The sequence below is a fragment of the Talpa europaea genome (assembly GCF_964194135.1).
Source record: "Talpa europaea genome assembly, chromosome: 10".
Classification (NCBI taxonomy): domain Eukaryota; kingdom Metazoa; phylum Chordata; class Mammalia; order Eulipotyphla; family Talpidae; genus Talpa; species Talpa europaea.
In genome coordinates, this window is record NC_140077.1 from 60,142,774 (window position 1) to 60,213,512 (window position 70,739).

General features: G+C 40.6%; 1 protein-coding gene across 2 annotated transcripts; it reads right to left on the reverse strand.

Moving 5' to 3' along the window:
* Positions 1–288: 288 nt before the first annotated feature.
* On the reverse strand, positions 289–41,358 carry ATAD1 (ATPase family AAA domain containing 1; the record flags this gene model as incomplete). Of its 2 annotated transcripts, XM_084246297.1 has the most annotated exons (9): positions 289–409; positions 2,438–2,571; positions 12,248–12,298; positions 15,058–15,147; positions 20,042–20,148; positions 25,844–26,044; positions 30,968–31,088; positions 34,080–34,178; positions 41,197–41,358. In XM_084246297.1, 9 exons carry the CDS (start codon positions 41,356–41,358, stop codon positions 289–291), a joined length of 1,086 nt encoding a protein of 361 aa, XP_084102423.1. The 2 variants fall into 2 exon arrangements, with proteins under 2 accessions (XP_084102423.1, XP_084102424.1); XM_084246298.1 differs by lacking the exon at positions 15,058–15,147.
* Between the last annotated feature and the right edge of the window lie 29,381 nt (positions 41,359–70,739).

Here is a 70,739-nt window from a genome sequence, read left to right on the forward strand (position 1 = left end):
TTAAGACCAGCTCAGATGCTATAAGGTTGCAATATATGGCTAAAGAGGTCAAACACAAGTACCCACACTCAGGCTAGATGAAACTGTTCCTCCTCATGATTTCTGACAAGTAGTAATACAGTTTATATAACAACTATATCTCAATAACTTAGAATTCAGAGTATAAAACCAGTGTCATAAACATTTAACTCCCTCACTGTTAAAGAACACTCCTCCATTCTTTTTCCACTACTGATGAAAGGGTACATCAAACTAGGTCACATTGAACTGTACAAATGATCTTTACTCTTAATCTAAACAGACATGTGTTAAAACATTCTGAAATGCTGCATCCTTTGATTTCTTCATCTTTTCAATCGCCCGGTGCAGGTCCTGTTGTTGCACAGGCCGAATTTCATCTTCATCACGGCTAAAATGCAAACAAAACCACCAAATATTCAAATAACTTTAGAATAAACTTCCCTAAAACATTTTACCAAGATTAATAAATGAAGTCTCTTTCCCATTCAAGACCCCAAAGACAAGCATAATCAATGGTTTTATGTAAATTCTTCCAGGAGTTTTCTATTCATATATGAGTCTTAAAAAGATTTTTGAAAAGAATAGGCTGCTAAGAAGTAGGAAGCTAATATGGCAGACTATAAACATTACAGTTATGGTAACTAAAATCAAATATTTCACATCAAGAATGTAAGTATAGAATATCGCAAGGTATAAATGTTATATAAATGTGTGTCAGTGCATCTAAATGGGAATAAAATGCTAATAAAGGAATTAAGTTATTCCCATGAAAACTAGAACTGAAAAATAGCATTCATGTGTATGTTCACCTTTCGATGAACTAAAAATAAAATTCCTTACTATTGGGGGCCTCCCTGATGGCATAGGGGTTAAGTCTCAGTATTATCACGACAGCCTGAGTTCCATCCCTGGCCAAGGAGCTAACCTGCATATGGCTCAGCAGACCTCTCCTGTCTGCTTGTTGCTCCCTCAGCAGTGTATTTCAGTAGACTCACCTATTCTGCTCCCCACTCTGTCTCTGGTGAATGCTCCCCCAACCCTGCACTTCTGGCCTACACCCCAGTTCATCTATGCAAAAATAAGTAAAATTTAAAAAAATTCCTTACTATTAATAAAAACTAGTATAGATCTTCCTCATTTCAATAATCAGGAAAATAAAATCCAGTTTGTTATATCTCCTTTGTAATCTACAGACACTTAGGTTATGTCAGATTTTTCATACTGAAATAAAAATATTCTTGGGTCCAAATACAGCAGAAAAAGCAAGACTCTCATTACTAACACAAATTACTTAAGCAACATTTATTCATAGGTTTTTTTGGTCCCCTTTTAATATTACATAGAAGTATAAAAACCTTTGGAAGGTGGATTCTTGGCTATTGATGTCAAAAAATTTTCCATTTTTTCCCCACCATATTAGCTGGTAACAAATAAATTAAGTGACTTTGCAATGGGACTAAAAGTAATACAAAAAATATGTCCAGAAACTAGTGCATACATAGCTACTGGTTAACAGCTTGCCTTTCAGACAAACCTTTCTATACCAAAAGAAACTTTCTGGTGAAACTTGCTTGTGACAATGCTCTGTATACTTAGATACACAAACGCCACAGGGTCACTTGGAATGAAAGCCTCAAGGGGCTAAGGAAAGGAGACTGAGAAACAAAAGGGCAAGAACTGGAAAACTCATTCAATACAAGCCTCCAAAATACACTGGTTGGCTAAGAATCAAGAAATTCTTGGTTAGAAGGTTAATATTTCAACACAGATTTAGAAATGCAGTGTTATTCTGGTTCAGGGTTCCTTAAGGGACATGGCACCACATCAGAGCTGAATTGCTTCTGTTCACTGGTAGCTTTGCTGAAATAAGGTTGGTATAAAACTGGTTTCAAACTCATCATACTTTGAAACTGTTAGCAGTGACAAATGGCTTGTTTTTATTTTTGTAAACACATTATTTTTAATAAGCTGAAGTCTAATCTCCAACAGGGCCCCTGGAAACATACATATAGGAAATTCTGGAAGACAAGGCACTTATTTCCATATGAAATAAAATTTAAGAATTTAAGACAGAAAAGCAATCCTGGGCTACTAGAGAACCCTGTTTATCTAGTAGGGAAGAGCAAACCTAATTTTATGAATAAGTTCTATAACCCAATCCATGGATTTACAATAGAAAGTCAGCTTTTATTTCTTCCTCTTCATTCCAGATCCTCCCCATGACACCTTCTCACCCCATTTTCAGTTCTCCCCTTTAGAAAAAAAGGTAATTTAAAAAAAGGTAATAAAGTTGGGAGTACTATTAATTCCAATATCTTACATTCCGTAAGCAGACTTAGTATCATTAAAAAAAACGAAACTCAAATTAAAAGCTCTAGAATGTCTTGACAAAGACACCAACTCGAAATACATGTACCTTTCTTCTGATGCAGAATTAACATATTCCCGAACACAGAGGAGGGCAGCATCCCGACACATCTCTTTTAGGTCACTTCCTGAAAACCCATCAGTTTCCTGGGCAACCTCCAAAAGGTCCACATGCCTATCCACCTTAAAACAGATATAAAACATGGTTAAGACACAAATATATACTTCAAAGGACATATTCAAATACTTCTTAGAATTAAAAAGTTATTAAATTGGAAGAGCATGGGAGAATTATTTTATTGTTTTTAGAGATTTATTTATGCATACAAGAATTAGGGTATAGGCCAGAGTATTGGGGGTGAGAGAATTCACCGGAGACATAGTGGGGAACAGAACAGGCAGACTGACTGAAATACACTGCTGAGGGGAGCAGCAGCAGGCCAGTCAGGAGAGGTCTGCTGCACCATGTGGGTAGCTCCCAGGCTGGGGATAGAACTCCTGCTACAGTGGCTGCAAATAGTTTTATGGGTTGCGTCTTCACCCCTTGAGCCACCAGTGAGGCCCATGGGAGAATAATTTAAAAGAATTTGCAGTTTTGGGCCTCCCCTGGTGGCTCAGGCGGTGGAGCGCAGCGCTGTGAAGCTGTCTGCAGCCTCTGCAGCGTCGGTTTGCTCCTGGCTGACTGGCTGGCAAAGGTCCCACATGGTGTGGCAGACCTCTCTGTCATGCCCGCTGCTCCCCTCAGCACTGTATTTTGTCAGTCTGCCTGTTCTGTTTCCCACTCTTGTCTCTGGTGAATCCTCTCACCCTCCCGTGAATCTGGCTGCACCCCAGTTCTTGTATAAATAAATAAATCTTTAAAAAAAAAAAAAAAAAGAATTTGCAGTTTCTAAAAGATTTTTAACCAAAAAAGTTTAAAACTTGAAATGTGGGCCTCCTGGTGGCACAGGGGTTGAAGTCTCAGTGCTATCAAGCTGTTACCAGCCACTGTGGCCTGAGTTCCATGTTGATCCCCAGAGCAGACCTCTGGAGTCTCACCCACTGCTTCCCTCAGCAGTGTATTTCAGTAGATCTGCCTGTTCTGCTCCCCACCCTGTCTCTGGTGAATCCTCTCATCTTACCTCCCCCACCCCTCACCTCTGGTCTAGACCCCAGTTCTTCTATGCATACATAAAAATAAATATTTAAAAAATAAAATGTGGGGCCTCCCTGGTGGCTCAAGGGGTTAGCGCTACACTGTGAAGCAACCCGCAGCCTCTGTAGCATGAGTTCGATCCCCAGCCGGCCAGGGAGAAACCCACATGGAGCATTAGATCTCTCCTGACTTGCCTGCTGCTCCCCTCAGCAGTGTACTTCGGTCAATCTGCCTGTTCTGTTCCCCACTCTGTCTCTGGTGAATCCTCTTACCCCCTGCATCTCTGGCATGTACCCCAGCTCTTGTATGCATAAATAAATAAATCTTTTTTAAAAAATAATAAAAAAATAAAATGTGAAGTGCGATTTTCATTAATTATCACTATGACTGAAACAGTTAACTCTAAAGGTCCCAGCTGACACTTTTCTATAATATAATCAATATACTTGGCAAATAGCTGGTATCATTAAATCCCAAATACGTTATAAAAAACATACTCCACTAAATTATTCTAACATTTTTTAGAAACTGTTATTCATTAGTAATTCCACTACCTCAATACTAACTCATTTCCTGTAGTTCTGCTTCCTAACATAACTTCATATAGTCAAGCTATTTAAGTGACCATACATGGGATTTAACATACTAGGATTAATGTAATCAAGTTGGATGTGTATGCAGATTAAGCGAAATGAACAAGAAAAAAATACACTTATAATAACAACCTTTTATTAAATAATTCACTGTGTTAATGGCTTTACATGTATTATTGCCATTCAGTCCTGTCAGGTAAGTTGTTATTTTCATTTTCACATTAACAGTAAGATATGGAAAAGTTGCAATAAATTGCTGAAGATTACATCATTGCCAGAGCCAGGATTTAAACACAATGTAGTAGGGCCTCCCCCATGGTGCAGCGGTTGAGTGCTGGGCTGCAAAGCTGCCCACAGCCTCTGCAGCACCGGTTCAATCCTGGGCCGCCAGGCGAGGGTCCCACATGGCGCACAGAGCTCTCCTGCTGCCCGCTGCTGCCCTCAGCAGTGTACTTCGTCAGTCTGCCTGTTCTGCTCCCTGCTCTGGTGAATTCTCTCACCCTCCCCCGCTTCTGCCTGTACGCAGTGCTTGTATAAATAAATAAAAATAAATTTAAACAAACAAACAAATAAATAAATCTTTATAGGCCTCCCCTGGTGGCACAGGTGGTTGAGTGCCACGCTGTGAAGCTATCTGCTTTGACACTGGCCGGCCGGCGAGGGTCCCACATGGCGCGACAGACCTCTCCTGTTGCGCCTGCTGCTCCCCTCAGCAGTCTATTTCGTCAGTCTGCCTGTTGTGTTCCATGCTGTCTCTGGTGAATCCTCTCACCCTCCCGTGCATCTGGCCTGTACCCTGGTTCTTGTATAAGTAAATAAATAAATCTTAAATAATAATAATAAATCTTAAAAAGAGAGAGAAAAATCATTTAAAAAATAGAAATAAAAATAAAAGCAATGTAGTAGAGGTCTAGCTGGATTCTCCCCCTCCCCATCACAGCTAACTACTTTTCTTAATGACATTTACTCTATTGCCTTCCCCACTGATTTGAAATGCCACCTTTGTAAGTTATTAAATCCCCATTTGCTTTTGGGGCAGATCCATATTTAAGTAAAAGTAGCAACTCTACACAAAGACAAGAAACTTGGAGGTATAGATTACATGGGGTCCTATTGTCAGTTCTACAACTGTGACCTCACATAACAGTATTCTCATTACTAAATGTGGACTGAGTAAAGAGAAGTAACATATTCTGTGAAAAAAAAAAAAAGATAAGTGAACGCAGAAAGTAGGCAACGATAAACAAAGAAAACAATAAAAATAGACAAATCTAAATTTTAATACATAGCAATAATCATTCGATTTGGAGTAGAAAAACCATATAGAACTGAATTTCTAGACAGTAAAAACATATAAGGCAGCAGGGACATCCATGTTAAGGACATCCATGTCTAAAGACTTACAGCACTGAAAACAGGGCAGAAAAATTATCAACTAGGACTTTTGAAACATACTGAAGTTTAAGGACACCACTACAAGACAGAGAATATGCAACTCTAAAACAAAAAAGGAAGAGAAAATGAAGAGAACTCCTTTTTTGGGTCACACTATGTTCTCACTACTCATAAATCTTGAGCATCACAGGGTGATTACATTACAAAGATGATCAAAAGAAGTATGAAAAAAAGAACAAAAAGGAAGATTCCGATCATCAGGGTAGCAAGATTAATTAACAAAGGCAGCCTACCATAATGATTAAGGTGATCATACTATAGCGTGATACTATATCATACTATACTATACTATGCATTTACTATAGCATGATACTATAGCATTTTACATATATCATTTAAATTCTCAAAATGAAATTTAAAACAAAATAATCCAAATGGTTCTGAGATAACTGGCACTGCCACCAGTTTCCAAGTGAAAAAAGTAAGATGTAGAAATGCTAAACAGTATTTGCCCAAGATCACACAGCAGAGACTGGCCAAGCCAGAATGTGGGAGACAAACCTCCAAAGCCTTTGGGTTAACTATTCCTTTATTATACAAAGTGTATACGTGCTGCTGAAGTGAGCGCTATTACATAAAGTATATAAACTCGGGTTAATTAATGTGGGGAGAAATTGCCTTCTGACTGTAGAATCAGAGAAGATACTTGAATGGGGTACAGATTTTGTTCTAAATCTTTTCCTGCTTAAAACTTTAAGCAGAGGGCCTCCCCGGTGGCGCAGCGGTTGAGCACTGGGTTTCGAAGCTGCCCGCAGCCTCTGCGGCGCCGGTTCGATCCCCGGCTGCTCCCCGGCCACCAGAGGAGGGTCCCACATGGCGCGCAGACCTCTCCTGCCGCCCGCTGCTCCCCTCAGCAGTGTACTTCGGTCCTTCTGCCTGCTCTGCTCCCTGCTCTGGCTCTGGTGAATTCTCTCACCCCCCCCCCCGCGCTTCTGACTGTACCCAGTGCATGTATAAAACAAAAACAAACAAACAAACAAACAAATAAATAAATAAAACATGTCTCTATTAAAAAAAAAAAACTTTAAGCAGAAACCACTGTTTTTAAAGGAGTAAATTGTTAATGAACTAAAAATAAAGAAACACAAAAGATCAGAAAAAGGTATAGTTTCAAAAACTTCATCCTTCAGAGAACAAAATCTCATAATACAAAAAAATATGGGAGTCTATTTGCATCAAACACTCTAACTCAACTCGTTAAATATAAGTACAATGGTGCTTCCACTAAAAAAATGTGTGCTGGGCCACCCCGGTGGCGCAGCGGTTGAGCGCCGGGTTGCGAAGCTGCCCACAGCCTCTGCAGCACCGGTTCGATCCCCGGCTGCTCCCCGGCCACTGGGTGAGGGTCCCACATGGCGTGCAGACCTCTCCTGGCACCCGCTGCTCCCCTCAGCAGTGTACTTCGGTCCTTCTGCCTGCTCTGCTCCCTGCTCTGGCTCAGTGAATTCTCTTACCCTCCCGCGCTTCTGACTATACCCAGCGCTTGTATAAATAATCTTTTTTTTTTTAAAAAGTGTGCTACTAATTTGAGACATCTTTTAACAGCAATTATCCAGAGAACATTCATATTTTGCATCATAAAATTGCTATCATGAATAAAAAATAGTAAAAATTGTCTGTACCCATGACAACTGTAATTCCAAAAGAATTTCCAAAGATATTACTATTTAAAAAAGGAGACTACTGAAATCAAAGTTTAAATTAGACATCAGTTTCTTAAGTTTAAATGTGAAAGCAACAGACTATGTAAAGTATTAATATGATATCCTATGAGACAATGAACTTAAATCTCATCATTTTTATTTACACGCCATATGTAAATCATCTATCGTCCTTATTTACATAAAACCACGTTTCAAAATGTTAACTTTCAGTAAGTATTTCATTAAAACTTTTTCAATGAAATCATTATATTTGTTACCTTGAGATTCAAGACAATCTGCAAGATTTTCAGAAACTACTTCGAAAGACTTAATAAATTTCTAACCACATCACAGTCATCCTAATTCAAAAGTTTGTAAACTCACTTTATACTCTTTGTTTTCTTCTGTGAAATTTTCATTAACAATTATTTCTGTTAAAGGTTCACCAATTAAGTGTGTTTTACCTAAACAGTACTACAACTAAACAGTATTTCTTGGAGGGGAAAGTTATCAAATATTCAATTAATAGACAAAATGTAATTTGTTGATTTCTTACTCATCTAGGAAAGGAATTCCTTAGACTATAAGAAGGGTTTTATTTTTATTTATTTTTAAAGACTTAGTTATTCATTGTGTAGAAGAACTGGGGTGTTAGGCCACAGGTGCAGGGGGTGAGAGCATTAGAGACAGAGTGGGGAACAAAAGAGGCAGACTGACTGAAATACATTAGTAAGTGGAGCAGAGGGCCAGACAGAAGAGGTCTACTGCACTATATGTGGGTTAGCTCCCTGGCTGGGGATTGAACTCAGGCTGTAGCAGTGATAGTGCTGAGACTTAACCCCTACACACCATGAGGAAGGATTTAAAAATTTCCCTGAAATTGTACAAAACACAGTAGTTTTAAGGGAAGGACATACCTATTGTTTTGACATATTTTAAAGAAATAAAACACTACTGAAAGATACAAGACTCAAAGAATCAGAGACATGCTTGCATATATATGGGCAGAAAGATTCAACATCAAAAGATTAATTCTCTTGAAATAGGATCCACTTAAAAACTATTGTTTAGTTTTTTGTTTTGTTTGCATAGGACTAATTCTATTTTTTTGTAAAGATTTATTTATTTATACAAGAACTGGGGTACAGGCCAGAGGCGCAGGAGGGTGAGAGAATTCACCAGAGACAGAGCGGGGAACAGAACAGGCAGATGGACCGAAGACACTGCTGAAGGGAGCAGTGGGCGAGGCAGGAGAGGTCTGTGGCGCCATGTGGGTCTCTCTCTGGCCAGCCGGGAATAGAACCCGCCCTGCCGTGCCTGCGGACAGCTTCACAGCGCGGTGCTCAACCTGCTGTGCCATTGGGGAGCCCCTGCACAAGACTAACTCTAAATTATTGCAGAGAAGTGAGGAAAAATAACTAGAAAACTTTAAGCTAGTGGGAAAACAAGGGGTGTCCAGTTCTACTGTTAAAATTTATAGTCTCAATAAACAGTGGTACTGGTGCATAAAAATATAAAAGATCAAAGATCTGAATGCAAAGTCTAGAAATACAGCCACTAATATGAGAATTTAGTATATGATTGAGGTGGCTTCTCTTGAGGAAAAGATGACCTATTTTTATGGTGTTGGGACAGCTGGGTATCCATCTGGAAAAACAAAGCTGGACTCATACTGCACATTATATATTTGGATAAATACAAAAAATACAGTGAACATTTAAACATTAAGGTATAGGGCCCCCCCAGTGGCGCAGCGGTTGAGCACTGGGTTGCGAAGCTACCCGCAGCCTCTGTAGCGCCGGTTTGATCCCCGGCTGCTCCCCGGCCACCAGAGGAGGGTCCTGCATGGTGCGCAGACCTCTCCTGCCGCCCGCTGCTCCCCTCAGCAGTGTACTTCGGTCCTTCTGCCTGTTCTGCTCCCCACTCTGGCTCAGTGAATTCTCTCACCCTCCCGTACTTCTGACTGTACCCAGTGCATAAACAAAACAAACAAACAAATAAATAAAACATGCCTCTATTAAAAAAAAAAAATGACAATGGACAACTGGAAATCTGAACACTGACTAGGTAGTTTGTGATAACGATTTTTGTCATTTTTTTGTTGGGTATAACAATTGTAAAGAAGCCAGGGTGAATTCAAAAACCCGCTTTGCTATAAAACTAAAGCATTTACAAATGAGATATGATGAAAAATCATGGAAAGTAAGGAAGTAAGATAGAATTGGATACAACAAATTCAACACAGTACTAAACAGAGATACAAGTAGGAAAACCACTAAAATAAAAGTCTCCCTCTTTTGAGAATCTTAAGGGATTCTTTATTTGAAGAGCATATTCAAATAGTGAGTTTAGGCAGAATGTGAAGAATGTAAATAAATACAACAATAAGATATCATTTTCTATTTATCATACTATTATCCTTTGATCTAACAATTCCTCTTTTAGAAAATTCACCTCTAAATATTCCTGCATAAAAGTGTGAAATGACATCTGCATCATTTTTTAAGTGAAAAAACAGAATCAACCCTGAATGAGCTTCAGAATGACAGTGATTAACTATGTATGGTCGTACAACAGAATTCTACACAGTTAAAGACAGGAAAACAAAAACAGGAAGTTATATGCAAATATGTAAAATTCTCAAAGATATGTGAAAAAAGCAATGCACAAAAATGTGTACACAATTTTACTGATACCGTTCATGTAAAAAAGAGGGAGAGGAATAACAGCATATTATGATTTGCTGTTAAGCATAACACCATTGGAAAAGATGCAAAGAAAAAGTAAGTACCCAATGAAAGACAACTGGAAAGGGTCTCACTGGTGGTGCAGGGGTTAAATTCTAAGCCAAGCTATTGCTAGCCACTATGGCCTGGGTTCAATCCCTGGCTAGGGAGCTGACCCACATGGCGAAACAGACCTCTCCTGTCTTGCCCACTCTCCCCTCAGCAGTGTATTTCAGTAGATCTGCCTGTTTTGCTCTTCACTCTGTCTCTGGTGAATGCTCCCCCTACCCCGCACCTCTGGCCTACACCCCAGTTCTTCTATGCATAAACACAAAAACAAATAAATCCTTAAAAAGAAAAAAAGACAACTGGATAAGGAAACTGTGGGATATATACTCAAAGAAATAGTACTGCCTATCAAAAAACTGAATTAGTGTGTTTTGGGACAAAAAGTATGGATCTTGCGGTTATTATGCTAAATGAAATAATTCAGAAGTATAAGGCAGATACTAAGGCGTTTCACTTATTTATGGAAAATAAATAACCAAGATCGAGTACTGGCAAAATATAGCAAAAACAATTCTTAGACTTTGTGAAAAATAAACTGATTACCAGAAGGATACCAGAAGGAAGGGAAAGGAAGGAGGGAGTCAGGGTGAGGAAGGGGACAGGCATAGGTGTAGGAATACAGGGTGAGTGAAGCATATGCACAGATACAGATGGAGGTGTGAAAATGCACCCCCACCCAAGTTATATAAATATAAAAGCAACTGTTGGGCCTTCCTGGTGGCGTAAGGCATTAAGACACAACCTATGACGCTATCCACAGCCACTGCAGCACGAGTTCAATCCCTGGCCAGGGAGCAACCCACGTGGCACAGCAGACCTCTCCTACTCACCTGCTGCTCCCCTCAGCAGTGTATTTCAGTCAATCTGCCTGTTCTGCTCCCCACTGTCTCTGGTGAAGCCTCTCACTCCTCTCCTCACCTCTGGCCTATACCCCAGTTCTTGTATGAATAAATCAATCTTTAAAAAATATATATATATAAGCAACTGTTAAAAGACTTTTCCCTGTATACCACTTAATATGTATTTAAGAATTTTTTTGTGGGGGGCCTCCCTGGTGGCGCAAGGGATTAAGACGCAACCTATGAAGCCATCCGCAGCCATTGCATCACGAGTTCGATCCCTAGCCAGGGAGCTACCCACATGGCGCAGCAGGCCTCTCCTCTCTTGCCCTCTGCTCTCCTCAGCAGTGTACTTTGGTCAATCTGCCTGGTCTGTTCCCCACTCGGTCTCTGGTGAATCCTCTCACCACCCCCCCCACACCTCTGGCCTGTACCCTAGTTCTTGTATACATAAATGAATAAATCTTAAAAAAAAAAAAAAAAAAAAAAAGAATTTTTAAACCGTGACTTAAAAAAAAAAAAAAAAAGAATTTTTAAACCGTGACTTAAAAATGTGACTTTAGACTTTAGCCAGTTTTCTACTGACAGAATCTTGCAAAACTACAATACAAGGAATTACAGTATGGAACCTTTTGGGATTGACTTTTTTTTTCACTTAGTATACTAACTCTCTGGAGACTCATCCAGGTTTTTGTGTACATAAATGGCTTGATCCCTTTTATCGCTAGTAGTACTCCATGATATTACGGTACCATAGTATTCCATGATATGACTATATCTTAATAGGTGAGTTTAACCACTAACCTATTAAAGGATATCTAAGTTGATCTAATATATATAAAACTGCTATGAATATCATTTATAAGTTTTTGTTTGATGTTTGCATTTCTCTGGTCTAAATGGCCAGGAATGCAATTGCTGGTTTGCATATGTAGTTATCTAACTTCCAGATGGCCCAAATATTTTTAAAATATAATTAATTTTTTAAATAAAAGTTTACCCTTGGTTTGCAATACTTTTCACACTTCAAGTACTTTACCACATCCTTACAACCACAACCAAAATTCTAATGCATTTCACACTATCAAATTGACCCATTTTTCCCACCCTTCCTTCCTCTTCTGCCTAGTAAACACTGTATTTTTCAGTCTATATTATACCTTCTTAAATCTAAATTCCAACTTCAAAATATACTGCAATAAACAACAACAACAAAAAAGAAAACTTGGAGAACCATCTGAAAAGTATCAAAGGGGACTTTAATCTAGAGATATGAAAACATGGTGTTTCAAAAAGCAGGCTATTTTTTGATTAGTTAAAAATATGCCATTTCTCTCTAAAACAATTTTTTAGACATTAGCACCACATTTTTATAGAGTGGGGGAAATTTTCTACTTACATTTTCATTTTTCAAGATGAGTTTCAGGATTGCTTCTCTTTGTTTTAGAGCCTAAAACCAGGAAAAATGCCAGTTAGTGTTTTTAAAAAATAAGGATTAGCTAGTTTTCTTAATATTTCTTCCTTCTCTTATAAACTACCTGACAATACCTATAGGAAATGACAGAATTCTGATAGAGCTCACAGGAACTAATTGGCTAATATAAGGTACAGATTCTAGACTATCATTTACAGTTGGTGTCCTATTAAATTATATATATATTTCTATTCTGAATCCCTGTGCCTAAAACATAATGTCTAGGAAATAACATATCCTTAAATATTTCTTGAGTGAATAAAAGAACACCTATGGCTAACATATCTTTGCTCTATAGCTCTGCACATCTTTCCTTTCTACAAAACTTTTGCTAACTCAACACAGGCATATATTTTTTGCCATTAATTAGAAGAGATGGCAATGATGCCCCTCAGTTCCTCCATTATAACATTTAACCTCCATGTTCACTATTCACTAGTTTGTATTAGTGAATTTTAATTTAGTGTTCATATTCTATTAGTTATATGCTTTCTCTGCAGTGACCCTCATAGTATTATAACAGCAAATAGAAGAATTTCTATTCTATTAGAATAGAAATTATTCTATTAGAATTTTAGAATAATTATTCTAATTATTCTATTAGAATTTCTATTTAAATGTTACAGAATTCCTTACATATACAATAAATATAAATGCTTCTTAAAATTATTATAGCTGCTCTAATCCCTAGTCCCACAACCACTGAAATAAACTGAGCTGGGTATAATGAGTATCCAATCAAATGAGTTCAAAAACCAAATCAAACCCTGTTGTTTCTACAACTCAGGTGCATTAAGCATCAATATTAATTTGGTATTTTTAAAAAAATTTTAACTTAGGAGTTTTGTTGTTTTTTTTTTTTTTGTGGGACCCTCGCTGGTGGCCAGGGAACAAACCGGTGCTGCAGAGGCTGCGGGCCTCTGCAGCCCCGTGCTCAACTGCTACGCCACCAGGGGAGGCCCTTAACTTAGGAGTTTTAAGTTAATCACAAATCTTGACATCATACATATGCAATTAAAGTAAAAAAGTACAATTGCTAGAAAACAACAGCATACAAACATAAACTGGATTAAATGTGTTACAGCCCATTTTGATAACTCATACAAGTAATTTAATAAATTTACAAATTCAGTAAAGGCTACTTTCTGTGCTGCTTTATCCTGTTTTATTCTATTGCACATCAAAAGCCTTTGTCTTCAACTGAACAGATTCCACCAATATAATTTTCATTTTCAAAATAATCGAGGTAAACTAATTTTAAGAATGTTCTGATGTCTTGCTAACAAAAGACATTCTTGTGTGAAGCTTACAGAGTTAATCTCAACGGGGGAGCAGTTTGTGTTTCCAGGCTCATCGCCATCTATTTTCCTTGATGCCCTAACTGAATAGCCCTGGAAGTCACAATTAAATGTGGGCTTCAACACCTTCTCTGCTTTTATTCATTCTAACTGGAAAACCTTTCCTTGCCTCATTTGCCTATCAAATTCCTGCTATACTGTATAGCACGGCTGGATTCTGTAAATTTCACTAACTCCTCAGATAAAATATTAGTTTTTATCATCATCTCAGATTCTCATAGTTCTTTAAACATACCTTGGTGAGGTGCCTTTTATTACTATTTATTTATATTCCTGGCTACCCTGCAACACAGAATTCTTGGCGGGCAGGTGCCATGTTCCATTCACCAGAGTCTAGCAGGTGTCTGCACATATTAATACTCAGCAAATATGAGTTGTACTCAATAAATTTTATACCCTCTCACATCAAATTAAAAAATGGCTTTACTGATTTATTAGGTATATTTCTTAATAAGAGTGGTTAAATATATGTATGCCCTAATAGGAATAAACAGTTGTAGCTATAGCAAACATTTGATAAGAGTATTTTTATAGAGGATACAACCATCAATTTTAGATCACGTTTAACTGCCACAAACTGATGGGCTAAGTTGCAGAATATAAAATGGGGAAAATAATTTTTAGCCAGGGATTGTAAATGGCATTAAAACATTTATTTCAAATTTTGATAGAAATTACAATAAAATTTCCCCTACATAGTTGTAATTATGTGCTATAGCTAAGACTGTGTAGCATATCTTCAATTACTAACCCTGACTTACTTTCTTTTTCAATCTGAAGGCAGACAAAAGTCATAAATTAAGAGTATCAGTAAGTGATAATCGTCTACTTTAAAAGTACTTCTTAACAGATAAAAATTTTTGCTTAAAGGATGATAGTGCTGGTTCAATACTAACCTCACCTTTTAAAGTATAGTATCCTACTACTGATCATTAATCTTGTCAGAGAAAATAGTTACAAATGCCAAGAATTAATCAAATATATTCCAGTTGTTCTTCCTGTCAGCCCTTCTGAACACAAGAATTCTTTAACACTACTTCATCCTATGCTAAACCAAAACTATAATTTAGATGGTTTCATAAACCTTCCATAAGTTAACTTGTACATTCCGAAGTCATTAAAGTGGCTTGGCAAACTTGAGCTAATTATATACCCTGAAAAGAAATACAACACTGATCTTAGGAAAAGAAAGAAGGAAAAAAGAGGAAGAGTCAAAGGACAAAGAAGCGAAAATGGGGATTCTTGCCCTATTCCCTCCTACCTCTCCTAAATAATAAATCCTGTTGAAAAAAATCATTCCCTTCTTGAAACTATTGGGAAAGACCTTGCAAAAAGGTGAATATTTAACTGTTCATAACATCAGTCAAAACTACCTACCGGCTGGTTGATATGAAATCTCGTAGGCATTCTTCTCATGATAGCTGAGTCAAGATCCTGAGGACGATTAGTAGCTCCCATTACTATAACCTAAATATATAAAGAAAACACAAAATATTAATTTACCAATTCTACCCTTTTTTAGGTTGTTGTCACTAGGTTTAGAAGATATAGAAAATAAAGAGCCGTTTAAACTAAATCTATAAAATCTGATTTTAATGCATCATTACTTAAATCATTAAGGATACAATTCAAAGTTAATTCTAAATAAGATCAAATGATAGCAAAGCTAATTAAAACTGATACATTTCACCAGACTTCTAATAACTAAATTATGTACTGTGTGTTACTGAAGAATTAAAAAGAACCTTTAAAAAATTTATATTGTTACTCAGTTTGTTAGAACCAAAAGCTACTTATATTACAGTCTGGGAGTATAAATGGGGGGGGGGGGGGCCAGACACGGGACACTTCAAATCCTCCAATAATATTATTATTAAGGAAAGAATCATTTCCTCAAGTCTGAGGATTCTGGTAATATTAGTAGATATCACATACTTTTCCCTCTAGATTTCACATCATCATCTTCTCAAGGCACTAGCATCACTTCAGGTGATGTTTACTCAGTGCTAATAAACCTCAAGCAATCAAACTTTAAACACAGGGAACAGAGTAAAAGCAACATCCAAATGCTAACTGGAATAAGAAAAAGAAAAGGAAAACAAAATGCTGGGGACCCTGCCAACATCTGGGTCTCTCTTTTATTGACGAAGAATGAAGACAAGAAAAGTCAATGAGTAATGGCAAAAAAACACAAAACAGGTTTGTTTCTGAGGGGTTCAGTATTATCATTATTGTATAACCCAGTAACAGAACACATCACTGTCCAAAATGAAATTTAATGGTACTCTACTGGAAACATTTACTTTAATATTACTTTATTTCCACCTAAGAAGTCTTAGATTTCTGAAATAATCTGAACTCTGACTCCAGAATATGTTGAGAAACTCACTACATTTTATTTTCCACTTCAAATTCTCTATATTTAATGATATTTATGGGTGAAATTATTTTCAATTTACTGTGAGAGGTTGCCACCTTGAGGGAACAAATGTAAATACAAATGTAAATTTGAGAAATGTTATTTGGGTTGAATGGTCCTAATTTCTAAATATTAATATCCTTAACCTATTTTTCTTTATTGATTTTCTATGATGGTATAAAGTCAATAAAAAAATTTTCTACCAAAAGAAAGTGTTAATAGTGATCAATGGGCCTCCCCGGTGGCGCAGCGGTTGAGCGCTGGGTTGCGAAACTGCGCGCGGCCTCTGCGGCGCCGGTTCGATCCCCGGCTGCTCCCCGGCCACCAGAGGAGGGTCCCACATGGCGTGCAGACCTCTCCTGCCGCCCGCTGCTCCCCTCAGCAGTGTACTTCGGTCCTTCTGCCTGCTCTGCTCCCCGCTCTGGCTCTGGTGAATTCTCTCACCCTCCCGCACTTCTGACTGTACCCAGTGCATGTATAAACAAAAACAAACAAACAAAACCAGCAAACAAATAAATAAAGCATGCCTCTATTAAAAAAAAAAAAAAAATAGTGATCAATGAACTAATAGCAAAAGATAAAGGCTCAATATAAGGAAGTATATTTTGAGACAGATATTAAGGATATTTAGATATTCAGAAAAAAAGACTTGACTGAAACAACTTGTAGTTTCACTTGAAGCAAATTTTAATGAATGATTTGAAAGGGCAACACATAACCTTTATACATATGTCAATTCTAACACAAATGAACTAAAATTCAAAGTGGGAAGCAAGTGTAATTTTTAATATTTAGCAGTAAGATTAATGTTCTTTTTAGATATTAAATTGTTTAAAAATATGAAAATAAATTTTAAAAAATAAGTAATAAATAATAAAAGTAATTAATAATAATTGTTTAAAAATATGAAGCTGAATTGTTTTAAACAATTATGCATTTAAAAGTCAGATATAAATTTATACATCAAAGCTCTAATTATATCTATGAATAGCCTAAAAATTATACTCATGTCCCTCAAGAGCAGGAAACTGTCCATCAATTAAATTTCCAGTAGTGGTGATATTTTTAATTAGGTCATTCAACTACTGTTTCCTTTGCAGCTGTATCATAACATATACAAGAAAGCTAGCTGGGCAGTGGATTCCATCCTCAGTTACACAACACACAATTTTAGAGAAAAACTAGTTCATGTTGAAGAATATATCTAACATTGTTAAAAGAAACAGAAGATGCAAAGAAATGGAAAAATATTCCCTGCTCATGGGTTGGAAGAATCAATACTGTCGAAATGGCCATCTCACCTATAAGGACAGTCAATATATGACAAAGGGGACAAGAACATACACTGGAACAAGTGTATGGAAGAAGGCAACACTGGAACAGGAAAGCTTGTTCAATAAATAATATTGGGAAAGCTACAGAGCCACACACAAAAGAATGAAACTAGATCAATATCTCACATCATAAGCAGAAATCAATTTAAAGACAGAAAACTTTCATCTAAGAGCTAAAACCATAAAACATATAAAAGCAAACACAGGCAAAATACTTGACAGAAGCTTCAGTTGGGGCCTCCCTGGTGGTGCAAGGGGTTAAGTGTCAGCACTATGAAGCTATCCTATCCGTAGCCACTGAGCCAGGGAGGTGACCCACATGGCGTAACAGACCTCTCCCTGTCTCACCTGCTGTTCCCCTCAGCAGTGTATTTCAGTAGATCCACCTGTTCTGATCCCCACTTTGTTTCTGGTGAGTTCTCTCACCCCTACCCACTGCACCTCCAGCCTGCACCCCAGCTCTTGTATATATAAATAATAAATCTTTAGATGCTTCAGTTAAGGCCTTAGGGATTTATCTCCAACTGTCAGGAAAATAAAAGAGAATACAAACAACTGGAACTATATTAAACTAAATAAAAAGCTTCTGCACACTAACAGAAACTATTCCTAAAAGGAAAAGACACCCTATTAGATGGGAGAAAATATTCACATACCATACATCTAACAAGGGACTGATATCAAACATCTATAAAGAACTCACATGACTCAACAACAAAAATAAGCCAATCAAATAAAGAACAGACATTATTCAAAAGACATACAAAAGGCCAACAGAAACATAAAAAAATGTTCATCTTTACTTATTATCAGGGAAATAAAAATCAAGACTAACAATGACATACCAACTCACACCTGTGAGAACGGTCCATATCAAAAAGAAGAGAAACAAGTGTTCATAAGGGTATAGAGAAAAGGGAATCCTTCTGTTCTTTGGTGGGAATGCAGACTGGTCTAATCCTTAAGGAAAGTTGAATGGAAGTGTCTCAAAAGATTAAACGGATATGCCATATGACCCAGTAATTCCACTCCTCAGCATCTACTTGAAAAATTCAAAAATACTAATTTAAAAGGAAATTTGCACTTCTATGTTTGTTACAATAAACAAACTATAGTAACAATTTAAGTGTCCAAAAACAGATGAGCGGATAGAGATGTGGTATACATATACATTGGAATATTATTCAGGGATCAAAAATAGATAAACTCATTTCACTTGTGACAATCTGGATAGAGCTGGAAATGATAATGCTAAGTAAAATAAGTTAGAAGGCAAAAGATAAATGTCAGATGGTGTCACTTTGTATGTGGAATACAGAGAAACCAAACAAAGGATCAGATGAATACAAGCTTAAAAACTAACCCTTGAAAGCTGACCATAGAACTGAAGCATCAGAGAAGAAAGGTTTCCAACATGTACCCCATCTTGTAAAATCTGTGCTTGTCTGTGTGGTACATGGTCAACTTCTACCATTACTTACCGCCCTTATGCATAGGTTTCACTGTGGAAGTCAGCTTAATTTCTTTACTTTTTTGCAAAAAAACTTAATCTTTTTTAAAAGCCAAGAAAAAAGACAGTTGAATGAGTTTTCAGAACCATTATTCCTAGTAGTATTTATTTTCATTTGACAGATAATTGAAGGAGCAAGCAAAGACAATGCTTTTTTTCTTTAATTAAATGTTGGTAATGGTTTTTTAAACTTTTTTATTTGTTCAGGGAGTTAAAATTTATGATATTGATTTGAATAATAATTTTAGACATTCTTTTTTAAGGACTTTTAAAAATTAATTTTCTAAATTGAGGTAACATTGGCTTACATTATTGTTGGTATTTTGGAAAAATATAATCTCCCCCAATACTCTATATCACCATAGCAGTGCACCCACCACCACCAAATCATCTAGAGTCCAGGGAGGTGACCCACATGGCACCGCAGACTCTCCTGACTTGCCTAATACTCCCCTTAGCAGTGTACTTCAGTCAATCTGCCTATTCTGTTCCCCACTGTCTCTGGTGAATCCTCTCAGCCCCCGCACCTCTGGCCTGCACCCCAGCTCTTGTATGCATTTTTTAAAGATTTATTTATTTATACAAGAACCAGGGTACAGGACAGATGCATTAAGAGGATTCACCAGAGTGGGGAACAGAATAGGCAGACTGACGAAATACACTGCTGAAGGGAGCAGCGGGTGAGTCAGGAGAGGTCTGCCATGCCATGTGGGATTCTCACCGGCTGGCCGGGATGGAATCTGCGCTGCAGAGGCTGCGGACAGCTTCATGGTGTGGCGCTCAACCAGGGAGGCCAATAAATAAATAAATCTTAAAAAAAAAAAAAAAAAAAAGAAAAGAAAAGAAACATATACAGAAAAACCACAGCAAATAGTGATACTTCCTTTTCCTCACCATAATGGTCCTAAGAACTCCAAGGAGGGGCTTTACCCAGATTTTCTCTCTTCTGTTCAATTTGTTTCAGACATTTAGGTAAATCCATAAACTCAGATCCTGATCACTTAAGTAAAAATAATCATGAAAAAAAGAGTTTGTAAAAAGCTTAACTAGTCCAACAATTGTTTTATGAACAGCACAAGGCAGATTTCTTTCAAATACCTGGCAGCTGTGATCAGTATCCAGTCCATCCCAGAGACTCATAAACTGAGCTTTCATCATAGCTGTAGCTTCATGGTCAGAACTTGAACGGTTTCGTAGAAAGGAGTCTAGAAGGAAAAAGTCCTTAAAATTAGAAACTAACAATTTGCTCACCATAAGATTTTAAATCATTTAATCAAAAGCTCATAACTTCATGAAAGAGTACAAGTAAAAGAGTTCGACTACAATTTCAGCAAATTAAAACACAATTCATAATCTTCCTTTCTCCTAAAAATACAGTCATGCCAACATGTACAAAAAAAGTAAAATATCTGGTACTGAAAGAGATAACATTAAAAAATTTCAAAATACCATTAAATGAGAAAATGTCGAACAGAAAATGGTTTAAAATACACCTCCTAGTGCATGTGCATAAAATACATGGTAAAAAAGCCTTTTAGGAAATATCCTGAAATGCTAGTAACTTTAGCTATCTATGATACTTAGAATCATTTATCTTATAAATTGTCTATAATGAAGACAAATTACTTTTGAAATGGGGGAAAACATTTTCTAAATTACAATGAACAAATACTTTTTTATTTTTTTTTAAATTATTTATTTATTATACAAGCACTGGGTACAGTCAGAAGCGCGGGGAGGGTGAGAGAATTCACCAGAGCCAGAGCGGAGAGCAGAGCAGGCAGAAGGACTGAAGTACACTGCTGAGGGGAGCAGGAGGTGGCAGGAGAGGTCTGCGCGCCATGTGGGACCCTCCACCGGTGGCCGGGGAGCAGCTGGGGATTGAACCGGCATTGCAGAGGCTGCGGGCAGTTTCGCAACCCAGTGCTCATCCGCTGCGCCACTGGGGAGGCCCAAATACTTTTTTAAATGGGGAAAAAAAATTTTTCTAGAATGAAAAGATTGAAAGGCAGTACATCCAAGAATGAAAAAAAGGTAACAAAAATAAATCCTAGATTCTGGGCAACCCCTATTTCAGATGTTTTGTCTTTTATCCCTTCACTGAAATTTCTGAGTAATTTCCACTTTCAGCATTAAAACTACAACTTGAAGTCTATCACATATATAAAAGTGGCACCAAAATGCTACATAATGTGGGCCTTCCCTGGTGGCGCAGCAGTTGAGCACTGGGTTGTTAGGCTGCCCACAGCCTCTGCAGCGCTGGTTCAATCCCCGGCCACCAGCGAGGGTCCCACCAAAAAAAAAAAAAAAAAAGCTACATAATGTGCTAGGTGCCAAGATTTAAAAAAAAAAAAAGTTAATGTAATTACAAACAACACATTACATGACAAGAGAGAGCCTTTGATGGCAAACATATATCCTGGATTTTCACGCTTGGGGTCTAAACGTATACCGTATTCATACAGTAAAATCCAAGCCAAGAAATTATCATAAAAATTAGTACTAAGTAATTAGACCCCAGAAGTTCTAAGTGGAAGAGAGAAAAACTACTCTGGATCTTCTTATCTAATACAAGTTCTCTAATAAAACAAGCCATAAGTCATCTAATGTCAGAGAGACACGGAAATAAAACACTGTAAAAGGAAATTAACAATCAACAGAACAGTAAAACAAACCATATAAAAAGTTTATTTAAATACAAAAACACAAAAGGGATAGAAATTTTAACAAAAGAGCACGCTACAGTAAAAAAATTTTGAAAAAGAAACAGAGGTCTAAAGTTCAAATACAGTGAACAGAATACAACCCAAAGATTGTGATATTAAATAATCAAGCAGAGTTGCCTTTTTTTTTTTTTTTAAGATTTTATTTTATTTATTTATACAAGCACTGGGTATAGTCAGAAGCGCAGGCGGGTAAGAGAATTCACCAGAGCCAGAGAGTAGAACAGGCAGACTGATGAAGTACACTGCTGAGGGGAACAGCGGGCAGCAGAACAGGTTTGCGTGCCATGTGGGACCCTCGCCTGATGGCCAGGGATCGAACCAGGGTTGCAGAAGCTGCGGGCAGCTTCGCAACTCAGTGCTCAACCACTGCGCCACTAGGGAGGCCCAGAGTTGCTTTTTATAACTTACTTAGACACTGATGTACCAAAAAAATTAAAGCTGCCAATTAAATGATACTAAAAGAAAAAAACTTTGCCAATTAAATAATATGCTATCCCAATTTCACTGTTTTGTACAAAACAGTGCATTACAGAACTGATGAGCTATGATAAAGAATTAGGTGATAAAAATGTGAAAAAGACTGACAATTAAGTAGGAAGTTGAAGAATGTTTTTAAAAAATGGAAGCCTTGGGGCCTCCCCGGTGGCGCAGCGGTTGAGCACCGCGCTGTGAAGCTGTCCGCAGCCTCTGCAGCGCTGGTTCGATTCCCCGCCAGCCAGGGAGAACCCCACATGGCACAGGAGACCTCTCCTGACTTACCCACTGCTCCCCTCAGCAGTGTCTTCGCTCTGCCTGTTCTGCTCCCCGTTCTGGCTCTGGTGAATTCTCTCACCCTCCCACGCTTCTGACTGTACCCAGTGCTTGTATAAATAAATAAATCTTTAAAAAAAAAAAGAAATGGAAGCCTTACATTTAAAGATATATAGTGTGGGGCCTCCCTGGTGGCACAGGGGTTAAGACGTAACCTATGAAGCTATCTGTAGTCACTGCAGCACAGGTTTGATTCCCAGCCAGGGAGCTACCCACATGGCACAGAAGACCTTTCCTGTCTCACCCGCTGCTCCCCTCAGCAGTGTATTTCAGTCAATCAGCCTGTCCTAACCCCTGCTCTGTCTCTGGTGAATCCTTTCACACCCCCACACCTCTAGCCTATACTCCAGTTCTTGTATGCATAAATTAATAAATCTTTGGTCCTTCCCTGGTGGCGCAGCGGTTGAGCACTGGGCTGCAAAGCTGCCCACAGCCTCTGCAGTGCCGGACTGATCCCCGGCCGCCGGCGAGGGTCCCACATGGCACACAGACCTCTCCTGCTATGGCCGCCGCTCCCCTCAGCGGTGTATTAAATCAGTCTGCCTGTTCTGTTCCCCGCTCTGGTGAATTCTCTCACCTTCCCGCGCTTCTGACTGTGCCCAGTGCTTATATGGATAAATAAACAAATCTTTTAAAAAAAAAAAATTAATATATCTTTTAAAAAATATGTATATGTATATATAGGGGCTAAGAAATTTTCCAGAATTGGGCCTCCCCGGTGGCGCAGCGGTAGAGCGCTGGGTTGCGAAGCTGCCCGCAGCCTCTTAGGTGCCGGTTCGATCCCCGGCTGCTCCCCGGCCACCCGAGGAGGGTCCCACATGGCGGGCAGACCTCTCCTGCCGCCCGCTGCTCCCCTCAGCAGTGTACTTCGGTCTTTCTGCCTGCTCTGCTCCCTGCTCTGGCTCTGGTGAATTCTCTCACCCTCCCGCGCTTCTGACTCTACCCAGTGCTTGTATAAACAAAACAAACAAACAAACAAGTAAATAATAAAAAAAAAAACATGCCTCTATTTAAAAAAAAAAAAAAAAAAAAAAGAAATTTTCCAGAATTAATAAAAGCCAAATTCTCAGATTGAAAACCACAGCCCATCTTAGCAGAATAAATAATACAGACCTCCAACAAACATAATCATATACAAGATAAAAACCTGTAGCTAGAGAGAAAAAATAAATTACAAAGAAATATTAAACTGTAAGAGTTCTTAGAAGCAACAACAACAACAAAAAAATACAGGAAAGACAAGGGAATTGTAGCTTCAAAATGCTGAGGAAAATAAAGCAGTATCATTTAAGAGTGAAGGTAGGATTAACGCTATCAGCACACAAAGACAGAATTCACCATAATCATGATCTTTTTCAAAGAACTTTGAAAGATTTCAATAAGGATAGTAAATCCAGAAAAAGCAGGGTACAAGAAGGAACAGTGAGGAAAAAAAATATGGCAAACATGGGCCAAGAATATCAATCTTCCATGACTTACAATGGGGGAAATTTCCCAATAAACCCACTGTAAATTGAAAATAATCATGTTCAAAATTTTATTTAATACACCTATCTACCAAATATCATACCTTAAATGAGTCCAGAAAGGTTACTCTGGCTTATTGTTGGGAAAATCATCTAACACAAAGGCTATTTTATAACAGCACTGATAGCTCATGTCATTCAAAATTCAAAGTAGTTACTACAGAATATGTATTGCTTCCACAGCACAGTCAAGTCGAAAAATCGTAAACTGAACCATCTCAAGTTGAGGATAATCTAAAGCTGTCACAGAAAACAGGAATAAAGAAAAAAAAAGTACACAAGATCGACTAAGAAGCACAGAGTAATGTGATAGAAATAAATCCAAATATATGTTATCAAAACGAAAGCCAACTAACTACACTTCCTGGTTAAAAATTTAAACATTTCAAAGTCCAGTTCTACGTTCTTGAGTGCAAGATGCACATAAAAAAGCCCCAAAATAGAGTAAGTGAATGAGAAAGGTGAATAAGTAACCGAAGTAATACATACCCATACCTATTTTTGAATGTTTCTATCCAGTCTATAACATTTCATAAGTACAATAGCATAACTAATTCAAATCTATAATTTTAATTATAATTTTATTAACTATGTACTTTATGCACTAGGAGCAGAACAAAATATTGATCTGCACAAAAACAGAGTCCACTAATATACAAGTTGTGATTTAGGGGGAAAAGATATGCTTTGGAAAAGGATGAAATAACAGTCCCTCCAAATGCTACTAATTTTTAAAAGGACATGAAGGTAGTGCAGGGATTTGTAAAACAGACACAAAAGTATAAATCAAAAAGGAATGGTAACTGTAACTATATTTAAATTTAAATCTCTATAATAAAAACTACCATAAAGTGAAAAGACATGCCAGTCTAGAAAATATTTGAAGCAATAAAAAACATCAACAAGGTAATACTAAGAAAAATGCAAATAACCCCAAGAAAAACTGGCAGTTTCAAGCAGAAAACACAAAAGACTAATCAACAAATTAAATGATGCCAGGTTTACTAGAAAGCAATGAAACACAAACTAAATTAATGATGAGATACACTTTAAGTTGGCCACAAATTAAAGATAATATTTGAAAAAATCAATTTTAGGGAGTATGTAGGAAAACTACACAGCTGAGAGAGTGAAAACAGGTTTAACCACTCTGAAGAACTAAAAGTCTTAGGCTGAACATGGAAACATCACATAGTCAAATGGTTCAACTTCTAGGTATCTATCCTGGACAAGCATGTATAAAGAACCATGTACACTGATGCACAGTACTTGCTGTTTGTAATAGGGAAAACAAAAAATTACCAAGCAAGGGAATGGACACACTATGGTTTGTTCCATAGCACAGAAATCACATGTAACATATTAGGATGATGGTTACCAATTTTCTCTTTTATTAATTTGGCCTAGTAAATGTTTTTTTTTTTTTTTTTTTTTTTAAATTTTTTTTAATTGAGGCATGTTTCATTTATTTATTTGTTTGTTTGTTTGTTTTGTTTATACATGCACTGGGTACAGTCAGAAGCGCGGGAGGGTGAGAGAATTCACCAGAGCCAGAGCGGGGAGCAGAGCAGGCAGAAGGACTGAAGCACACTGCTGAGTGGAGCAGCGGGCGGCAGGAGAGGTCTGCGCGCCATGTGGGACCCTCCTGCGGTGGCCGGGGAGCAGCCGGGGATCGAACCGGTGCCACTGAGGCCGCGGGCAGCTTCGCAACCCAGCGCTCAACCGCTGCGCCACCGGGGAGGCCCTGGCCTAGTAAATGTTAAAAACTAAATTTAGTCATCTAAATACCACCCTTTAAAATGGCATTTTATAATGTTCAAGTAGAAAACACAGCTTACCTATTTCATCTATAAAGATGATGGAAGGCTGCAGCTTTATGGCAAGGGAGAAAACCGCAGCAGCCAACTTTTGAGATTCTCCATACCACTTATCAGTCAGTGTGGACGGCTGAAGGTTAATAAATCGACAACCTGCTTCTTTGGCTGTAGCCTTGGCAATCAAGGTTTTACCACAGCCTGGAGGTCCATAGAGAAGAACACCTAGAAATTAACAGGTTATTTCGTTATTTCCTTAAAGAGAATGTGACATCTGGGGCCTCCCTAGTGATGCAAAGGGTTAAGATGCAACATATGAAGCTGTCAGCAGTCTTGGCAGCACAAGTTTGATCCCGGGCTGGCCAAGGGAGCAGCCCACAAGGCACAGCAGACCTCTCCTGGCTTGCCAGCTGCTCCCCTCAGCAGTGTACTTCAGTCAACGTGCCTGTTCTGTTCCCCACTCTGTCTCTGGTGAATCCTCTCACCCCCCCAAACCTCTGGCCTGTACCCCAGCTTTTGTATGCATAAATAAATCTTAAAAAAAAAAAAAGAGAATGAAAAGACATTGTGCTTAAAGTTCACGTTATAATCAACATACCAATTCTGCCCACACTAACCACTCTAATTTAGCTTCCTGTTTTCACTAATTTTTTTGATAGTAGAAGATGAAAGTGACATATCTAAGTTCAGAGTATTTGGAAATGTGGTGCACTCTTTGTCCCTTGCCTTCATGAAAAGGTTCAGTTCAGGATACTAAATCCTATCATCTTGACATCCAAATTCACACCACTCTTGCAGACAAAATCACTTCCACTTCCACTAGCTAGGAGAGCACTACAGCACTTCAACAATGGTTTAGAGAAAACTGACAATTTCAAAATAGATTGCAGCAAATGCCGTTTCATTATTGCTCAAATTATGTTTTAGATAAAAAGATCTGTGCCTTTTTCCAAACAGATAATGATCTCTTCTTAAAATGAACATAAACTGTCACTCCTATCTTTATTTCCAAATAAAGCTGTATTATTAACTTATATGTTGCCTTGATAGCAGTTTGCTGCTAAATTCAATTTAAGTCAATTATTTTAATATAAAAAGGATCTAAACAAGTAGTGTCTTGAATATGGAATCATCACCAACTATTTTCAACTAACACCAACTATTTTCAACTAAAACAAGGCCTTCCCTGGTGGTGCAGGGGTTAAAGTCTCAGTGCTATGATGAATTTGATCCCCTGTCAGGGAGCTAACCCACATGGGGCAGCAGATCTCTCCTGTCTTGCCCACTGCTCCCCTCAGCAGCGTATTTCAGTAGATCTGCCTGTTCTCTTCCCCACACATCTCTGGTGAATCTTCTCACCTCCAGCAACTCTGGCTTAGACCCCGGATTATATGTGTGTAAAAAATGAAATAAACACTTAAAAAATAAAAAAATTTTAAAAATTCATAGGTTGGAGGGCCTCCCCTGGTGGTGCAGTGGTTGAGCGCTGGGCTGCGAAGCTGCCCGCAGTCTCTGCAGTGACAGTTCGATCCCCCGCCACTGGCTAGGGTCCCAAAGGTGCACAGACATCTCCTGCCGCCCGCTGCTCCCCTCAGCAGTGTATTTCGTCAGTCTATCTGTTCTGCTCCCCGCTCTGGCTCTGGTGAATTCTCTCACCCTCCCGCGCTTCTGACTGTACCCAGTGCTTGTATAAATAAATAAATGGATGGATGGATGGATGGATGGATGGATGGATGGATGGATGGATGGATGGATGAATGAATGAATGAATGAATGAATATTCATGTGGCATGTGGGGAACAAATTGAGAATATTTGGAGACATTTAAAACATTATGTATGTTTATAGCAGCACTATTTACAATAGCTAAGCTTCAGAAACAACCCAAATGCCCAAAAATAGATGACTGGATCAAGAAGATGTGGTACATATACACCATGGAATATTACTCAGCATTCAAATAAGATAAACATATGCAATTTGCAGCAACATGGATGGAGCTGGAAGGGATCATGCTCAGTGAAATAAGCCAGAAAGAAAAGGAAAAATACCGGATGGTCTCACTCATAGCAGAAATCTAGAAAACTTAAATAAGGGACCAGGAAAAAGAATAACTATAAGAAAGAAAATATCAAAATCAACAAACAACTATGAACCAGAGACACTCTATGGGGGGTGGGGGCTGGGAAAGGAGGGGTTGGGGTCAAAATAAGGGGGTTGTAATTGTATGGGGAATAAAATAAATAAAATTTAAATTAAAAAATAAATTTAAAAAAACAAAACATGTAATAAAAATGAAGTACAAAATATGAGGGAAGAAAAAGATAATAATAAAACCACCATTTTTTTAAATTTTATTTTTATATTCCCCATACAATTGCAACCCCCTTATTTTGACCCCCATCCCGCCTTTCCCCACCCCCCCATAGTGTATCTCTGGTTCTTAGTTGTTTTTTGATATTTTCTTTCTTATAGTTATTGTTTTTCCTAGTCCCTTATAAAACCCTCAACTTTTAAAATTTATTATTCTTTATTTTTTTTGGCAGAGAAGAACTGGGTATAGATCAGAGGCATGGGGGGGTGGGTGGAGGTGAGAAGATTCGCCAGAAGCAGAGTGAAGAGCAGAACAGGCACATTTACTGAAATACACTGCTAAGGGGAGGAGCTGTCGAGACAGGAGAGGTCTGCTGTGCCATGTGGATTAGCTTCTTGGCGGGGATCGAACTCAGGCACTAGCGGTGATAGTGCTGACACTTAGCCCCTAGGCCATGAGGGAGGACCTATTCCCCAAATTTCTTTTACAAAAAGAGAAACCTAAGCTTGATACCACAAATCTAACTTTTTCTTAAATATCAAGCACTTTAAAATAAAGCAAACTTTTCCTTAAGTACAAATAGGTTTTTTGAAAGGTCTCAATAATTATTTAAGACTCAGCCAAACTTAATCTCTTTAAACTTTTCTAAAGCTGATTTTAAAATTTAAATTCACAAACTTTTCAGTAAAATCAACATTGACAAGTAGTGTCTTCACATTTTTTTTTTAAAGATTTACTTATTTATGCATACAAGAACTGGGGTACAGGCCAGAGGTGCGGAGGGTGAGAGCATTCACCAGAGACAGAGTGGGAAACAGAATAGGCAGACTGACTGAATTACACTGCTGAGAGGAGCAGGGGGTGAGACAGGAGAGGTCTGCTGTGCCATGTGGGTAGCTCCCTGGCCGGCTAGGGATCGAACTTGCACTGCAGAGGCTTCGGATAGCTTCACAGTGCTGCACTTAACCCTTTGTGTCGCCAGGGAGGCCCTGTCTTTGCAATTTTTAAGAGAAACTCATTTAAGTAGTAAAAATTTACTTGAATCACTTATAATTTGAAGCCTCTATTGACACTTTCCTTTTGGATGGCTGATGTGAATTATAGAAAAAAAAATCAATGCCATTTAATTCAAATAACTGAAAGCAGGATGACTACAGACACCTGGAATTGTAATTACACTTATCATTTTGATCATATAACATGGGGGCACTCTCTGGTGGCATAGGGGTTAAAGTCTTAGCCCTATCAAGCTATTTCCAGCCACTGTGGTATGAGTTCCAACCCAGAAGGAAGCTAACCCACATGGCGCAGCAGACCTCTGTGGTCTCGCCTGCTGCTGCCTGCTCTGCTCCCCACTGTCTCTGTTGAATCCCCCCCCTGCACCTCTGGCCTACACCCCAGTTTTTGTATGCATAAATAAAAATGAATTTTTAATAATTTAACATGGAATGCAGATTAGCCACATGTACACACACTCACACACATCCTGACTCTCAGGGTTTTAGAACTACTGATGTACAAATCTTTATGTACTGTTCACTTTTTGCAGGTTGGCTTAGGTAGTACTTTTAGTGTGTTATATTTGTTTCAAGGCACACAAAGAAAAGATTTAACACCTTTTCTTTTTATTCTTTTAGAATGGACTCTACAATATATGTATTTAAGGAGAGTGATAAGTGAGTGGTTTCGCAAATGAACACGGGACATTTGACTTTATCAGTTCTGCAACCTTTAAACTATAAACTACATAAATAGTTTTTTGAGCTTAGTCTAATACTTTTATAACCATTTACAACCAAATAAAAAGTAGTTTATTATTTTGTGCTTTGTAAAGGCTTAAAAATTCAAAGCTATTTTTTTTTTTTAAAAACATTTGTGCTTTATTTATTTATTTTAATTTATACAAGCACTGGGTACAGTCAGAAGCGCGGGAGGGTTAGAGAATTCACCAGAGCCAGAGCAGGGAGCAGAGCAGGCAGAAGGACCGAAGTACACTGCTGAGGGGAGCAGCGGGCGGCAGGAGAGGTCTGCGCGCAATGTGGGACCCTCCTCTGGTGGCCGGCGAGCAGCCGGGGATCGAACCGGCGCTGCAGAGGCTACGGGCAGCTTTGCAACCCAGCGCTCAACCGCTGCGCCACCGGGGAGGCCTCAAAGCTATTTTTAAGAATGTTTTGAACAAGGATTTTATTTCATAAATACTGCTATTCAAGGGGGGGAAATGTAGAAGTCTTAGTAGCTTCTACAAAATCTATTTTCTGTAGGTTATCTACATTTTTTAGGATGCATCAAAACAAGGAATATGATGAAATTCACAAACATAAAACTTGTGTGCCAAAATAGTGATTACTGAATTCAGCTGAAATTTTTTAAATATTGGAAGGAATGGATTACTCTTTTTTTAAGTTATTTATTTATGCATATAAGAACTGGGGTACAGGCCACAGGGGCAGGGAGGATAAGAGGATTCACCAGAGATAGAGTGGGGAGCAGAACAGAAATACACTGAAATACACTGTTGAGGAGAGCAGCAGGTGAGATAGGAGAAGTCTGCTGCGCCATGAGGGTAGCTTCCTGGTCGGCAGGTGATTGAACCCCTGCTGCAGAGGTTGTAGATAGCTTCATAGTGCTGTGCTTAACCCCTTGTGCCATGAGGGTTGCCCCTCAATGGTTTTAAATTTTTTTTAAACTTGAAGTAACACTGGCTTAAAGCATTATATGAGTTTCAGTTGTACAGACATATCAATATTTGCATATACTATTATATGCTCATCACCACAAGTCTAGTTTCCACCTACTGATTTTTAATGAATCAGCAAATAAAACTTTTGTCATACCTTTTGGAGGCTGCAGAAGCCTGGAATTTTCAAACAAGTGTTTCTTTTTAATAGGTAAGATAACTGTGTCTTTCAGATCTGTAATGACATCATCCAAACCTGCTATATCACTCCAAGTAACCTGGTAAAGGCAAATGTCACCAGAATGAATTTTACAACAAATGTATACCCACTAAAATAAAAGAAAAAATTCCACCACATGGCTAACTTTAATCTTATAATTACACATAAGTAAAAGCTTAAAATGATGTATTAAAGTGAGTACAGACTTTAGACAGCAACATTGAAATTATTCAATTGTTATGAAACTGCAAGAAAGGAATTTAATAATCAACTACCTACTACTTTTAATCAAGCACTAGCTCTATCACTCAAAACTGTAAGAATCTAAAATGCTGAATTCACTCCATTTAAGAAGAAATACTCTGCCAAGAAGATTGATAACCAGCTCAAACAGATAATTTGCCACTGAAGGATGAGGAAATGCTTACCAGGAATGTGCCAAAATCACGTATGATGCTAGGAAAGAATTTTAGAAATAAAGTATATACCCAGTCAAGCTTATTAGCCAAAAGTAAAATCGACAAAACTGTGTTCTTATAAATTGTAAACAGGAGATAAGCAATCTCAAAATAGAGAAAACTTGTGTATTTTAAAGCCTTCTAATGAAACTTTTTTTGGAAAAATAAACTAAAAACAAAATCTAGATCTAATCTAACAGAACAAAGGGTCTGATCATGGGGCTTGTGAGAGCATGATTTACAGATTTATCTTCTTTACAACTTAAAAAAAGGTGAAAAATTGCAACCAAATCTGAAAAAACATTACCTTTCACTGCAGCTATGACAAAAAAATGGAGCTTGTTAGTACAGGCATACTCAGAAGTAATACGGTAGGATCACAAGTAAGCACTACTGTAAATTTATAAATGGAATTCAAATGGGGACATGTATGTGGGATATGTATGTTTCTGTACTCACAGATGTTAATGGACATTGTAGACTTTTATTTTCTAGATTTGAAGATGATATCCTATTTTATTCTACTTATTTATACCAGCTCCTACAAAATTTATCTATACCTGATACATTTACATAGGATTTTACAGTTTATAAATTACTTTACTCTGATCCTCAAAATAACAGGAAGAGCAGGTATAGCACATTATTTCTGGAAAATACATGAGGGAACTGAGACTCAAAAAGAAAATAACTTGGCAAGGCTCTTAATGAAAAAAACTGGGATTCATGATCTTACATTGTCTACCATATCTTACCACAAAAATCTAAATTGAAACTCCAAATCAAATGTCCACACAACTTAAAGCAGTACAGGCATACCTTACTTTATTGCCCCTTGCAGATACTGAGTTTTTTACAAAACCTTTAGCAAGTAATTTTTTTTAGCAAGTCGCTAAAAGCTTTGTTAATAGCATTTTTTAGCAATAAAATTCTTTAAAATTAGGTATGTACATTGCTTCTTTAGATATAATGCTACTGCACACTTAAGAGACTATGAATTACAACGCAAAAATAACTTCAATGAAGAGAAAACCAAAAATCTCATGTGACTCACTTCATTCCAATACTCAAATTAATTTTGGTGGTCTGGACCAAACCTGCAACATCTCCAAGATGTGCCTGTGCATTTTATATACCACAAAGGTGAACACAGAAAAGCACAAGTATGCACAAAAAAAGGGTAACACAGCAGCCTGAAACTGTTATCCTTAGAAAGGGCTACTTGTAGGGCCTCCCCGGTGGCGCAGCAGTTGAGCGCTGGGCTGCAAAGCTGCCCGCAGACTCTGCAGCGACGGCCGCCAGGCTAGGGTCCCTCTTGGCGTGCAGACCTCTCCTGCCGCCCGCTGCTCCCCCCAGCAGTGTACTTTGTCAGTTTGCCTGTTCTGTTCTCCCCTCTGGTTCTGGTGAATTCTCCCACCCTCCCGCGCTTCTGACTATACCCAGTGCTTGTATAAATAAATAAATAAATCTTAAAAAAAGGGGGGGGGGCTGCTTGTAAAGTTGGCCCTTGGCTGAAAAAAGGATACTTAGATTTTGGAAGAGTTCTCACCATGGTGGGTAAGAACAGCCCACTGTCCCTTAACTGTAAAACAACATAGTTCATGCTAGGTACCTGTTTCCTTCTGGTAGTCTAGAATGGAAAATGTTAGAAATACAGAGTTTCTATAATCAGGGCATTATGTTTCTTGTAAGCTTCCCTAGTGGATAGCACTTTACATGGGTTATCAAAATTTGTTGCCTCAGGAACTAAGCACATCCTACGTGATTTTATTGGAAAAAGACTCAGAACCTTGTGTCTGATTTTCTCTAGATTTCATCCCATGTCCCTCTTTACTGATTTTGTTTTTTATCCTTTTTTTTTTTTATAGAGGCATGTTTTCTTTCTTTCTTTATTTGTTTGTTTGTTTGTTTTTTGTTTATACATGCACTGGGTACAGTCAGAAGCGTGGGAGGGTGAGAGAATTCACCAGAGCCAGAGCGGGGAGCAGAACAGGCAGAAGGACCGAAGTACACTGCTGAGGGGAGCAGCGGGCGGCAGGAGAGGTCTGCGCGCCATGCGGGACCCTCCTCCGGTGGCCGGGAAGCAGCCGGGGATTGAACCGGCGCCACAGAGGCCGCGGGCAGCTTCGCAACCCAGCGCTCAACCGCTGCGCCACCGGGGAGGCCCTGTTTTTTATCCTTTTGCTGCAAAAATCATTTCCATGAGCACAACTATGCTGAATCCTTTGACTCCTCTTAGAGAGTAATCAAACCTGGTTGTAGTCTTCAGAATCCTTGACATAGTGTAAAATAATAGGCAAAAAAAATCTCAGGTGTGGGCCTCCCTAGTGGTGCAGTGGTTAAAGTCTCAGCACTATCAAGCTATCGCCAGACACTATGGCATGAGTTCAATCCCCAACCAGGGAGCTAACCCACATGGCACAGCAGACCTCTCCTCTCCCATCTTGCCTGCTGTTCCCCTCCACTCTGTCTCTGGTGAATCCACTCACCCCTCCATCCCCTTCACTTCTGGCCTACACCCCAGTTCTTATATGCATAAATAAAAATAAATCTTTAATAAAAAAAAATTAGGTGAGATCAGAGATACATACGTGCATGTTAAGAGGATCTACTAGATGAGCAGCAATACTCATTTCATATTCTGAAAGCTTCACATTTTTCACACCAATTTGCTTCATTAGTTTTTCTGCCTAGAAAGAAATAAACAACCTCCTTTAGTTTGACATTTAGATATTGGCATTTCAATATAAAATTATCTCTGAAATCTAAAGAGCAATGAAGGGGCCTCCCTGGTGGTGCATGGGGTTTGAGTCGCAGCACTTGAAGCTATCCACAGCCAGTGCAGCATGACTTTGATCCCTGGCAAGGGAGGGAACCCACATGGTGCAGCAGACCTCTCCTGTCTTGCCCACTGCTCCCCTCAGCAGTGTATTTCAGTCGATCCGCCTGTTCTGCTCCTCAATGTCTCTGGTGAATCCTTTCACCCCTCCCATACCTTTCGCCTGTACCCCAATTCTTGTATGCATAAATAAATCTTTTTTTAAAAAAATAAAGAGCAATGAAATGATATATAAGACAAGAATTTTCCAAGGATACACTAGTCGCCTTAATCTTACCCTTCTCATTGTACACACTTAGATAAAGAAAAGATTTGAGGTTCTACTCCACAAAACCTAAAACTAGCTCTTGGGAAATGAGAAAATAGGGTAAAAGACTGAAGATTATACACACAGCACCTCACATTTTTCCAATGAGACTTTAGGATCCAACTTGATTTTTCTTTCATAGTACGATTATTTAACATGAGAGGTACAGGTGACCCTTATGATTAAAGACTAAGGAGTTAAAGATATTAAGAAATGGACAACTGGAGTTCCTTTCCTTCAATAAATAGTAATCTAAATCAGGTATCCCACTTCCTTCAAATTACCCAGGTAACTACAACAGGTGTCCATACCTATTTAATTTCAAATTTTTTTCTGAGATGCCATCCCTTTGAAAGTCAACTCCTAGGGCCGGACAGCCAGAGATAATAATTGTGAACTAGAAGTATATCTACACGTACTTTTAGAGCTAGGCAAAACTAGCCTGAAACCTCTGAGACTGAAATCTATTTGACCAAAACTTTCCATTAAAATAAAAAGTATTATATTGATTTATTCAGTAGGCCCGAGTATCATTCCAAAAATACTTTAAATGGATCATCTCACCAAATCTTAGTGATACTGAAGTAGGTACAATTTCCAAACCCACCCCCATTATGAAAAAAGAAACTGGAGCTTAACATGATTAAATAATTTGCATTAGATTAAAAGCTAGCAAATGGAATAAACAAGAGAATTTAGGCAAACTAACTCTATAGCTCATACTCTAACCACTACCAGATTTACTTCAGTTTCCCTAATTGTAAGATAAGTGTTGATGACCAAGAAAATCTCTTAAAAATCTATAAAATGACATATTCAAATTCAATTAAGTAACTATTTTTAGGAATGAAGGTACTCTCATAAATCTTATTTACCGAAATTTCATTGTTTTCTTAATATGCTTTTGATTCTATATGACGCTATTGTCTGTCACGGATGTCTCTGCTCTAAAATCACATCATGCAGTACTATAGTTAGGGGATTAGGATAAACGTACATTATATCTAGTAAAAAAGCTTTTTGTAAAAAGGTGCTTTGAATCACTTCGTTTTTCCTATGTAGCCATTTCCCTGTAAATTCCTGACTCAATGGATCTACCTTTTCTAGCCTTTTTATCATTCTGGCAAAATCTCCTCTTTCACTGCTTTTAAATCTTTCATGTCAGCTCCATTTTATTATATATTAGTAATATCAATGTACTCCTTTTCAATATACGTCTGTAAATGTGAAGCTATTCCGTGTATCTTCTTTTTAGGCCATACTCTAAAACAAAAGTTCTCATCAGAAAAGGAAGAAAAAAATTAATGTTTATTAAGCATCTACTATGATATGCTCAGCATTTTATAATCAACCCTTAAAACCACCCTGAAAAGGAGATACTACTATCATTTTTTCAGGTGAGGAACTCAAAGGTCAGAGAAATTAAGAGTTACCAAGATTACCCAGGTAGGAACTGGCACTGCCAGAGCTGAAACTGATGTCCCTAATTTCAAAACCCATGTTCTGCTAAAATACTATTCCTCATTTGGCAGAACAAATAAATGAAAAGCAAGCACCAAAAAAAAACAAACCAAAAAAAAAAAAAAAAACCCACTATCCCAACACCAACAGTATTCTAGGAATACGTTATCTAGTTGTTTAGCTTTGACATCTTTGAGGCCCTACTTCTAACATGTTTTAACTAGAAAAGCAAAATTATGATTGGACTCTTCTAAAAATGGCTTATGTTCACACAATGCTTTATTGTTTGTAACTTACCGACAATTACATTTTCTAGTTATCAATGTTTACTTGGTTTACAAAGTAATAAGTCTCTTCAAGTACAGATTGTCTCAGCCAAAGGAAATGGCAGGTTGGGGGTGAAGAAAGTCAGGGGTAGGAGGGAAATTCACTCTTTACCATATACCCATCTTTTTTCCTCCATGTGAGTTATTAAAAAAAAAAAAAAAAAAGCCAACATAAAGTAGAGTAGAAAACAGTGAAACAAGCATTTTTGCCTGAAATGGGAAAGGTGTAAATGGAGAAGAACAGAAAAGAAACACTCATTTCAATCAAATTCTAAAACATTAATAAAATAGGCTGTCCTTCTAGAAGAATAATTTTAGAAAGACAGACATGACACTGAAGGGAATGAAAAGCAGGGATGAACTAATTAAACTCGGATCAAAAAACTTTACTGAACTACATAGCTGCAGTACTCCCTAAATTTAGGTGTAGATAAGAGGAAATCGTTATAAAGCTTTTAAAAATGCAATTAAATGGGAATAATAAAGAATTTGAGCAATCACCTCTATATATTAGGTACAAGCCTTTATAACAAACTTATATTAAAACACCATTTTGTGGTCAACAGGTATATGAAAAAATGTTCAACATCACTTGTAATCAGGAAAATGCAAGTCAAAACTACAATGAGATACCATCTTACACCAGTGAGAATGGCACATATTAAAAAAACGAGCAAGGGGCCTCCCCTGGTGGCGCAGTGGTTGAGCACTGGGCTGCGAGGCTGCCCGCAGCCTCTGTAGGGCCAGTTCATTCCCCGGCCGCCAGCAAGGGTCCCACAAAAAAAAAAAACTAAGCAAAATGTTGGCAAGGATGTGGAGAAAAAGGAATTCTCCTGCACTGCTGGTGGGAGTGAAAATGGTCCAACTATGGAGAGTTGTGTGGAGATTCCTCAACCTACTAAAGATAGAGCTTCCATATGATCCATAGATTCCACTCTTAGTTATTTACCCAAAGGACACAGAAACATTAATTCAGAGGGGTACATGCACACCTATGTTTATAGAGCACTATTTACAATAGCTAAGCTATGGAAACAACCCAAAGGTCCAAAAATAGATGACTGGATCAAGAAGATGTGGTATATATATACAATGGAATATTACTCAGCAATCAAAAGATTTTTTTTTATTTCAGCAACATGGATGGAGCTGGAAGGGATCATGCTCAGTGAAATAAGCCAGAAATAAAAAGAAAAAGAAAGTACTGGATGGTCTCACTCATAGCAGGAATTTAGAAAACCTAAATAAGGGACCAGGAAAAAACCTAATTATAATAAAGAAAAAATAAAAATCGACTATAAACCAGAGACACACTATGGGGGGAGGGGCGATGTGAAGGGATCAGGGTCAAAATAAACGGGGTGGGAATTGTATGGGGAGTATAACCAAAATGAAAATGCATACATTGTGCAAAAATGAAAAATGATGTAAGAATTATATAAAATTTAAAAAAAACAAAGAATGAAATACTTGGCAACATGTATAATGCTATTTTGGAAATACAAGTTAAGATGGATGTAATAAAATACCGAAAATTTGGTCCAAGTCAAAAAAAAAAAAAAAAAAACAAAAACAAACCAACAACAAAACACCATTTTGTAGACAGTCAACTTCTCTTCTAGGATTAATGCACTTACACTTTCCTCCAATTTTAATGTATGTATTCTGAAAATTATTGCATAAGATGGTATTATACTGTAGTGTTGTCCTACTATGCTAGGCATAAAAAACTGCACTAAGTTTGTTCTCTTGGATTTCCTCATCACTGCTATCTATTCTCTTGGGCACTCAAGCAACACTAACCACTTATTCCTTACTGACTTTCTTTCTGCCTTTTCTTATTTACTTCAACTTCTCAGTTTTCTAAGAATCATGTACAGCAAACCAATTTTAAAAACACCTGACTGGGGCCTCCCCAGTGGTGCAGCAGGTTGAGCGCAGAGCTGTGAAGCTGTCCACAGCCTCTGCAGCGCGGGTTTGATTCCTGACCGGCCAGGGAGATACCCACATGGTGCAGTAGACCTCTCCTGCCTCGCCCGCTGCTACTCTCAGCAATTTTTTGGTCCGTCTGCCTGTTCTGCTCCCCACTCTGTCTCTGGTGAATCCTCTCACCCTCCCGTGCCTATGGCCTGCACCCCAGTTCTTATATATAAATCTTTAAAAAACTCACCTGACTGGCAGTGCAGTTTCTAACAGCTTCCTGGTATATATCATTTATTACTTCTTTCAAAATAACTGAAGTTTTAAAAACTACAATATAATGAAATGTCCAAAAATAGGAAGACATTAAGTTAAATAACTTAGGTCAGAGTATATGACCTTCGTATGTATGGGAAATTCTTTTTTTTTTTAAAGATATACTTATTTATGGTTACGAGAGCTGGGGAACAGGCCAGAGGTGCGGGAGGTGAGAGGATTCACCAGAGACAGAGTGGGGAACAGAACAGGCAGATCAACCTAAGGGGAGCAGCGGGCGAGTCAGGAGAGGTCTGCTGCGCCATGTGGGTTGCTCCCTGGCTGGCCAGGAATCGAACTCCTACTGCAGTGGCTGTGGATAGCTTCATAGGTTGCATCTTAACCCTTGTGCCCCCAGGGAGGCCCCTATATGGGAATTCTTAGAGAATTCTTTCCTGGCCTTTGAAACTACAACTCAGGGATAAGATACAGTCTAATATTCCACACAAATTATTTATATATGCCCAGAACATATCAAGCATTAAGTTATTCATCCTGTTCTTGAAAACTCTTGAGTATAAGTAGATTACCTATTTTTCTACAATCCAAATAACCTATATACCAATCAAAACTCTTATTAAATCTAAATATGTTCCAAGCAGTAGCAGCAACATGCGTCCAGAGAATCCTTCTCTGCAGTACAACACCCTGCTCAAACCATCTTTTCTCATTACTCATGAACACATATCTCACAAAGCTGGAAATTTTGCTATCTTCAAGCCAGAAATAATTTACGAAGATCCTGTTTAATCCAAACATGATACTACTTCTAGATTACTACTCTTGATTTGAATGTACCTATATTATCCATTACCTTTCACATCAGAACTGCACTGACTTTAAACTCAAGGATTATCTGGTTACCTCAGAAAGTTGTCAGTGTTCTTATATTCAATGTTCTTCCTTTATGGCGACAAAAGTCATACCTTCCTTCTCTCCCACATTCATATCTAGTCATTGCCCTCAAATCACTTAAATGCCTTAATTCTTTCCTATATTCCAACCAGATTATCTCATTATTTTAACAGTGTCTTCTGTAAGAACCTTAGAAATATTTAAAATTCTTGTCATGGCAGTTAACTCTTAATCCTCACTATTGTTTCAGAGCCACCAATGACTTTCTTTGCTACCAAGTTGCTGAGAAATGCTTGAGAAGTTAATTAAAACAAAACTGAGTTTCCAATAAATTAAAGCTTTCTTCAACTACACCCTAATGTTCCATACTGTGCAATAATTTACCTTATTCAACATTGATCACATATTTACTTCAGCAGGTCTCAAACTTCTTCCATTTCCAATTCACAGCTAGTTATAACCTCTCCCATTCATTGAAAATAAAACATTTAGCTCTATTTAAAATATTCTCAAAAAAATAAATAAATAAAATATTCTCTAGGGTCTTCCTGGTGGCACAGGGGTTTAAGTCACTGGGGCATGAGCTCCAGCCCCAGCCAGGGAGCTACCCACATGGGGCAGCAGACCTCTCCTGACTCACCCACTGCTCCCCTCAGCAGTGTATTTCAGTAGCCCCACCTGTTCTGCTCCCCAGTCTGTCTCTGGTGAATCCTCTGACACCCTACACGTCTGACCTACACCCCAGTTCTTGTATGCATAAATAAATAAAATAAATCTTTAAAAAAAAAATCGGGTTAAATGAGACAACTGTCCAGTGAAGACAGAATTGCACTTTTAGTGGTAAATAATATAGCGCATATACCTGTTGACTTTCAAGAATGAACATGTGAAACACATAATTCAATGTTACTCAATAAGCCACCATTACTGAAAATACATTTTGTTTTTCATTTTTTTCCCCCTAAAGATGTATTTATTTATGCATATAAGAACTGGGGTACAGGCCAGAGGTGCGGAAGTGATTCACCAGAGACGGTGGGAAGCAGAACAGGTCGACTGGGGCCTCCCTGGTGGTACAAGGGGTTAAGATGCAACCTATGATGCCGCTGACAGCCGTTGCAGCATGAGTTCGATCCCCCGGCCAGGGAGCTGCCCACATGGCGCTGCAGACCTCTCCTGACTCGCCCATTGCTCCCCCTAGCGGTGTATTTCGGTCACTCTGCAAGAACAGGCAGACTGACGGAAATACACTGCTGAGGGGAGCAGCAGGAGAGTCAAGAGAGGTCTGCTGAGCCATGTGCGCAGCTCCCTGGCTGGGGATCAAACTTGTGCTGCAGTGGCTGTAGACAGCCTCGCAGATTGCGTCCCAAACCCTTGCACCACCAGAGGGACCCTGAAAATACATTTTGTTGAAAAATTTTACATAGACTCCTTCATTTATAAGCTGAAAAAAACAAAAAACCTACTACTCCAATATCCCAAAATACTTTATATTTTTATTCATTGCTTTTCCTTCTTATAAATTGCTTATATAGTCAAAAAGGATTTGAAAATCAATATTTTTAAGGAATAATGTGGGTCTTATAGAACATTCTATTATTTTATAATTCTACTATATCCCTTGTTTTTATGGAAAAATATTTGCTAGCTCCAAGTAAAATGATCCTCAAACATTTTAATCATACCTGTTTCTGAGCTTCTACTTTTTGTTTTCGGGTTGGATCAATTGCATCTACCATCCATTTGATTGTGAAGTATGTTACTGCACCAAATATTGTCAAACGGAAAATTAAACCAACAACTTCATTCCGACTCAAGGGACGAGAAAAGGCTTCAGCATGTACCATGTTGATTGTAACCTTAAAAGCAAACAGAAATGTCATTCATTAAAATTGGGAGACTTGTAAGTAGACTAAGCAAGAATAAATAACTTTTATTCAAATTCGACATTACCCACCTTAAAAAATGTCTTACTATAAGGAAAAAATTTTTAAAGTAAATTAACACATTTTCAGCTCCCTTTGCAAACTGAAAGAACAGATCAGAAGTTGAGATTTATAAACTGCAATTATTCTAAAATATCATATAATTTAAGAAGGGTAATTATTTGGGAAAAAAAACCATGTTGTAGTATTTACTCTTTTAAACAGCCTGTACATAACTATTTCAGAGTCTAGAAAAATGCTATAACACTAATTCAGCTGTTGAAAGGCGGCCCAACAATAAAATATTTTACTAATGCAATAAGAATTTCTCCTATTAGATGAAATGTATAGCAGGAAATTTTTGACTGAAGTTCAAATTGTGAACACGTCTTCATACTTTTCACCAAAATGAATTTGCTTATTTTTTACATAAAAGAACTGGGGTGTAGCCAGAGGTGCAAGGGGGTTGGAGGATTCACCAGAGACAGAAGGCCTGCACTTCCCTGTCAAAGGTAATGACTACCCATTCAGAATAAACTTGTTAGGAATGACATGGCTATAACTCTGGGAGATAAAAATCTCAACTTCAAGGGGCTTCCCAGGTGGAGTAGAAGTTAAGACTCAGCATTATCACACTATTGACAGCCAGGGAGCTAACCCACAAGGCACTGCAGACCTCTCCTGTCTCACCAGCAGCTCCCCTCAGCAGTGTATTTCAGTAGATCTATCTGTTCTGCTCCTCACTCTGTCTCTGGTGAATCACCTCCTATACCTCTGGCCCCCACCCCAGTTCTTCTATGCATAAATAAGTAAATGTTAAAAAAAAAATCTCAACTAGGCCTCCCTGGTGGCAAAGGCAATTGAGCGCCGCACTGTGAAGCTGTCCACAGCCTCTGCAGCGCGGGATCGATCCTGGCTGGCCAGTGAGAATCCCCCAGGACGAAGCAGACCTCTCCTGTCTCGTCCGCTGCTCCCCTCAGCAGTGTATTTTGTCAGTCTGCCTGTTCTGTTCCCTGCTGTCTCCGGTGAATCCTCTCACTCTCCTGTGCAACTGGCCTGTACCCCGGTTCTTGTATAAAAATAAATAAATCTTTAAAAAAAAAAATCTCAACTTCAAATAACACCATTAATACTCTCACAGCACAGAACTCTGCTGCGTGCTGTCAAATACAAGAGAGAAAATATGTATCCTCTGCACTCATGTGAAAACACATAAATCAGAATGTGTACAGATGGCTCCACACCAAATAAAAATTAGGTACTGCGTAGAGTAATACTGAAGGTCCTTCTAGATCTACAATTGCTTTTCTTCTTGCAACTACCATTATTCAAAGACCTCTTCACTTCCCTTCTTCGTATCTATCAATTTCATTTCTCTTAGGTATCTCCCTTCCACTCAAGAATATATTCTTCCTAATAAAGACTCCAAAGCTTTCCAGTTACTTTCAGTATTCCCAATATTCAAGACTGTCCTAATGCAGCCATAATGAGTAAATTTTAGGAATTTAATTTCTCTCCATTTTCCAAAAGAAACTCTCAGTAGCTGGAGCCAGTGATATTTCTATCCCATTCATTTAGGACCAAATTCTATTCAGACTTCACAAATTAACTACACCTGCTCTGTGAAAGCTTTCAGCGCATTTAACACACTATATTATTCATTTAGCCCTATTATTGAACTTGGGTGGTTATCTATTCTACTCACAGTTTAAACCTTTATACATAAGACTGGTATCTTGTCCATCTTAATAAATGTCACATACAAAACAGAGGCTATTCAGTAATTATCTGTCCAACACATAACCTGTAACTTCACAAAATCCTCCCATCAGTCATTTCATAATTGTTCATTGTTAGGAGCCATTTATTTCACAAGAGTGTGCAATGTAATTTATACTTAACTATCATGCCATTTGCAGCAACATGGTTAGAGCTGGAAGGGATCATGCTCAGTGAAATAAGTCAGAAGGAAAAGTAAAAATATCAGGTGGGTTCACGTGTTCACTTTCAGGAATATAGGGGAATCAAAATTAAGGGATCAGGAACAAAAAACTAATAATAATAAAACCTAGCAGACAACCATAAATCAGAGATATTCTCTGAGGGAGGTGGAGGAAAAGGGATCAAGGAAGGGAGAGAGGAACACAAGGGACTATGGTGATGGTTCACGAGTGAATTGGTGGTGGAAATTTTACAGGGAAATACACATGATGTAAAAATAAAAATAAAAAATAAATTAATAAAATTTATACTTAACTAAATTGATGTTTTTTACTTGGTAAGAGCCTAGGATGTAAAATGATTAATTCATATAATAAAGCACTTATCGAAATGTATGTCTACTACATAACTGGGTATATGAGAATCACTAAAATACAGTAACCACTCAAGGAATGCATAGTTATACATTTTTTAAATAGAGCTAGGGAGGAGAAACCACCTAATTAAAACTCTCATATAACAAATCAAAGTGTGCCTTCTTCCACTAGCATAGATCCCTAAAAATATTCTCCTTATAGGAAACAAAAAATTGACTTCCAGGGCTTCCCTGGTGGTGCAAGGGGTTAAGTGTTAACACAATGAAGCTACTAGCAGCCACTGCAGCAAGAGTTCGATACCTGGCCAGGGAGCTCCCCACATGGCGCAGCAGACCTCTCCTGTCTAGCCCTCTGCTCCTCTCAGTAGTGTATGCCCATCAGTCTGCCTGTTCTGTTCCCCACTCTGTCTCCGGTGAATCCTCTCACCCCCAGCACCTCTGGCCTGTACCCTGGTTCTTGGTTGCATAGAATAAATAAATCTTAAAAAAAAAAAGAAAGTAAAGTTGACTCTCCCGGTTTTTATTCCAACCAAGAAAATTTAAATATGCCATTGTAATACATGGTATCATTACGTGGGAGCATTATTTATAGATGAACATAAATCAATAGACAAAATAAGGATTTTTGTTTAAAGATTTATTTTTATACAAGAACTGGGGTACAGGCCAGAGGCGCCGGAGGGTGTGAGGATCCACCAGAGACAGAACAGGCAGAACAGGCAGATGGACTGAAATACACTGCTGAGGGAAGCAGCGGGTGAGACAGGAGAGGTCTGTTCACCATGTGAGACCCTCGCTGGCCGGCGCTGCAGAGGCTGCAGACAGCCTCACATCGCTGCGCTTAACCTACTGCGCCACCAGGGAGGCCCACAAAATAAGGACTTTAATAACTTAATCTAAGATAGCTACTGATATTCGAGTAAAACGTCATGTATTTCAAGTTTGAGTGAGTAGTGATAAAACTGCCATCTACTGGATGTTCACTGAACTACATTACGACTTAACAAAAACCTCCCATTCAGTCTCACATCTCCATTAGTAGGAACCGTTATCAGTAGGTCCCAGTCATCGAGATAATTTTGAATCCTATAAAAAATATCAAGAGCCGGGCCTCCCCAGTGGTGCAGCGGTTGAGCACTGGGTTGCGAAGCTGCCCGCGGCCTCTGCTGCGTTGGTTCGTTCCCCGGCTGCTCCCCGGCCACCGGAGGAGGGTCCCGCATGGTGCGCAGACCTCTCCTGCAGCCCCCCCGCTGCTCCCCTCAGCAGTGTACTTCGGTCCTTCTGCCTGCTCTGCTCTCCGCTCTGGCTCTGGTGAATTCTCTCACCCTCCCGCGCTTCTGACTGTACCCAGTGCTTGTATAAATAAATAAATCAATCTTTAAATATATATATATATATATATATCAAGGGCCTCCCTGGTGGTGCAAGGGGTTAAGAACAGAACTGTGAAGCTACTAGCAGTCATTACAGCACGAGTTCGATCCCTGCCCAGGGAGCTCCCCACACGGTGCAGCAGACCTCTCCTGTCTTGCCTGTTGCTCCCCTCAGCAGTTTATCTCTATATATGTGCTTGTTCTGCTCTCCACTGTCTCTGGTGAATCCTCTCACCCCCTGCACCTCTGGCCTATACCCCAGTTCTTGGTTGCATAAAATAAATAAATCTTTAAATATATGTATATATCAAGACAAGTCCTCTTTTAACTATATATTTCTACACACAAGCTTTTTTACTGTGATGCAATACTCTCAGTCGTATGGCCACTTTCAAAACAGTAGCCCATCTTTTAAAATGACTTCAAAATTCTGAAATGAAACTGACACTTCTTTTCTAGGCTATAATTATATATACTTTATAGTTCACTTATCATTCACATGACACCGATAGACCTGTCTTGTAAGACTCTTACAGTAACATTATTTTATCAAAATAGAAAATAAAACCTGCACATGCATACAATAGGGAATACATTTCAATCTTACATGAATATGAGGATCAATAAAAATATACACACATCAACATAAATGGTACAAATAACACCGCAAAACACCACTAAGAATTATGTTAGATACAGACGATACCAGAGAATTTCACTTTCAGTCTTTCTACATTTCCGGTAAGAAAACTTTGAGGGCCTCCCTGGTGGCGCATGGGGTTAAGCACAGCACTGTGAAGCTATCCGCAGCCTCTGCAGCACGAGCTCGATCCCCGGCAGGCCAGGAAGCAACCCACATGGCGCAGCAGACCTCTCCTGACTCTCCCGCTGCTCCCCTCAGTATTTCAGTCAATCCACCTGTTCTCTTCCCCACTCTGTCTCTGGTGAATCCTCTCACCCCCGGCACCTCTGGCCTGCACCCCAGCTCTTGTATGCATAAATAAATCTTCAAGGCAAAAAAACAAACTTTGAAATCGTACCATCCGGTCAGGAGCAACTTAGTGAAACGTTAAGGACCAAGAGTATCGTGTTCACACTATAGTATTTCTCTAATTGACCGACGCCCCAGTTTCACAGCCAACAAAGAAAACCTGCCAACCTTCACATAAAGGACAGGTTATTATTAACATCACCACCACCCTCTGCGAAAGCATGTCCAGGCCTGAAGAACCACCTCCTCCGCTTTTGCACTAGGTGGTAGCAGCGCCTGTGCGACAACCACGCGCGGCTCATCGCAGCCGGCGGGGCCCACTTCCCGGTTCTGAGGTCGTCCGGGATGACCCCGTGCCCCGCAGTAAGCAGGCTGCCTACACAGACTCCTAGAAAACAGCACGGCTCTCGAGGGCAGCGCCAAGGGAGCCCGAAGGACCAAGGCCCGGCCGCCAGCCAAAGCAAGGCCCGGGATGCCCTTGGAGGTTAATCCGCGAGTACCAAGGGCTGTGGGGACGGTGGTGGGCGGCGCAGAGTTGGGACGCGGGCGAGAGCGAGGTGACCTTTCCTGCCTAGCTTCCCAGGTCCGAAGTGGTCCCTAACGGAGCTCAACGGGATCTTGGGCCCGTCCCACGAGGCCCAGCGGGAACCCGCTACTCACCCGGGGCAGAAAAAGCGGCAGAAGCAGCCCTCAGCCAAGCTCACACAGGAAGGAAATGCCGTCTACAGGAGAACGCTTCCGCCCGGCGCCGCGACCCGCCCTCTCGCGAGCATGCGCGACCCGCGGCGGAGGGGCGGGGCGAGGGGCGGGGCGAGGGGCGGGGCGAGGGGCGGGCCGGAGTCCGGCGTTTCCGGTTTTCGGAAACTGCGCGGGTGGTGCTGGCAGCCGGTTGCGCACCGAAACCTAATCTGCTGATTGCTGGGCTCAGGCTTTCTGCGAAGCGGGTGGGTCTGCCTGCAGCATCCGCCAGATCTCTGATTTTAGCTACCGAGTGAGAAGTGTCTGGGGAAGGGGATTATCACGTGCAGTCCCTCTCCTGCTGGCGGCCACGGCGCAACACGGACAAATCCGGAGCCTTCTTGAGATTGCAAAGAAACACTTGGGTCCCCAGCAAAGAAATCCCTGCCTGACTGTTGCTTGATTCTTACACTATGCCCTCACCCCCGACCCCATGCCCTCACCCCCCGACCCCATGCCCTCACCCCCTACCCCATGCCCTCACCCCCGACCCATGCCTTCACCCCCTTACCCCATCCCCTCACCCCCTACCCTCACCCCCGACCCATGCCCTCACCCCCTTACCCCATCCCCTCACCCCCTACCCCATGCCGACCCGCACTCTGCTGCTCTCTCCTTTAGCCAAATCGCTCATGCGCATGGCTACCCCCTACCCCTCACCATCTGCCTTTCAGTTTCTAGGATGATCTCACCCACCGCCCCCATCTCTGCGTTGACAAACACCTGGGGGTGACGCCTGAAAAGCCTTTAGCGAAACATCTCTGCCAACCAGCCGAGGCGGACCCCGGTAGTCGGAACGGAATGGGGCAACTGGTAGCAGATTTTGCATTTCGGTGACTTCCCTTTTTCTTTTCCTGCTTCCTCTTTCCAGAATGAAAGATGTGATATAAGAGTTCCCAAGGGAGCAAGCCTGAACACACAGACTGTGATGACATTAAACACGCTACCCAGATGTAAGAAGCATCACTTCCTTCAGACAGAGGCCGGCCGTGAGACTGAAGTTAAAAGACAGTTCTTCTCCCTACCCTGCTTGGGAAGGCTGTTGATGCCGCTGGTTTAGGCATCTTTGATGGCTGAAATTATGCCACCAGATTGTTGAATTAGTGAATGCAACTGTTGTTACAAGTTTCTGATACTATAGTGAGGACAGTAGCTATATTTTATTAAACGACTGCTAGGTATCAGAAAATATGCTTCCATGTACTTTACATCCATGCTCTTTTTTTTTTTTTTTTTTCAGAAAAAACACCCACCAATCCGCTAAAATAACTACTCTCTTACTCGTTTTTTTTTTTAAAGATTTATTTATTTATGCATACAAGAGCTGGGGTGTATGCCAGAGGGGGGGGAGAAGCGGTGAGGATTCACCAGAGACAGAGTGGGGAGAAGAACAAGAAGATTGAAATACACCGCTGAGGGGAGCAGCAGGCGAGACAGGAGAGGTCTGCTGTGCCATGTGGGTCATCTCCCTCCCTGAGGATCAAACTCATGCTGCAGTAGCTGCAAATAGCTTCATAGTGCTGAAACAACCTTTTGCACCACCAGGGAGGCCCCCAAGAACTTTAGGTTTTGTGGCCTACTAGGGTAATCATACCCACAGGCAAGGAAATTGACTTGAATAATTCAAGATGATAATGGATTTCCATCCTTCAAGGAATGAAACTGGGTAACTAAGAACGGAACCTCACTTGCTTTACTTGAAGGACAAGGATGACCAACCTATCCAGCTTTCCTGACATTAAGGGGGCTCTGAAAATGTCAATGCTAAAACAGAAATAGGCAAACCATGAGGAGTTAGTCTATTAGGGATTTACTAAAAGAGTTCAGCTCCCAATATGGTTACATCTCAATTCTTCTGCTAAATCCCTATGGTATGATTGCTTAGGAATGTTGTTGGATAAAGTAATCAGTACTTGCTGTAAAGAGTATACACGTCCTCAAAATAAATGCTGGTGCTTATAGTTTTCCAGTGGTTTGGCTATAAACCAAGTACATATTACCTATACCTATTGGACCGAATTTTCATTTAGCAAATTCTTAGGAAGCCTTCTGTGTCTGATTCCTAAGACATCAAACTACTGCCTTTCCCCATACTATGCATGTCCATTTCTAGCAATCACTAAATCAACTAGGTTCTTCCAGAATAGAGCAGAATGAACATATGCTTTTCATCCCAGGATAGCTTTATATAACTCCTGGCAGCACAAAACACCATATTTGGCCCACAGTAGGGGCTCAATAAATAATTCATTATGTGTAATATTAATTGAGAAATGATAGCAACAGATTTTTGTAGACATATCCTACTCCTTCTCCCTGTGATTGTTAGGCTCAAGATATTAAGAATTATTATGGCACTTACTGTGGAAAGTTTTTTCTTTAACCAATGTCTTTTAAAACAGTTCATGGCCATTCTCCCCACATGAAACTGAATTTTCCTTTGTTTTTTTGTTATTTGGCTGGGAGTGTGATTAGTTTGCTCTGCAGCCAAGTTCAGTCTATGCACCGGACCCTGAAAGGGAAGGGGTTCCTTAGATTAGGGGTTTTCAAATTTCAGTGTGAGTCTATTCACTTGAACAACTAAGGCAAAATGCAAGATTTCTGGGTTCCATTTCATTGCTCTAGATTTTGACTCAGGGATTGGCATTTTGAATAAGCTTCTGAAATGATTTGGATTTAAGTAGTTTTGGACTACACTTGATAAACTCTACCCTAGTCAGTAATGTGTTTTGATGTAATTTTGCAAAAATTTTGACTACCCCAGCTCCAAAAAGTCATAGCTGTTCAGTTGAACCATTAAGTCATTTGGTATATATTAAAAAATTTAGACAAGGGAGGTTCATGACGAGATTCATAATAAAATCTCTTTGAGGGCCTCCCTGGTGGCTCAAGGGATTAAGTCTCAGCAATATGAAGCTATCCACAGCCACTGCAGCATGAGTTTGATCCCCAGCAAAGGAGATGACCCACATGGCACAGCAGACCACTCCTGTCTCTCCTGCTGTTCCCCTCAGCAGTGAATTCTCTCACCCCCCCATACCTCTGGCCTATACCCCAGTTCTTGTATGCATAATAAATCTTTAAAAAAAATAAAATCTCTTTAGAAGGAAAAATATCAAATCTTTGGGTAAGTAAACACAGAAAACTTACCCTATTTGTTGCTCATTAGTAATGATTTATTTGATGGTGATTTAAAAAGAACTTTTAACAAATAGATAAAATTATAGAGCACTAACTTTATGAATACAGTTGTCAATTGGTTCTTTTAAAAATATTTCATCAGGTCCTGCCTGGTGGCGCAGAAGTTAAAGACAGTGCTGTCAAGTCACAGCCAGCCATTACACGAATTCAATCCTCAGTCAGCCAGGGAGCAGCCCACATGGCGCAGCAGACCTCTCCTGTCTTGCCCGCTGCTCCCTCAGCAGTGTATTTCAGTACATCTGTCTGTTCTGCTCCCCACTCTGTCTCTGGTGAATCCTCTTACCTCCCGCACCTCTGGCTTACACACACAGGTTCTTGTATGCATAAATGAATGAATCTTTAAAAAATATATATTTCATTAGAAAAAAATAATCTTAATTATTATTTTGAGAAGTTTAAATATATGGAGAAAGAAAAAGCCAAATTGTGAAGTTATACTTGAAGTCAGGTTTCCCTGGTGGCACAAGGGGTTAAGCACAGCCAATGACTATCTGTACCCTCTACAGCAGGTGTTCAATCCTTGGCCTGCCAGGGACTATCCACATGGCTCCTGTCTCATCTGCTGCTCCCCTCAGCAGTGTATTTCCATTAGTCTGCCTGTTCTGTTCCCCACTCTGTCTCTGGCGAATCCTCTCACCTACCCCTTCTGCACCTCTGGCCTGTACCCCAGTTCTTGTATGCATAAATAAATTTTATATATATATATATGTGTGTGTGTGTGTGTGTGTGTGTGAAATCACGAGACAAAGATTGTGTTTGAAGCTCCAATAGTATAAGATGGAATCAAGGCACCAATAATGAAATTTAAATTTCGACAGATTGGAAGGAGTGGAAGGATGAGTCAATAGCTCCATTCTATAAAAAAACACAGAGCTAGATACAACAACAGAGTTCAATGAATATGTTATAAATCTACTTTTCATGCTTTATGTTTTTAAATGTCATATAATTTAAATGCGGGCATATAAATTGAGTGTATATGTAATTTTTTCATATGATAGCACAGCAGTAATCCACAATGTTACATTGCTATATGATCCTTTTTTTCCAGGACTACTGCCATTTATACACTTTTGCTATGCTGACAATTGACATTTTTTAGAACTTAGATATTTATTAAAAATCTATAATATTTTGTTTTAGTGGAACAAAATGGCTTTTTCCCCCTAAAATTTATTATACAAACTGGGGTACAGGCCAGAGGTGCAGGAAGGTGAGAGACTTCACAAGTGACTTCACAAGTGACTTCACATGTGACTTCACAATCTTCTGCAGGGAGCAGAAGAGGCAGATGGACTGAAAACACTGCTGAAGGGAGAAGCGGCTTAGATAGGCGAAGTCTGCCGTGCCCTGTGGGTATCTCTCTGGCCAGCCGGGAATCAAACCCACGCTGCAGAGGCTGCGGACAGCTTCACAGCTCTGCACTCAATCCACTGCACCACTGGGAAGGCCCAGCTTTTTTTTTTTTTAAAGATTTATTTATTTATGCATACAAGAAATAGGGTACAGGCCAGAGGTGCAGGGTGGGGGGTGAGAGTATTCATCAGAGACAGATTGGGGAACAGAACAGGCAGATGTACTGAAATACACTACTGAGGGGAGACAGGAGAGGTCCGCTGCGCCATGTGGGTAGCTCCCTAGCTGGGGATTGAACTCGTGCTGCTGTGGCTGTGGATAGCTTCATAGGTTGCATCTTAATCCTTTGTGCCACCAGGGAGGCCAGCTTTATTGAAAATATCCTGTTCAGAGCCTCCCTGTGGCGCAAGGTGTTAAGATGCAACCTATGAAGTTATCTGCATCCACTGCAACATGAGTTCGATCCCTAGACAGGGAGATACCCACATGGCATGGCAGACCTCTCCTGCCTCACCTGCTGCTCCCCTGAGCAGTGTCTTGGGTCCATCTGCCTGTTCTGCTCCCCACTCTGTCTCTGGTGAATCCTCTCACCCTTCTGTGCCTCTGGCCTGTACCCCAATTCTTGTATAAATAAAAAAAATAAATCTTAAAAAAAAATACCTGTTCAAGCATTGATTAAGATAGGGAATTGCTTGGGAAGATGTCTAATCTTACTACCCCCTTATTAGCAAAAGTTTTAAGATGTAGATAAAGTGGAGTCTCCCAAGGATTCGTTTAGGTCTTTCATAAATGCCCTTCTGGGCCTCCCCAATGGCTCAAGGGGTTAAGACACAACCTATGAAGCTATCCACAGCCACTGCAACATAAGTTTGATCCCCAGCCAGGGAGATACCCACATGGTGCAGCAGACCTCTCCTGACTCGCCTGCTGCTCCCCTCAGCAGTGTATTTCAGTCAATCTGCCTGTTCTGTTCCCCACTCTGTCTCTGGTGAATCCTCTCACCCCCCACACCTCTGGCCTGTACCCCAGTTCTTGTATGCATAAATAAATAAATCTTTTTAAAAAAATAAAAGCCCTTCTATGTAGTTTTTCAAATGGGAGAGGAGATGGGAAGGACTTGATAAAAATAACAAAGGTATAGATTTATGAGCCAAAAAGAAGAAACAGTAGTTGAAACATTAATTCTCAATTCCTGTAACAACAGATTGATAGATGAGGCATAAAAGAAGACCAGATGCTGTGGTTTTCGATATGCACTTGGCTTTCCATCTTTTATAACCTGGAGCATTTTTTTTTTTTTTTTGATGTAAGTAGGTCATTTGCTCACTCTCATTTACCTAATTCTAGGAAAATGCCCTTGAAAGAATTTAGAAAATAATCTGCTGCACTGGTATTTAACATTTAAACGATAAGATTGCACAAAACCTCCATCACCACCTTCTTGTTTCTCTGTTAGTCAGAATAACTTGTAAACTTGAAACCTATCTGGGACTAAAATGGACAAGAACATGATCTTTTATTTTCTACAACAACTATACTAAAATCATCGTCTATTCTGTTAGCCCCCATAATTCACTGTACTTAGCACTAACATAGTACCCATCTCACAGAATTATAATTGGAATTTAAGTTTCTTTGTTCTCCTATCACATTTGAACTTCTTGAGAAGAGAGGATGCCTGAAACATAAGAAAGACTTAGAAAATATTTTAATCCAGGGATGGTGGCATAGGGGGCTAAGTCGCAGTACTATGTGGCATAGGGGGCTAAGTCGCAGTACTATGAAGGTATCCACAGCCACTGCTGCACTGGTTTGATCACCGGCCAAGGAGGTGACCCATATGGCTCAGCAGGCCTCTCCTGCCCACCCGCTACCCCCCTCAGTGGTGTATTTCAGTCAATCCACTTGTTCTGCTTCCCACTCTGTCTCTGATGAGTCCCTGGCCCTCCTGCACCTCTGGCCTACACCCCAGTTCTTGTATGCATAAATAAATAAATCTTTAAAAAAAAGTTTTTGTTTTTGTTTTTTTTTAAGAGGCATGTATTTTTATTTATTTGTTTGTTTGTTTGTTTGTTTGTTTGTTTTGTTTATTTATACATGCACTGGGTACAGTCAGAAGCGTGGGAGGGTGAGAGAATTCACCAGAGCCAGAGCAGGCAGACTGACGAAGTACACTGCTGAGAGGAGCAGCAGGCGGCAGGAGAGGTCTGTGCGCCATGCGGGACCCTTCTCCGGTGGCCGGGGAGCAGCTGGGGATCGAACCCCGGTGCGGCAGATGCCGCTGGCAGATTTGCAACCCAGCGCTTAACCGCTGCGCCACCAGGGAGGCCCTAAAAAAAAAAAAGTTTTAATTGATTTTTTCTTTAAATCTGACATATCTGATGTGCATTTCAGGCCCCTTTTCTATAGATTTAACCATGGGGGGAAAAGGAGAAAGTAAAACAAACATGCAAAGATAGGACTTGGGAAAACCATATTACTTTGATAATTATATTATTACCCTGTCATGACAGGTCTATTGCAAATGTGTCCATCAGAGGCAACTCTTTAGAATGAGGCGTGGTATCCATAAGATTTAAGAAACTGGACCTCCCTGGTGGTGCAAGGGGTTAAGATGCAACCTATGAAGCTTCCACAGCCTCTACAGCATTAGTTCGATTCCCCTGGCCGGCCAGGGAGCAACCCATATGACGTAGCAGACCTCTCCTGACACACCCGCTGCTCCCCTCAGCAGTGTACTTTGGTAAATCTGCCTGTTCTGTTCCCCACTCTGTCTCTGGTGAGTCTTCTCACTCCCTCACACCTCTGGCCTGTGTCCCAGTTCATGTATGCATAAACAAATCTTAAAAAAAAAAAAGATTTAAGAAACTAAGAGGCACAGATCTAAATTGAATTTGAGGGCCTCCCTGGTGGCACAGGGGGTTGAGAGCAAAGCTATGAAGCTGTCCACAGCTTCTGTAGTGTGGATTCGATCCCCGGCCAGCCAGGGAGACACCCACAGGCATAGCAGACCTCTTCTGTCTTGCCCGCTGTTCCCTTCAGCAGTGTATTTCAGTCAACCTGCCTGTTCTGCTCCCTGCTCTGTCTCTGGTGAATACTCTCATCCTCTTGCACCTCTGGCCTGTACCCCAGTTCTTGTATGCAAAAATAAATCTTTAGAAAAAATAATTCTATGGGGTTCCCTGGTGGCGGTTGAGCGGTGCACTGTGAAGCTGTCCGCAGCCTCTGCAGTGCGGGTTTGATCCCGGCCGGCGAGACTCCCCCATGATGCAGCAGACCTCTCCTGTCTTGCCCATTGCTCCCCTCAGCAGTGTATTTCGTCAGTCTGCCTGTTCTGTTCCCAGCTCTGTCTCTGGTGAATACCCTCACCCTCCCGTGCATCTGGCCTGTACCCGGTTCTTGTATAAATAAATAAATCTTAAGAAAAACAAGAGATGACTAAAAAAAAAAAATTCAAAAAAAGAAATTTGAATTTGAGATCAATTCTATGACACTGGGCTACTTATTAAACCTTCTAAGCCTTAATTTCCTCATCTTTAACATGGGAAGGCCAATAATAACACATAATGTATACATGTTATATGTATGTCAGTACACATGTTGTGGAGTTGCATTGACAGTTAAAATGAGAAACTCCCTGATAGTGCAGGGGATAAAGTCTCGCTGCTATCAAGTTATCACCAGCCACTGTGCAGGAGGCATGAATTTGATCACTGGCCAGCGAGCTAACCCATGGCCCAGCAGATCTTTCCTGTCTTGCCCGCAGCTGTATTTCAATAGATCCCCTGTTCTGCTCCCCACTCTGTCTCTGGTGAATCCTCTCACACACACACCCTGCCCCCACCCCTTTAAAAATATTTTTTTTTTAAAAGAAAGTTAAAATGAGACAAAACAGGTAAAATGCTAAGCTCAATGCCTGGCACGAGGTGCTCAGTAAACATGCTAGTGTAATATCTCAGATGATATTTCATTATTCTATGAAGTGATATCCTCTCATTTCTAGAAGTTTGTATGAATAAGGATGCCTTCATTTCTCTGTTGTGTTTGCATGAGAACTTAACTTCTCAATTTTCAGCCAGAAAGTACTTTATCTTCTCTAACTTGTGGAGAGACCAGACCTGGCTGTCTCTTTGACCTCTTGGTTCTCTCACTTTACATCATAGTAAACCCTTCAGGCTGAGTCTTACTGATCAGTCGTCTATAAACCATTTATGAGAGTTATATAAAACCTGTAAGATTAAATCCTTATGAACCCCAGGTAATTAAATTTAAAATATTGATCAGTGGGGTCTCCCTGGTGGTGCAAGGGGTTAAGCACCGCACTATGAGCAATCTGCAGCCTCTGCAGCACGAGTTCGATCCCCAGCTGGCCAGGGAGCTACCCACATGGCGCAGCAGACCTCTCCTGACTTGCCTGCTACTTCCCTCAGCAGTGTATTTCAGTCAGTCTGCTGTTCTGTTCCCCATTCTGTCTCTGGTGAATCTTCTCATCTCCCCACCCCCGCATTTCTGCCCTGTACACCAGCTCTTGTATGCATAAATAAATAAATCTGTAAAAAAAAAAAACCTTATGGATCTTGTGAAAAAAAAATATTGATCAATCTATGAAGACCCCCACTAATATTGGCTGTTGTTCTTATATATCTAATAACTGTCATTTACTGAACTTACAGTACTTGTTCATGGGATTCTAAAGACTGAAATAACATATAAAAATGCAACTCTCAAAAAGCTGTTGATTTATTTTAAAGGTAGAGATTTAGCCTATATTTCATCCCCATTCATTGTCTGTTTAAGGAAAACTACCTTACTCAGATTGTTGAGAAGGCTTTGCACAAGAAAAAGAAATTAGTGCAGGGCCACCCCTGGTGGCGCAGCGGTTGAGCACTGCGCTGCAAAGCTGCCTGCAGCCTCTGCAGCGCCTAGTTCTATCCCTGGCCACCGGCAAGGGTCCCACATGGCATGCAGAACTATCCTGCTGCTCCCGCTGCTCCCCTCTGCAATGTATTTCGTCGTCTGCCTGTTCTGTTCCCCACTCTGGCTCTGGTGAATTCTCTCACCCTCCCGCACTTCTGACTGTACCCAGTGCTTGTATAAATAAATAAATAAATCTTTAAAAAAAAAATTAGTGCAATGGATGAAAGATGCTGAGCCAGATTTGAGATTTTAGCAGTCCAAACTTTGTATGTATGTCTTTTCTTTGCAAAGTACAAACTGCTTATTTCCCTTTGGGGCTATTATAACATCAGAGCTGCTACCATTTGTATAAAAATTACTCAGTTGAGAACAACATGCTAAAAAAAAAAAATGTATATATATATATATTCCCCAGGTTTAACTCATGGAAACCCTTCTAAAATTCAGGGAGTTTTATTAAGCAAAAGAAATATCCTGTTCATGGGCCTCCCAGGTGCTGCAAGGGGTTAAGACACAACGTCTGAAGTTATTCACAGCCACTGCAACACGAGTTTGATCCCCAACCAGGGAGATACCCACATGGCACAGCAGACCTCTCCTGACTCGCCCACTGCTTCCCTCAGCAGTGTATTTCAGTCAATCTGCCTATTCTGTTCCCCACTCTGTCTCTGGTGAATCCTCTCATTCCCCACACCTCTGGCCTGTACCCCAGTTCTGGTATGTATTGACGGGGAACTGCTAAGAAAAAGAAATCTTTCCCTGTTAAAGAGTCATAGACCTGGAAATGTAAAGTAAATAATAAGTTTCCTTCCTTCATAAGCATATCTAAACAAGGTCTGGTAGCCTGCTAGGCTGATTGATCTCCTAGGCCATCCTGGAAGATCCGTATACTTCCCCTTTTCCTTTATCAAGAATTTGTATGCTGGGCCTCCCCGGTGGCGCAGCGGTTGAACGCTGGGTTGCGAAGCTGCCCGCGGCCTCTGCGGCACCAGTTCGATCCCTGGCTGCTCCCTGGCCACCAGAGGAGGGTCCCACATGGCACGCAGACCTCTCCTGTGGCCCGCTGCTCCCCTCAGCAGTGTACTTCGGTCCTTCTGCCTGCTCTGCTCCCCGCTCTGGCTCTGGTGAATTCTCTCACCCTCCCGTGCTTCTGACTATACCCAGTGCATGTATAAACAAAAAACAAACAAACAAATAAATAAATAAATAAAACATGCCTCTATTAAAAAAAAAAAAAGAATTTGTATGCTAACTAACCAACTTTATCAATGTAAAGTGGTTGTGTATAAAAGAAACTCTTTGTCTCTAGACTAGGGCTCAGACCTTACGGGATGACCCAGGTCTGGGACCTCATGCGTGAGTAATAAAGCTTTCCTGACCTTACCATTCCTAAAGCACTGCTTGTTCTTCCCCCACCTGGGTAAAAGGCTAGAATTTATTTCTGCAACAGTATAAATAAATAAATCTTTATATATATATATATATATATATATATATATATATATCTGTGCAGAGACTGACTGCACAGCTTCCAAAGGCACAGTTAAGGGCAAAGCTTGGTGGTGTTAGATATACAAGAATGAAATATCTACTAGATCTTCTTTTGCTTTAGAGTGGCCCAGTGGTAGTTGTGTTATAGGACAGGGAGAGGGGCAGCCCAAAACCCCGCACCCCTGCCTATTCTAAATGGGTTCTGCCATCCGCCGCATCAACACAAAACATAGGAGACTTTAATGGGAAGGAACTTTAATAAAACTAGGAAACAATACAGGTAAGGCAAAGAGTCTAGTTTTTAAATGAAGCACCCAAAGTTACCCATCCCCTCGTGGGTAAAACTCCATCCAAATGGGATCGGCCCAGAACAAGGCCCCAAAGCCTGCTACAAGTCTAAAGCATCTTCCAGTGGGGACCCACAGAAAAGGGTCACAAACAACCGGACAAGCCCGGAAGGAAAAGAGCAAAATCAACATCAAGATAAAAGCTGCCATTGTCACCTCCCCACGGGTCTCACCCACATCTGTGTCACCCAGTCCACGACCAAAAGACAAGCACAGTTTCTTCACGTGTCTCTAGGCTCCATGCGCCTCCTCCAGGTCTCCTGGCTCCATCCTGCTTCCTTCCTCAGTCTCTTCTTCAGCTTCTCTTCCTGCTCAGCTCCACCCTTCCTTGGGTGGGGCAGGGAACCTGGAACCTCCCCCTTTCCTGGGGACCACCCTGTTACAGTTGTGTTATAGGACAGGGAGAGGGGCAGCCCAAACCGGACCACCCTGTTACAGTTGTACTAGCAAGCTAACATTAAAATCTCACTCCCCATCTTTTTATTGCCAGTGTTTCTGGAACCAGAATAGCGACACAAAGGGGTAAAGAAAAGAGAAGGCAAGACTGTAACTTGAGTTACAGAAGTGCGGGAAACAAATTAAGTATATTGCTTTGGCAGTACTCAAAGTCCCATTCAACTTCAAGTAGTATACCTGATAGAGTTTCACAAACCTTTCTACTTTCTAGTCTGTTGTTTTATTACATTTAAATACTGGAATAATTTTGAGAGCTTTGAGTGCTTGAATAGGGCCCAATTCCAGAGGCCTGCCCCACACCCATTTCGTTATGTCTTCTGAGTTCTCAGGTAAACGAGGAATGAGAAAGAGAATAGGAAAGGAAAGGAGACAAAGAGGCTGACTCCCCCGCAGTGTTTTCTTCCCTTGTGGTGGTTTGCAAAAAGCTGTAGAGATGCTAATGCTTCTTAACCAGCTGAAAGCAGCTTTAGAATTTTGTATTGACATTCTTGAACCTCTGGCTGGACAGTGTTCCTCCTTCCACATTCCACATCATCCTTCATCTAATCCTGGTGCTTGAGAAACTGGCTTTCCATAGTCTATTATCATGTCCTCACAGGCTTGTATTCAAGGGCCCTCTCCCCTTCCCTTCCTTAAGACTAAATGAAATAAACAGGGAGACAGTTTAAATGAGTGGTGTCTAAAGTCATAAAATAACAGTGATTCTTTTTTGTTTGTGGTTTTGTGGGGAGAATGAATAATCATATAATTTCAGTTGAGTGAATCATAAAGATTTTCAGCACATGACCTCATAGGCCAAAACCAGAAAACAACTAAAAATCTCTGCAAGGGACTCCATTTCCTCATTCAAGAGGAAGGTAAGGCCCATGATATTCCATTTTAATGATTATCCCCAAATTCTTTTTCTGTACCCAACACAGGAAAGTGTTGCCAAGTACAGAGTGTCAAATAGGTGAAGAACAAACATAATGTCCATCAAAATCGCTTGAGGGGTCTCCCTGGTGGCGCAGCAGGTTGAGCGCTGGGTTGCCAGGCTGCCCGCAGCCTCTGCAGCTCCGGTTTGATCCCCGGCTGCCCTCCGGCGAGGGTCCCACATGGCGCGCAGACCTCTCCTGCTGCCCGCTGCTCCCCTCAGCAGTGTACTTCAGTCCTTCTGCCTGTTCTGCACCCTGCTCTGGCTCTGGTGAATTCTCTCACCCTCCCCGCGCTTCTGACTGTACCCAGTGCTTGTATCAATCAATAAATAAATCTTAAAAAAAAAAAAATCGCTTGAGGATGTGAGTTGTTGAGTAAGGGTATTTAAGAAATTCTAATTTTTTTTAAAGATTTATTTCCATTAATTTATGGGGTGCAGGCCAGAGGTGGGGGAGGGGTGAGAGGACCCACCAGAGACAGAGTGGGGACCGGAACAGACAGATTGACTGAAATACACTGCTGAGGGGAGCAGCGGACAAGACAAGAGAGGTCTGCTGCACCATATGTGGGTTATGCTCCCTGGCCAGGGCATGGAACTCAGGCCACAGCAGTGAGAGCAGCACTGAGACTTAACCCCTACACCACCAGGGATACCCCAGGAAGTTCTAAATTATAACAGCAATAAATGGGGCAGCTAACGAGCTGTCACATATTAGGTAGTCTTTCTGGATTTCCTCCTCTTGTTACAGGGCAGGGAGAGGGGCAGCCCAAACCCTGCAAAACTGCCTATTCTAAATGGGTTCTGCCATCTGCCGCATCAACACAAAACATATGAGACTTTAATGGGAAGGAACTTTAATACAACTAGGAAACAATACAGGAAAGGCAAAGAATTTAGTTTCTAAATCAAGCACCCAAAGTTACCCGTCCCCTCGTGGGTAAAACTCCATCCAAATGGGATTGGCCCAGAGCAAGGCCCCAAAGCCTGCTACAAGTCTAAAGCATCTTCCCACTGGGGACCCACAGAAAAGGGTCAGAAACAACCAGACAAGCCCGGAAGGAAAAGAGCAAAATCAACATCAAGATAAAAGCTGCCATTGTCACCTCCCCACGGGTCTCACCCACATCTGTGTCACCCAGTCCACGACCAAAAGACAAGCACACTTTCTTCACGTGTCTCTAGGCTCCATGTGCCTCCTCTAGGTCTCCTTCTGTCTCCATCCTGCTTCCTTCCTCAGTCTCCTCTGCAGCTTCTTCTCTCCCTGCTCAGCTCCACCCTCCCTTGGGTTCCCCTTTCCTGGGGACCACCCTGTTACACTTTGAAACTTAGATAGCTCTGCCAGCTTCCTAATTCCATGATTCTGTGATTTGTTCTGATTTGAGTGTGCAAGAATACATTGAGTATCAGTACAATAAAGTCTGTTTCAAGAATTGAAAAAAAAGAAATGTGGTTAATATAAAATAAACCGTATCTTTCTTAGCAGATCTTGTCTTTCAAACTATGAGCTCATGAACAACTACGGGTAAAGATTCATTTCTGCTTTATTTCTGCTTTATTACCTATTTCTATCTTACTGTTTTATTCTCTTGTGAATTCCCTATTTTCTGTGAAATCTTGAACTTATCAATGATGGTTTTATCTAATATAGCACTTTTTAGGAATGTATCCATCAGTAACAATTCTGAAAACTCCGATTCTCATGAATTATGTTTTAATTGGTAGCCATACAGACAGAAATTTATATCTACTTATGTTTTCATTTGCTACTTTCATTAAGAGAAACAAGTTTTATGTCCTTTTTAAAAAATCTCACACTTGGGCCTCCCTGGTGGCACAGGGGATAATGTGTCAGTGCTATCAAGCTATTACCAGCCACTGTGCTTGAAGCATGAGTTTGATTCCTGGCCAGGGAGCTGACCCACATGGCACAGCAGACCTCTCCTGTCTTGCCCGCTGTTCCCCTCAGCAGTGTATTTCAGTAGATCTGTTTATTCTGCTCCCCATTCTGTCTCTGGTGGGTCCTCTCACTCCCCCCCCATCTCTGGCCAACACCCCAGTTCTTGTATGCATAAATGATCTTAGCCAAAAGGCCGAGAAGCAATAATAAATAAATATATCTAAAAGAAAAAAGAACTTGTTTGAAAGAGAAACTAGCTTCTTGAATAAAATTAGGAGTCTATATATTGGAAAATTTTGGCTATTTGTGCTACAGCTAAGACTATACTTTCAGGGATCATTTCTATAGTTTGTTACTATTTGCGCTACAGCTGAGGGAAAAATACATAAAATATGTGGGCTGTAATTAACAAGGTGTCATATACCTTTCTCTTTATTGCATACAAAGTATTAACTAAGTCTGATATTTCCTCTATTAATATTCCCTTTTTGACACAAAGATAGAAATAATGAATAAGGTCTTTCCAGATTATATCCCATATTAAAGTATAGAAAGAAAAGAATTATATAACTTAACATGGTAATTCATATGTGAATGATATTAGCCAAGGATTATACCCAGTTAAAAAGATATAGTACGTATTTATAAAAGTATGTAAATACTTTCGCTACATTTAATACTTTCCTGTTACTCCATTTTTCTCTTTGTAGGGCAGACTTTATTTATTTATTTATTTATTTATTTATTTATTTTGTAGCACAGACTTTAAACATTTCTTTAGTCAGACACTCTTTTTTTTTTTTTTTTAAAGATTTATTTATTATTTATACAAGCACTGGGTACAGTCAGAAGTGCGGGAGGGTGAGAGAATTCACCAGAGCCAGAGAGGGTTGCAGAGCAGGCAGAAGGACTGAAGTACACTGCTGAGGGGAGCAGCGGGCGGCAGGAGAGGTCTGCGCACCACGTGGGACCCTCCTCTGGTGGCTGGGGAGCAGCCGGGGATCGAACCGGCGCTGCAGAGGCCGCGGGCAGCTTCGAAACCCAGCGCTCAACCGCTGCGCCACTGGGGAGGCCCTCTTTTTTTTTTTTTTTAATAGAGGCATGTTTTTATTTATTTATTTGTTTGTTTGTTTGTTCATTTTTGTTTATACATGCACTGGGTACAGTCAGAAGCGCGGGAGGGTGAGAGAATTCACCAGAGCCAGAGTGGGGAGCAGAGCAGGCAGAAGGGCCGAAGTACACTGCTGAGGGGAGCAGCGGGCAGCAGGAGAGGTCTGCGCGCCATGTGGGACCCTCCTCCGGTGGCCGGGGAGCAGCCGGGGATCGAACCGGTGCCGCAGAGGCTGCGAGCAGCTTCGCAACTCAGCGCTCAACCGCTACGCCACCGGGGAGGCCCTAGTCAGACACTCTTGGTGTTACTTTATCAAAAACAACCTGAGTCACTTTTCACTTCTTTCTCTACAAACCATTTCCTGAAAGAAGAGTTACTTAACTATGGATACTTGGATCAAAATTCCTTCAGAGGGTCTTTAGCATGTCAGTTAAAAACCATTTCTGGAGCTGGATGATTTGCTTTCAAATTTTGCTTTTGTTGGGCCTCCCTGGTGGCGCAAGGGGTTAAGCACCACTCTATGAAGCATACACAGCATGAATTTGATCCCCGGCTAGCCAGGGAGAAACCCACATGGAGCGGCAGACCTCTCCTGTCTCACCCTCTGCTCCCCTCAGCAGTGTATTTCAGTCAATCTGCCTGTTCTGCTCCCCACTCTGTCTCTGGTGAATCCTCTCTCATACACATGCTCACACACACACACACACACACACACACACACACACACACACATCTCTGGCCTGTATCCCAGCTCTTATATGCATAAATAAATAAATCTTTAAAAAAAAAAACCAAATTTTGCTTTTGTTTGCTGTCTTTTGTTCATTAAGCTTATAAATACTTAACTGAGCATCTACCTGATAAATAAAAAGTCTGTGCTAAGGCAATGTAAGAAGTATAAAGATTTACTAATTTTTTTTTTAACTTCTGAGAAACGTTAGTGGAAATGGGCATAACTTCATTGAAGTAAAAACAGATGTAGTTGAAAGTTGTCAGGCCTTAAGCTAGAGAATTCATATGAAATTGTGATTCTAAGCATTACTGTACCTTTTAACAACTGTGAACAAGACTGGTTCTCAAAAAGCCTGCGGTGGTTTGTTCTTTGCACAGTTCAGCGGAGACTAGCATCCTTCTAGTTTGTAGCAGACATTATTCAAGAATCTATCGGGCCTCCCCTGTGGCGCAGCGGTTGAGCGCTGGGTTGCGAAGCTGCCTGCGGCCTCTGCGGCGCCAGTTCGATCCCCGGCTGCTCTCCGGCCACCTGAGGAGGGTCCCACATGGCGCGCAGACCTCTCCTGCCGCCCGCTGCTCCCCTCAGCAGTGCACTTCGGTCCTTCTGCCTGCTCTGCTCCCCGCTCTGGCTCTGGTGAATTCTCTCACCCTCCCACGCTTCTGACTGTACCCAGTGCATGTATAAACAAAACAAACAAACAAATAAAATAAATAAAACATGCCTCTATAAAATAAAAAAAAAAATTAAAAAAAAATTAAAAAGAATCTATCTATGGGGTAGGTGACATGTCCTGAACTATGCCCCCACAGAACATTGAATGGGTGGAAAAAGGAGGTTGTGGACAGTCTTGCTCATGTCACAATGTTGGCCATGTGACTTAAGAGAAGCAGGTGGCAGGTCAAGATGACTAGAGTATTTCATTATCAAACCTGGACTCTAAAGTGACTCAAAGGCAAATTAAGTTTATTTAAGCTCTCTGTGGATCCACACAGTTCATTCTTGTGTTGTTCATGGATCAACTGAATATATATTTAATCTCACTTAATCCTTATAAAAACCTAATGAAGTATTATTATATACCCCATTTTATTTTATTTTTTTAACATTTATTTATTTATGCATACAAGAGCTGGTATATAGACCAGAGATGTGAGGGGGTGAGAGGATTCACCAGAGACAGAGTGGGGAATAGAACAGGCAGATTGACTGAAGTACACTGCTGAGGGGAGCCGTGGACGAGTCAGGAGAGGTCTGCTGCGCCATGTGGGTTGCTCCCTGGCCAGGGATTGAACTCGTGCTGCAGAGGCTGTGGATTGCTTCATAGTGCCGTGCTTAACCCCTTGTAAGACCAAGAAGGCCCTATTTACCCCATTTTAAAGATAAATTACCTGGGATACAGAGAGATTAAGGAACTTGCCAAAGATCTCACAACTGGTAAGCTGCAAAGCAAAATTTGAAAGCAAACCATCTAGCTCCAGAAATGTTTTTTAACTGACATGCTAAAGACCCTCTGAAGGAATTTTTGTTTTTGTTGTTGTTTTGTTTTTAAAGATTTATTTATTTACGCATACAAGAACTGGGGTGTAAGCCAGAGGTGTGGGCAGTGAGAGGATTCACCAGAGACCGAGTGGGGAGCCAACAGGCAGATGTACTGAAATACACTGCTGAGGGGAGCAGCAGGAGAGGCAGGAGAGGTCTGCTGCGCCATGTGAGTTGCTCCCTGGATCTAACTCAAGCTGCAGTGGCTGCTGATAGCTTGATAGCATTGTCTTTAATCCCTGGGCCACTGAAGGAATTTTTTTTTTTTTTTTTAAAGATTTATTTATTTATTTATCCATTCATTCGTTTATTTAATTATACAAGTACTGGGTACAGTCAGAAGTGCGGGAGGGTGAGAGAATTCACCAGAGCCAGAGCGGGGAGCAGAACAGGCAGAAGGACCGAAGTACACTGCTGAGGGGAGCAGCGGGAGGCAGGAGAGGTCTGCCCGCCATGTGGGACCCTCCTCTGGTGGCCAGGGAGCAGCCGGGGATCGAACTGGTGCTGCAGAGGCTGCGGGCAGCTTCGCAGCCCAGTGCTCAACCGCTGTGCCACCGGAGAGGCCCCACTGAAGGAATTTTTGATGTGAGTATCCATAGTTAATGGTTTGTAGAGAAAGAAGTGAAAAGTGATTCAGATTAAGTGTTTTTGGTAAACTAACAAGTGTCTGACTAAAGAAATGCTTCAGTCTATGTTTCAAAGATAAAAATGGAGTAATAGGAAAGTATTAAATGTAGTAAAATGTCAGAAACATTTACCAATGGGTGACAATGCAACCTAATTTTATGCAGGACTACAACCCTGCATCTTCTTTTTATATATCCTTTGTGAGGGTTAATGAGAACAATCAATCTGGTAACACTTCTTGTCTCCCTTTCTTTCTCCTTTGATAGAGGTATTTGTATGAAGGTTTGTGTCATATGGGTATGTCTGGTGCACTGATAGGATAGGTCCTACAGGAGAGTAGCTGTAGAATACTGGGAATCTTAGGGAAAAGATTCCTGAAGTTAGAAAAGCATAGAAATGATAAGAAAGTCACAGCTGTTATAGAGGAGACATGATTTCAGTACTTATGGTACAGAAGTTTAGGATCAGATAGATGATAAGGAAAACATGGGATATATTTCTGTTGATCATACCTGCAGGTCACTTAGTAGTAATAGTATCGAATCAATAAATATTATTATTTGTATCATAATGCTCACCCCAGACTGGGTGTCATATAGAAACATTTTCAGAGACCTAGGAGATAAAACATAAACATGCCAGGGGTCTTCATAAGACCTCCTATATGCCCTTTAATGACCCTATATATTTCTATTTTTTTAAAGATTTATTTATGCATACAAGAGCTGGGGTTTAGGCCAGAGGTATAGGGAAGTTAAGAGAATTCACCAGAGACAGAGTAGGGAGCAGAACATGCAGACTGACTGAAATACACTGCTGAGAGTAGCAGTGGGCTTGACAGGAGAGATTTGCTTTGCCATGTGGATAGCTCCCTAGCCTGCCTGGGATTGAACTCATGCTGCAGAGACTGAGGATAGCTTCACAGTGCTGTGCTTAACCCCTTGTGCCACCAGGGAGGTCCAACCTTATATATTTCTAAATGTTATCAACAAATATTAGTAATAATAAATATTGGTAGATATTATCATTGTTCCTATTTACATCCCGTTTCCTGTTATCACTAATTTTATATTAGGGACAGTGAGAAAATAGGGCATAATTTTTATTTTATTTATTTAATCATTCATTTGTTTATTTATTTATTTAAAAAAGATTTATTTATACGAGCACTGGGTACAATCAGAAGTGCGGGAAGGTGAGAGAACTCACCAGAGCCAGAGTGGGGAGCAGAACAGGCAGACTGACGAAGTACACTGCTGAGGGGAGCAGCAGGCGGCAGGAGAGGTCGCGCACCATGTGGGACCCTCGCCGGTGGCCGGGGATCAAACCAGCGCTGTGGAGGCTGCAGAGGCTGCGGGCTGCAGAGGCTGCGGGCAGCTTCGCAACCCAACATTGAACCACTGCGCCACTGTGGAGGCCCAGGCATAATTTTTAAATTATGCAAATGTTTTAGTAGATTTCTCTAAAGAGGAAAGAAATTCATATGTATAGGCAAGGAACTTAATTGTCATTATTGGGCGTTATGTATTGTGCTTTGCTACAAAAATGAATTTCTGAACTCTGATTTTTTTTAAAGATTTATTTATTTATGCATACAAGACCTGAGGTACAGGCCAGAGGTTTGGGGGGGTGAGAGGATCCATCAGAGACAGAGTGGGGACCAGAACAAGCAGATGACTGAAATACACTGCTGAGGGGAGCAGCAGGTAAAACAGGAGAGGATTGCTGTGCCATGTGGGTCAGCTCCCTGATCAGGCATCGAACTCGTGCTGCAGTGGCTGCAGATTGCTTCATAGTGCTGCGTCTTAACCCCATGCGCCACCAGGGAGGCACTGACCTATGATTTTATTATCATAGAATTAACTTCTTGCTAACAGTCATTGCTTATCTCACCATTCGATATTTTCTTTCCTTTTTTTATTTAAATATTTTATTTTATATAATTCTTACATCTTTTTTCATCTTTGCACAATGTATGCATTTTCATTTTGGTTATATTCCCCATATAATTGCACCCCCCCCCCTTATTTTGACTCTAGTCCTTCCTTTTCCCACGCCCCACCCCCCCCCGTAGTGTGTCTCAGGCTTATAGTTGCTTGTTGATTTTGATTTTTACTTTGTATTGATTAGTCTTTTTCCTGGTCTCTTTTTTAGGTTTTCTAAATTCCTGCTATGAGTGAGACCATCCGGTATTTTTCTTTTTCTTTCATTTGATATTTTCTTGATCATGAATATCATCTCTATCCATTCTTCCTATATAAGCAAATAAATACTTTACTCCTCTTTCCAGGCAAGTTGAAATTTCCAAAAGATGATGAAGAAATTCTTTTCCTTCTAATTTTTTTTGTCCCTTTTAATCTTTCCCTCCACTCCCAGCAGGCGGTAGTCATAAAAATGCGTCAAGACAACTGTGGAGCCTGCATGATCATAACTATGATCTATGATCACGTTATACACCCATTCAAAGTCCTCTAGTTCAGGGCCAAGGTGGGTGATGTCACATAGCCTGTGGACTTCCTTCTTCCTGGACTAGTTTCTCTGCTGTGCAAAGAACAGGAAAGGAAAGAAAGATGAGTCCACTGTAATTCTTTTTTTTTTCTTTTTTTTTTTTGTTTGTTTATTTATTTATATATTTATACAAGCACTGGGTACAGTCAGAAGCGAGGGAGGGTGAGAGAATTCACCAGAGCCAGAGCGGGGAGCGGAGCAGACAGAAGGACCGAAGTACACTGCTGAGGGGAGCAGCGGGCGGCAGGAGAGGTCTGCGCCATGTGGGACCCTCCTCCAGTGGCCGGGGAGCAGCCGAGGATCGAACTGGCGCTGCAGAGGCTGCTGGCAGCTTCACAACCCAGCGCTCAACAGCTGCGCCACCAGGGAGGCCCTCTTTTTTTTTTTTTTTTTTTAAAGAGGCATGTGTTTTTTGTTATTTATTCGTTTGTTTTGTTTATACATGCACTGGGTACAGTCAGAAGCGCGGGAGGGTGAGAGAATTCACCAGAGCCAGAGCGGGGAGCAGAGCAGGTAGAAGGACCGAAGTACACTGCTGAGGGGAGCAGCGGGCGGCAGGAGGGGTCTGCGCACCATGTGGGACCCTCATCCGGGGGCCGGGGAGCAGCCGGGGATCGAACTGGCGCCTCAGAGGCTGCGGGCAGCTTCGCAACCCAGCGCTCAACCGCTGCGCCACCGGGGAGTCCCCCTCTTTTTTTTTTTTTAAAGATTTATTTATTTATATAAGAACTGGGGTGCAGGCCAGAGCTGGGGGAGAGGTGAGAAAATTCACCAGAGACAGAGCAGGGAGCAGAACAGGCAGAAGGACCAAAATACACTGCTGAGGGGAGCAGGGGGAGAGACAGGAGAGGTCAGCCATGCCATGTGGGAATCTCCCTGGCCTGCCGGGGATCGAACCAGTGCTGCAAAGGCTGTGGACAGCTTCACAGCACTGCGCTCAACCTGATGCGCCACAAGGGAGGCCTGCAATTCTTTTTTTTTCCCAAGATTTATTTTTATTTTTTATGCGTATAAGAGCTGGGGTCTAGGCCAAAGGTGTAGGGGGGTGAGAGGATTCACCAAAGAAAGAGTGGGGAACAGAGCAGGTGGATGAACTGAGATATGCTGCTGAGGGGAGCAGTGAGCTAGACAGGAGCGATCTGCTGGGCCATGTGGGTTAGCTCTTTGGCTGAGGATCCAACTAGTGCGGCAGTGGCTGGCAACAGCTTGATAGTGTTGTCTTTAACCCCTGCTTGGCCAGGGAGACCCCTGTTGTGTTTTGTATTGTTATTATATTTTATATTAGCAACATGAACAAGAGTAGAAAACTTTACATTACTCATTTTTCTATTTAAACTTGAATTTTCTTTCTACTTCTGCCACAGACTTATCTAAATTAATATACATTATGTGTGAATAGCTTTTATTGATCACTAGCATATTCTCTGCAACAAATTCCATACATAAATTTAAATTTAATTATTGGGCTTCCCTGATGCAGGAGGACTTAAGTCTCAGCGCTATCACCAGTGAGGCTATCACCAGTTTGATCCCTGGCTAGGGAGCTAAATCTCACAGCACTGCAGACCTCTCCTGTCTCACCCGCTGCTCCCCTCAGCAGTGTATTTCAGTCAATCCACCTGTTCTACTCCCAACCCTATATCTGGTGAATCCTCTATCCCTTTTCCCCCTTCCTCCACATCTCTGGCCTACAAATCAGGAAAGAAAGAAGAGAGAGAGAGAGAGAGAGAGAGAGAGAGAGAGAGAGAGAGAGAGAGAGAGAGAGAGAAAGAAAGAAAGAAAGAAAAATAAATCTTTTAAAAATACGTAAATAAGGCCTCCTGGTGGCCCAAGGGGTTAAGATGCAGCACTAAGAAGCAATCTGCAGCCACTGCAACATGAGTTTCCTCCCCAGCCAAGGAGGTGACCCGCATGGCACAGCAGGCCTCTTCTGACTTGCCCACTGCTCCCCTCAGCAGTGTATTTCAGTAGATTTGCCTGTTCTGCTCCTCACTCTGTCTCTGGTGAATCCTCTCAACCCCCACACTCTGGCCTGTACCCCAGTTCTTGCATACACAAATATATAAATCTTTAAAAAAAAAGTAAATAAATTTAATTATTAAAATTTTAGCCGTAAAATTTTATGGCTTATGGGCTAAAATTTTAGCCCTTCTAAGTATTAATTCTCTCTCTTTTTTTTTTTTTTACTAACTGGGGTACAGGCCAGAGGTGTGGCAAGTGAGAGGATTCACCAGAGAAAGACAGAGTGGGGAGCAGAACAGGCAGATCCACTGAAATACATTGCTGAGGGGAGAAGCAGGCGAGACAGGAGAGGTCGGCTGCTCCATGTGGGTCACCTCCCTGGCTGGGCATCAAACTCGTGCTGCAGTGGCTGCGGAAAGCTCCATTAGTGCTGCATCTCAACCCCTTGCACCACCAGGGAGGCCCCTTAAAATTCTTGAATTAGATTTAGTTCATAATTTATTAATTAAATACTTTAAATATTTGATAATTAGCAAGCATAAAAAAATCAACGGGACTCTAAGAAATTGGCTTATATGTTATAAATAGATTTTACTTACTTCTGGGAGACAGGTTTAGGATGAATTATCTCTAGTTTTTGCTTTCATATTTTATTTTTTTTAATTTATTTTTTAAGATTTATTTTTATTTTGCATACAAGTACTGGGGTGTAGGCCAGAGGTACGGGGGGTGAGAGGATTCACCAGAGACAGAGTGGGGAACAGAACAGGTGGATTGACTGAAATATACTGCTAAGGGGAGCAGCTGGCAGAGAGGTCTGCTG